The following is a 66283-nucleotide window of genomic DNA, read 5'->3' on the forward strand; positions in this document are numbered from 1 at the left end:
ATGGCATAAATCTCAACGACAGAATATTCATGGAATGTAGTTTACACAAATATGTTGCAATTTATTTAGTTGGCTCGTGATCGCGCTCTGCAATTTGCGGGTAAAAATTATGTATAAAAATTTACTAAAAAATGTATGATGACCCAAAAGAAGATAATATTTCCTTGATGTCATTACAGTAACTACACAGTGGCGTAGGAGTACGCTGAAAATAGAGGCAGACTGTTTAAAGAGATATGCAAAAGGGGACAAAAGTAGCCGAACATTAGGGAGGGGAACATAATTTTGCCCCCCCCCTTTTTCACATTCACATTCTTGAACGTTTCGTTCGTGGCCAAGCATATCCGATAAAAAAAAGTTTAAAGCATTTATATAGAATAGAAGGCTTATATACTATAGGTCAAAGCCACGCGATCCAAACCTTATATACTAACCGTTACACTGACTTTGGATATCTTCAATTTCTTCCTCGAGCTTTTTAACTCTCTTCTTCGATGCACATTTTTCAACTTTTCGTTCCAGTTCCAGAACTCTTTTCTCAATCTCACGGCAGTAGAAGATATCATGACGTCGACAATCACCCATTGTATGGATCTGAGAAGGCAATCTAAAAAGATATAAAAAAAAACCAAGAGACAAGGCATGTATTTTCATTTTTGCATAAATTGTTCATTCAGGGCAGTGCTTTTTCGTTTTTGTTTTTGAAATATCGGTTTAATCCAATATTGAAACAGATGTGTTTTAAAAAAAATGTGATCCAAAAGATGTGATTGATTTTCCACACAAAAATTACTAGTTGATTTATTTTGAAAACGTTTGCCAAGGGGTCTCATTTGGGGGGTTCTGATCCCGGATCCCGCTTACTGTTTTGTCAGATTCCCGTATCACGCTTACACTATGAACGTAAGCAATTCTCTTTTTTTTTGGAATTTTCCGTGTCCCGCTTTTGACTTCATTTCCCGTTTTCACGGCACAATAATTTGACTTTAACGTGTCACGCTCTAAATAAAACTTTGAATCTTGAATCTTGATTTGGGATAGGCGCAAAAAAGCGGTGGGGTTAAACATGTTTTGTGAGATTTCAACACTCGCCTATTACATCTAACCAATGTAGAATAAAGAAACACATAGCTATACGTACATTAAAATAAAATTGAGAATGGAAATGGGGAATGTGTCAAAGAGACAACAACCCGACCGTAGAAAAAAACAACAACAGAAGGTCACAAACAGGTCTTCAATGTAGCGAGAAATTCCCGCACCCGGAGGCGTCCTTCAGCTGGCCCTTTAACAAATATATACTAGTTCAGTGATAATGAACGCCATACTAATTTCCAAACTGTACACAAGAAACTAAAATTAAAATAATACAAGACTAACAAAGGCCAGAGGCTCCTGACTTGGGACAGGCGCAAAAATGCGGCGGGGTTAAACATGTTTGTGAGATCTCAACCCTCCCCCTATACCTTTAGCCAATGTAGAAAAGTAAACGCATAACAATACGCATATTAAAATTCAGTTCAAGAGAAGTCCGAGTCTGATCGATGTCAGAAGATGTAACCAAAGAAAATAAACAAAATGACAATAATACATAAATAACAACAGACTACTGGCAGTTAACTGACATGCCAGCTCCAGACTTCAATTAAACTGACTAAAAGATTATGATTTCATCATATAAACATCAGGCACAATCCTTCCCGTTAGGGGTTTAGTATTGTACCATCATAACATATATGAGAAGAATATAACCCGTGTCATGCCAACAAATGATTTTTGAATAAATGTGTTTAGTTCCGACGCAAAGATTCTATAAGTGAATCAATATTAACGCCAAAATATGCAATCTTTAATGACCTGACAACAGTATCGTAACTATATCCCTTCTTAATAAGTCTATTCAAAGGTTTTGTTAGTTTCTGAGGTGAATACTGACACCTTTGTGCTTTATAAAGAATATTTCCATAAAAAATTGGATGTGAAATACCTAAACGTATAAGAAGTCTGCATGTTGAGCTATATTTACGAATGATGTCTTTATACCGATGATAAAATTTAGTAAATGTTTTGACTAGTTTGTGATATCGAAAACCCTGGTGTAATAGTTTTTCAGTAATACATAAATTTCTCTCGTTAAAATCTCAAACATACACGAGCGAAGTTGAGATATATAAACACCGTAAAGTGGTGACAAGGGAACGTCACCATCTAAAAATGGATAATTAACGATAGGAAATGAAAAATCATCTCTTTTATCATAAATTTTAGTATTCAGCTTTCCGTTAGTGATATAGATATCAAGATCGAGGAAAGGGCAGTGGTCATTGTTAGTATTAGCTTTATTTAAAGTAAGTTCAACAGGATAAATTTCTTTAATATACATACTGAAGTCGTCATTATTGAGAGCCAAAATATCATCCAAATATCTAAAAGAATTATTAAATTTGTGTATCAGATGTTGTTTCGATGGGTCTTTGCTTATTTTTGTCTTAAATTGTAACTCATAGCAATACAAAAACAGGTCCGCAATAAGTGGTGCACAGTTAGTCCCCATTGGAATTCCGATAACCTGACGATATACGGAATCCCCAAAGCGAACAAAAATGTTATCTAGTAAAAATTCAAGGGCATATATAGTATCAAAGCATGTCCAACTGACATAGTTTTTTGTTTATTGCTACTTAAAAATGACCTAAAAGAGTTTGATCATATATATTCACATTCTGATTTTTTAAATGCCCATTTAATTAGGTGTGTGAATTTTTTCTTAATGAGACTGTGAGGTAATTTGGTATACAGGGTAGAAAAATCAAAACTTTGAACAGATTCAAAATCACCAATATAAGCATGCAATTTATCAAGTACTTCCAACGAGTTCTTGACACTCCAAATGTAATTAATTCCACTATTAAAACAATGTTTAAAAGAAGTCCGAGTCCGATGTTAGAAAAGGTAACAAAAGAAACTAAGCAAAATGACAATGATACATAAATTAACAAAGGACTACCAGTGGTTACCTGACATGCCAGCTCCGGACCTTAATTAAACTGAGTGAAAGACTAGGTCTTCATCAAATGAAAATCATGTTCAATCCCTCCCGTTAGTGAATGTACGAGTCAGGAGTCTGTATTTCAGTTGTTGCAGTTTTTGGCTGTGTATCATATTTCTTTTTTCGTTTATCGTTTAATTTGTAAATAAATCTTGACGTTATAGTTTTTCGTTTGAATTGTTTGCATTTGTCAATTTGGGCTATAGCTTTTTTTTCTCTTGTTGGGATGGTTTCAGCTCAATGGTCGGATTGTTGTCTCTATGACACATTTCGTTTCTAAATTTTACCATGTGTTATTGGTTTTACTCATGGTTTAAGGTCATACTGTAATCTTGTATTACGTCATTTGGTCTCTGGTGGCACGGCAGTATATTGTTCTTAGTAAGATTCTAAGAAAAAAGCACAGTTCACTTCAGCCAAAATATAACCTTGAATTACAACTTTATCTTAAAACTTCAAAATGTCCATACTTTGCAGAGTTCTTAATATGATCTATTTCAGAAACCATGTAAATAAGTGTATAATGAAAATATATTGCAATAGATTACTTATCATATTGAAACAAAGTTACGAAATAGGAAGATGGTTTTAGTGCCGTATAAGATTTAATATCAATTAAACGCTTTATTTTTTTTTATCGCACAAAGGGGTTATACTTTTTTCAGTAATTTTGGAAATTTTGAATTCAAAATCTCTCTGATATAGGAGTATCCTCTTCAATGAACTAGTATGTGCTGTTCATTTTTGACCCCTTGGCATTTTTAAATATCTTCCTCTTTTAATGGCAAGGTTATGAGCACCGATTCTTAGTTTACATACCGACGATCGATCTAATCTATTTCATAAAGCATCAACATAAGCTAAACGTTCAGTCATTTTGTAAACATTATGGAAATTAATTTTTAATACTAGTATGCTGAAATATTTGCCTGGCAATCACGGAACGACATGCATCCTTCGAGTTAAATAAATCAAACGATCTTTAAAGAAGTTATTTAAGGGGCGTCTCGCGGGTCTAAATCAATTTTTTTTATTTAATATAGGATTTCTCTATATTTTTCTATAAATGAACTTTATCTTATACTTAAATAGAAAAATGAAATAAAAAAATGGGGTCATCGTTCATTTACGCTCACAATCTGCCTTCGGAGGAGCATACATTTTTGTTAATGTCCTTTTTTTCTGTTGAACTAATCGGAGAAATAGCGGTAATATCAAAATAAAAAAGAACTAAATTACAGAAATCGCTACAATTATTTAGTTTATGTACAGCTTATTCGAAAACAACATTAAAATGTATAGGTCACCGATGTGTTAAGGAAGATATTTCAATTTTAATGCAAAAAATGGCATGTTTGCCCCAAAGGGAGATAATTTGGAGCTTTTTCAATGATATCTACATTTTAAAAGTTACCTGGGGCCAACACAAATTGATTTTTTGGAATGATTTGTGTACCATATGATAAAGTAACAACTACTTTAGGTAATAAATAAAATTTGTAATGAAAAATTAATGTTTTAATTTTTTTCTGAAAATCTTATACCCGCAAGCCTCCTTAGATGAAACTTTTCAGTGTCTTTAAACGTCGAGATCATCAAAGTTAAATTGATTCAGATTGGTCACTTCATAGTTAGTGAAAGTCTGAAAATAGTTTAATTGTGAAACTGATTTTTTTTTCTCGACTAAAAGTCCCAAAATAGGTAAAAATTTATGAAAAATGGGAAAAGATACAAAATTATGCACTACCATCCGAATTTTTCTTCGCCAGTTATTATTGTGCTCCTCAATCTTTATTTTTCTGTGTTCGTCTTAATAACGTTTTTTTTTCTTTTGTTTTGTCATTTTTTGCGGAAATTGATATTATTGTATGGTCATCGGTTTAACATTTATATTTCTACGCCTGCGCAATAAACTCCCGGCGAATCCACGAGGGGTTTCAAGATGACGGCTGATAGAAGCGATTCAGAATTGCGAAGACAAAAATCTGATTCACAGAATCAGGACGGAGAATTTGAGGATTTCGGGGAAGAACCAGACTTTAGTGACCCTGATGAATATGATGAAGATGTAACTGACGAAGGTTAACCGTCATAACATGTTTTTTTCCACCCCATATGTGGGCTTCCGATGGTTTTCGTACTTCTGGAGTGGTTCAAAACCACTTTTATAAGGAGATGTTTAGTCTGATTGCACCCCATAAGTCTTGTTTCTATTGTAAAATATCTTAAACCTTACAGTAGAATTAAAACTATATATATATATATATGTGAGATCTGTTTTGCGGCAGCAAATGTTTTGTGCTTCCTTTAGCGGGATTCGAACTCATGCTACTAAGATAGAATCAAATCACCAAATCGCCTTGCACTATGTCTGACGCACTAGACCACTCGACGACCTAGGCTCCCGGGTGTTATCTTTCCTCTCCAGTTTATATCTAGCGTCGTAACACAGTACATGATGTATAAGGAATTAAGATTGAATTTTTACAAACCAGCTGAATTATCTATTATAGAGGATCTTACAAATTAATGTAGAATACAGTCACAGAAATAATCATATTATTAATGTGTCTGACACAACTCTACGACAGATTTGATCCATCGGATCACCAGTGTACATATTCGTCTATATATGTACATGCCAGGAAAAAGAAACTTTAATTGAATTCAATAAATATTCAAATCGTAATCTTATTCTACAGTAATCGTGTTGTTTATTAGTTCAATAGTTGACTGTATGTCCTTTTGTATGATGACATTGTCTTTAAATCTTCGAAATAAATTTGTTATTATAATACATGGTCTCGTTTCCTTTTATTTAAACTATAAGTACATAATCATTAGAATAGGATGAACATATTGTCAGATGGATGATTCATTGTATATATGACATCCGCAAATTTCTTTTTAAATAGAATTCTTTTAAAAGATCAAATGTTTCCAATCTTTGAAATACAGAAGATCAATTGTTGTATAAGACACCATTTGCTTTATGCCAAGGAAACTGACAATCTCTTAACCGGTTTACTGCACAAGAAATACTTCCTTGTATTTCGTTTAATGTATTTTAAAAACAATTGATGCACTTCCTTACAATTAAAGTAAAAAAGATTTTGATCACCTTAAAGTCCATCATTTTCTAAAATTAAAAAAGGTGACGGATTTTTAGGAAAACACGTATGTAGTTCAATCTTGAGTAAGTTTGTCTAATCCAGGAAGCATAAACTTTTTTGAGGTTTATCGACAAATTCCTTTTGCATGCAATTTTGAAAATCAATATTTTCCAAAGATTATATTGTTCTAGAATAAGCAAGACTTAAGTGCAATTGTCATATTAAAAAGAACAAAAGAGATAAAAGAAAATTTAATTCAAATAACATCAATACGTGAAACATGTTCCCGCGTCATTATTATTACTATCTGTTGCCGGATGCGGTTATATGCATTTTAACACCGAGGCCATATATACGATAACAACCAACACTCTAATAGATGTCCGGCTACAACATGTGATTCTATTACATTCGTCAAAGTTAAGATCTGTTCAGGGTTTATTTCTTTCTGCTTTTTTTCTTTGGGATTATTTGTTATGCGTTTCGTTACATTGAATTGTTTTGTACACGTGTCACTGTAGATAGTATTAAACGAACTTTTGTAGGGGAAACTAAATCTTAATTAAAGAATTAACAAAATGAGGGTACACAAAAATCAAAAAAATCCACAAGAAAGTTATATGTCTATGGGTCAATTTCTATTTGCATATGACCCACAAAACGGAACTAGAAAATTCAGAAAATATTAAGACTACAAACTGTTTGGTAGCTTAAATTGTATTTTTCTTGTTGTAATTTAAATTATAAATATACTTGATTGCAAAATATTTAAGCTGTTTAGAAAACCATATGTATATCAATTGTTGGGTCCAGTGGTTGTACAAATCAAAAATGGGGCGGATGACAAAAAAGCTAGTTATATTGTAAAGTCATTATGAATTATTGCGGTATTTGTACTCGCTCTGAGCGACACAAGTGTTGACTCCAAAAGCAGAAAACGTTACCACTATTTAATCACCTATACTTACGTCAGTGGTTGTTTCGATTGATTTTAGATGTATCCTGGTGTGTTTTCGTCACTTTTCTGCAAATAGCAAAAAGTTTTATAAACGCCTCGTGGGTTGCGACTTTTAATGAAAATTGGGATCCAATGGTATATTGTATCTCCTTTCTGCAGATCACGGCCTTAAATATTGCATATTGTGCTTGAAACTGTTTTTTACGACCCGACCCGGCTTCCTTCATTCAAAAGCGTGCAATCAATCGGGAAATTAAAACAAGTAATCGTATTTAATATAATTATATACTCTGCATGTTTGTGACATGGATCAAAATATATTTCCTTCGAAATGCAAACAATGGATCACTGACAATATACTTCCGCATTATCCTGTAAATTATATGTCTGCAGACCTTTAGGATTTCTAACTTTAATTTCCGTATTTTATATTGACGTTTTTTTATTTATAACGCAATAAAATAACCTTAATGTGTTTTTCCAATTGATTTAATTGTTTTAATGCAATTGAAGATATGTATATGTAATTGTATCCTTAAACTATATAATCATATGAAATAAGGAAATGAACAACATTCGAAACCAAACTCATCGTATTTTAACAATGTAGAAGATTATCGAAGTGAGTACAATACTGTATTATACGACTAATTGTCGACAACAACCACCTATAATATGTTGTGTCCCTTCACGAATAAATAATTTTAAAGATATAGTAGTGCTAAGCAATGTCTTGAGGACGAAGAAGAAATATTGCTACCAGGAAATACTTTATCGAGTTTTAGAAAAGAAATAAAAAATACTTGTTATGACAATATCTAAATTGACCTGTTTCTTAAAAGATGTGAATAAAATTATTGCAGACTATACAATGTTCATAACAAATATTTTTTTGCGTTGTTTTATTCCATTACCAATGCTTCTTTTTCTTCAAAATATTGTTTACTTTTAAACAGCTACAGTTGGGTGCAGACCAAGCATTACATAAAGTAAACGCAAGTTAACGCCGCGTGCACATATTTCGTTAGTTATCTTCAAATTTCCCATTTACTAGTAAACGCCCGTTTACTATAATTACGTTAACGCGGTCGAAATGGAAATTTCTAATGTCTACCCGAGTAAACGGGCGTTTACTTTGTGTCCGTTTAGTCAGTAGTAAACGGGCGTTTACTTCAGAATTTTAAAAATTTATTTTTACGTGCACTTAAAAGTAAACGGGCGTTTACTACAGATTTTAAAAGTGTATTTTTACGTGTACTTGAAAGTAAACGCGCGTTTACTTTTCGCGTTAACTGATTGGCTAAATTTAGAAATAAACTTCAAGTTCCTTTGTTCATTTATTTTATAAAAACGACCTTTAGTCTTTGTATTTTACGAATATGTGTTTTAAACCAGAACAGTTAAAAAACTCTTTTAATTCGAATACATGTATTAATTTTATTCAATGACACACAATCAGTTCCATTAAGTCCATCATGTTTACTTATTAGCAGTTTTTCTATATTTTCTTTTCAAAAGTTACATGTTCAAATATCGATACGGAAAGAAAGGTTATCCGAGACATCGGAAACATATTTTTATATGATGGGATATAAACATCATGGTTTACGTTGTTTCTTTCCCCATTTTTAATTGTCTTTTCGAATTCCTAACTATAACTCGGTGCATTTAATACATAATTTTTAATCGAAATATCCCTCGTTTTTCTTGGATTAACATGATTTCAGCTTCTGTTTTGACAAATTATCAAACGTAAATTGTACAGGGGTTTTTATAAAGTGTAACATAAGTATGTACGTCATTTGTACCATTCCGTCAATTTAAATTTTCAAATATTGCGATCCTTTGCATGGATTTATAACTGATTTACTATTCAGCTATAAAGAGTGCTAATATGGTCTGTGTTGGTTGTTCCCGACAAATAATTTTATAATACGAGTCAGTCGTATGAAAACTACTGAAATTTGTTTCAATTCAATATTTTGAATAAAAAAAACACATGGTAGAACTCTAAATTGACATGATTGATGCCAACAATTTTTTTTAGTCATAGCTAATCAAAACTCAAAAATTGCTACCTTTCAGTATTATATAATACAATCAATCATTAAATAAAAAATATAACTCATTTACTATGCAGCTATATAGATTTACATAATAAAATGCTATTACAGTCAGTTTTGTTTGTTGCGAAACAAATAGATTTATAATACGAGTCAGTATGAGGTATGAAAACTACTGAATTTTGTTTACGATTCAATATTTTGAATAAAAAAAAATACATTGTGGCACTGTAAATTGATGCGAACCATTTTTTCTATTCAAACTGTTCCAATATTGCTACCGTTTAATTTATCAATCAATCTTTACATGAAAATACAACTCTTTGACTATGCCACTATATAGATTTACATAATAAAGTGCTTATATGGTCAGTTTTGGTTGATGTGGACAAATAATTTTATATTACGAGTCAGTCTGAGGTATGAAAACTACTTAAATTGGTTAACGATTCAATAATTTGTATAAAAAAGTACATGCTGGCACTCTAAATTGATGCAAACCAATTTTTTTTAGTCATAGTATTCAAATATTGCTACCTTTTATATAGTACAATCAACCCTTACATGAAAATATAGCTCATTTACTATGTGACTATATAGATTTACTTAATAAAATGCTAATATGGTCAGTTTTGGTTGTTGCCAAACAAATAGATTTATGATATGAGTCAGTCTGAGGTATGAAAACTACTTAAATTGGTTTACGATTCAATAATTTGTATAAAAAAGTACATGCTGGCACTCTTAATTGATGCAAACCAATTTTTTGTAGTCATAATATTCAAATATTTCGACCTTTTATATAATACAATCAATCCTTACATGAAAATATAACTCATTTACTATATGTCTATATAGACTTATATAATAAAATGCTAATATGGTCAGTTTTGGTTGTTGCGGACAAATAATTTTATTATATGAGTCAGTCTGAGATATGCAAACTTTTGAATTTTGATTACGATTCAATAATTTGAATACAAAAAGGACATGCTGGCACTCTAAATTGATGCAAACAAAATTTTGTAGTCATAATATTCTAATATAAGTACCTTTCTTATTATACAATCAATCCTTACATGAAAATATAACTCATTTACTATGCAGCTATATTGATTTACATACTAATATGCTATTATGGTGAGTTTTGAGTGTTGCGGACAAATCATTTTATAATATGAGTCAGTCTGAGGTATGAAAACTACTGAAATTTGTTTACGATTCAATATATTGAATAAAAAAAAAGACATGCTAAAACTCTAAATGGATGCAAGTAAATTTTTTTAGTCATAATATTCAAATACTGCTATCTTTTTAATTAAACAATAATTCCTTACAGGAAAAAATAACTCATTTACTATGCAGCTATATAGATTTACATAATGAAATGCTTATATGGTCTGTTTTGAGTGTTGCTGACATAAATTTTATTATATGAGTCAGTCTAAGGTAAGAAAACTATTGAATTTTGCTTCGGATTCAATATTTTGAATAATAAAGTACATGCTGCCACTCTTAATTGATGCAAACAAAATTTTTATGTCATAATATTCAAATATTGCTTCCTTTTTTATTATACAATCAATCGTTATATCAAAATATAACTCATTTACTATGTGGCTATATAGTTTTACATAATAAAATGCTTATTATGGTCAGTTTTGGTTGTTGTGGACAAATAATTTTATTATATGAGTCAGTCTGAGATATGAAAACTATTGAATTTTGTTTACGATTCAATATTTTGATTACAAAAAGGACATGCTGGCACTCTAAATTGATGCAAACAAAATTTCTTAGTCATAGTATTCAAATATTAGTACCTTCCTTTTATACATTAAATCCTTACATGAAAATATAAATCATTTACTATGCAGCTATATAGATTTACATAATAAAATGCTTATTATGGTCAGTTTTGGTTGTTGCAGACAAATAATTTTATTATATGAGTCAGTCTGAGATATGAAAACTATTGAATTTTGTTTACGATTCAATATTTTGAATACAAAAAGGACATGCTGGCACTCTAAATTGATGCAAAAAAAAAATTTATGTTATAATATTCAAATATTGCTTCCTTTTTTATTATACAATCAATCTTTATATCAAAATATAATTTATTTACTATGTGGACTATATAGATTTACATAACAAATTGCTTAAATGGTCAGTTTTGGTTTTTTCCAACAGATAATTATGTATTACGAGTTAGTCTGATGTATGAAAACTATTTAATTTTGCTTACTATTCAATATTTTAAATAAAAAGAGGTCATGGCCGTCAGGCTGGTACAAACATTGCTGTCAATTGTGTTATATGGTCATTTATGGCATACAAATATAACTGAATTACTTCTATATAGAATAAGATAACTTGTTAAAGGGTAAATATTGTCAGTTTTTGTTAATGATATCAAATAATTTTGTTTTACGAGTCAGTCTGTCTAAGATGAGAAAACTTTGATTTTGGTGAGGATTAAATTACATGTATTTGAATAAACATACTTAAACTATTATTTGCGAAGAACAAGAAATTTACTATAATTATTGTTCAATTAAATACAAATGTGTGACATTTTTAAATAACCGTAATCGTCAATATGTCAAGCGGAAATGACTAGTTGGTCAATTAATTTTGATGTTCGTTATCATTTCATATTTAAGGTCAGTGTATTCAGGTTACGATGACAATCTGCGTTAAAGTGCGTTTACTACAAACAGTAAACGCGCGTTTACTTATTACGAAAATAGAAGACGCGCATTTTCCCACGTTAACGCGGAGGTAAACGGGAAAGTAAACGCCCGTATACTCTTTAAAAAATTAGAAGACGCGCCGTTTTTGCGTTAACGCGGAGGTAAACGCGAAAGTAAACGCCCGTTTACTTTTAATGTCTACTGCAATTTCAGAGTTAACGCACAGTTAATTCGGCGTTTACATGAAGTGCACGCGAGTAAACGCCGCGATAACTTTTTCGGCCCGTCTACATGTAATGCTTGGTCTGCACCCGACTGTATTTTGGTGTGTCAGGTGCAATGTGTAAAGATAACAAATGTAAATGTGTTTAAGAGTTACAGACAATTACATATTTGCCTTTCGAACAAATCTCATGAGCATGTGTGTTAAAACATTTGCGGTGGAAAAACTTCAGAATGGCAATGTATTTACATTTCTGCTAGACCAATAGTATTAGGTGATAACATTGTATATTAAATACTAGTTTGGCTAATACGGAATCACATATCATTGTTTAATTTCGATGTTTTTTCTCTCTAAAAGTTGGCAAGACCGATGAATAACCCTTGCAAAATGTAGGTTCCATGGAACAACCCTATTTTTCACTGGTGAAAAACCCGACAAATTGAAGCATCCATCGAACAACCCTATTATTCACCGGTGAATAACCATTGTCGTACTCAATGATCAGGACTTCTTATAAAGTATGACGTCACTTAATGTCAGATGAACAAAAACAAATCTGACAACGGCAAGATTAGACGTCGATAAAGTGACGAAGTGACAAGACTAAACAAGACTTGGAATATCATCTAGTGTCGACGATATCTTTAAACTTTGTGAACGGCATTTTCATGGCAATCTATATTTAACAGAAAGAATCTAACTGTGTTGTTCATATGCGAACTGTAAATAGTCACAACATATATTCTAACGTAAGTGTTTTGACAATCTGTTAATATATTTTACTTTTAATGGTGATATGTTCGTTTGGTATAATAAAACAAAAAATGCCTATTGAGTCGATGAATATCCAAAATCGTCAAACTAAGTAAGGGTTTTTGCACAAGGGCTTTATCAGGTGATTATTGAGAGAAGATTTTGCTCATAACTGAATTGTTTCACATCAATTTAAATATTCATCAAAACTTAAATACATTGTAAAAGATAAACCGAAGCTTTGCTCAGCAATATTTATCAAATGATCTAACGAATCAATGACTGGACTCATTAAAAGTTCTTGTACCTAAATCCAGATATTTCCCCCTCTTTTTGAGTTTCTGCTAGAAAAAAGAGATCAACAACCATATAGCTCTTTATAGCTTGCTGGTCGGTGTCAGCCAAGGCTCCGTGTTGAAGATCGTATTTTGACGTATAATGATTACTTTTACAAATTGTGACTTTAATGTAGAGTTGTCTGTTGGAACTCATACTACATTTTCTTATATCTATAGTACATAGCACATAAAAAATATTAAGATGTTCAAACAACTTTTAAAAATGGACGAAATTAAACCATTTGTTTTGAATTTGTCTAGTCTGGCTGTATTATCCCTGTACCTTACATTTGGATATCTTCCTATGTTTCGTGACATGCTTTGTGTACTGATTTCAGTATAAGAACCACTATTAATAGAACTGTTTAGGTATTTGACATGTTTTATTACAAGTTTTTTTAAGTAGCAACTACATGGGATTTGCATAAAAATAACTGCATGTTTTTAGGAAATAACTGGTAAAAAATGAAGATTTTAAGAACAGATTATTTTAACAGAAAAATATAATGATGTGTTGTTACCACGTGAGGAATTTGAAAGTTTTTTTTCATTGATAACTTTGTTTTCTTTAGTACATTGATGTGTTTTAAAATTTTCCGCTAAGACTTTCTAAAGATTAAAACAAGCTATGCATTGTTTTATTGGATATTTTGTTTAAAGTGACTAGTTATAAAGGTTTGATTCGTCGATGTGTTGTCCTTCATTCACAAGCTTCGCATTATTCCGTTCAACATTTTGTATAGAATGACCAACCGGAACGGATGGACTGATCGATGACTTGTCCTACAGACACAAGGTCACATTCATTAGTTTCCTCATTGAAGTGGACTCCACGACAAGCACTATTTGGTGAACATTTAAACAAACATACAATTCTGCTGCGCTTTATTGCTATTGGAAGTACGATCATACTACCGTAGGTTGAAGGAACACCACAATAAAGTCCGCCAAAAATAGCTAGAGAATACAAAAATATTCACAAGTTAGAATTAAATACTTACAGCGCTTTTTTAAATATTTGTTAAATTTCAAAGTGTTTTGTTGCTACAACAAGGATAACAATGGCGAGTAATATGAACTAACTAACTCGTATTTTTCAAAAATGAGACTGCAATGAGCTTTTGCCGATTGTTTTGCGACAATCTATAATTTGATGATTAAAAACATATTGGTGTAAATAATCATTAAATAGATATAGAAAGATTAAAATATGTTTGTCAAATATCTGATCAATAAAAGGCACTTTAGGTTAGAAAACACCCAGGTATATGCGTCTGTCCCATATCATGTTTAATGGGATAGTGAATGAGCTTTACAAAGAACTGATGACCAATTTGAAAACTTATTCACATGTTGACTAAAAAATTTACATTAACAATATATTGTAAAATAGTTCACTAATCATGTTGTTTTTGTTTTTATACCCCACCTACGATAGTAGAGGGGAATTATGTTTTCTGGTCTGTGGGTCCGTTCGTTCGTTCGAGTAAAATGAAGATAATTTGATATTTTTTTTTCAATTTTCAGTGTATTATCTTTACATCCAACATACTCAAATATACTTACATTAATTGTTAACTTAATCTCGTTCACAATCAAATTTACTAATTTGTATACAACATACACAACATTCAGTTGATAAATTATCATAAGATATGTTTACTTACTCGCAGATTCAAAAATCCAGAGTCCATCAGATCCCCATGCTGTCCTGATCCCGACCCCCCGAATGAGTAATGGGGTAGAATCTTTAACGTCAATTATTGTTTCCGTCCCGACTGCAGATTCTTTGGCAATATGTATTGTTCCTTCAATTGTCCATCTAATTTCAAATGTGCTTTTCTCTGTGCAGCCCAAAATATCAGGTGTTGAAATCTTGAATGGGTTAGCATCATTATATTTCCGACGTAAATATGTCTCTTGATTACCTGATCCACCGAGACAAATTTCATAAAAGTCATGTGACTCAAGGTCAAAGGCAGCGGATAAGAGAATAAAAGCGTCATGACAGGCTTCAATGGTAAACCTGACGGACTGTTTTTCTGAGGGAAACATATGGTAATCGGATAGGCTGATGTAGTCCTCAAAAATATTCGGATTCGTATAGGAATCAGTGTTTCCAGTGTTTAGGGTTCTAATTTGAATTTCATCTACAATTAAAAACATAATTTGACATAAAATACATAGTTGAAACATTTGTTTTAAATAATGTTACGGGGTATATATCTCCCAATTGATATGATATTCCCGTGCTTGTATTTCCTATCATGATTGTCTTGATAGAGGGTGCTGCTCACAAGGAAGCTATTAAACCAAATGGTCAAGTTAAAATCATACCTTCGTAAATTTTACGAAGTTGATCGTTATGGAATAATCGTTTCACAGATGATACCAGTCGTTACTATAAACCGCTTCCCTTTTTTGAATGTTACCTACCGAATTAGACTATTTACCGGATTTGTTATAAAATGAACAACACGGATGCCACATGTGGAACAGGATCTGCTTACCCTTCCGGAGCACTTGAGATCATTCTTAGTTTCAGGTGTAGTTCGTGTTGCTTATTTTTCAGTTTTCTATGTTGTGTCATGTGGACTATTGTTTGTCAGTTTGTCTTTTCATTTTTAGCCATGGTGTTGTCAGTTTATTTTCGATTTATGAGTTTGACTGTCCGTCTGATATCTTTCGTTCCTCTTTGAATGTATTAAATGTAGAGGACGATTTGGTATCAATGAGACAACTCTCAATTTATGTCACAATCTATAGTAGTAAACCATTATATATCAAGCTAACGTCCTCAACATGGAGCCTTGGCTCACAATGAACAGCAAGATATAACGGGCCCCATAAATTTACTAGTGTAAAACCATACAAACGGGAACACCAACTTTCTAATAAATATAAAAAAAAAAACACTTATGAACCACATCAACAAACGACAACTTCTGAACATCAGATACCTCAATTAAGAAAGGTGCAAACAATTGCAGCGGGATTAAACCTTTCAAGAGTATCAAACGTTTAACCTGATACAATAGTGTAACATCACAACATAGACAGACACAATCTAAAATATTAATTTGAATGGCTTAGCTTAATTAAAAGAGGCAGTAACACAAATGAACATACACTGAACGAATAAACTTGATATATATTTATGGGGCCCGTTATATCTTGCTGTTCATTGTGAGCCAAGGCTCCATGTTGAGGACGTTAGCTTGATATATAATGGTTTACAATCTATAGTAGTAAACCATTATATATCAAGCTAACGTCCTCAACATGGAGCCTTGGCTCACAATGAACAGCAAGATATAACGGGCCCCATAAATTTACTAGTGTAAAACCATACAAACGGGAACACCAACTTTCTAATAAATATTAAAAAAAACACTTATGAACCACATCAACAAACGACAACTTCTGAACATCAGATACCTCAATTAAGAAAGGTGCAAACAATTGCAGCGGGATTAAACCTTTCAAGAGTATCAAACGTTTAACCTGATACAATAGTGTAACATCACAACATAGACAGACACAATCTAAAATATTAATTTGAATGGCTTAGCTTAATTAAAAGACGCAGTAACACAAATGAACATACACTGAACGAATAAACTTGATATATATTTATGGGGTCCGTTATATCTTGCTGTTCATTGTGAGCCAAGGCTCCATGTTGAGGACGTTAGCTTGATATATAATGGTTTACTACTATAGATTGTGACATAAATTGAGAGTTGTCTCATTGATACCAAATCGTCCTCTACATTTAATACATTCAAAGAGGAACGAAAGATATCAGAAGGACATTTATGAGTTTGACTGTCCCTCTGATATCTTTCTATTTCTATGTTGAACGCATCTATCCAATCGATATGTTGTGTCATGTGAACTATTGTTTGTCTGTTTGTCTTTTTTCATTTTTAGCCATGGCTTTGTCAGTTAAATTTTCGATTTATGAGTTTGACTGTCCCTCTGGTATCTTTCGTTCCTCTGTTTTCGTCCCTCTTTTATCTTTACTTATAAGTGTGTTTAAGGGTTCGATAAGTTTACACGGATCACGTAGAGATATTGAAGCTTTTAGAACAATATAACCGTGATATTAAGGATGTGAAATACCTTTTTTAAGTGCAACCAGCTTTACTACTAGTAATCAATTATTTGTATCCATGACTGAATCTAGTAAAACATTTAAGCAATTTATGTTAACGAAATTCCTGACTTGAAAATTTACCAGTGATGCATGTATTACGTTCGTTACACTATATGACATTACTACACACACGTGTTTAACGAACGATTTGGGATATACTAACACCGTATGATGTTAGCAAAAGATACATTGCCTTCTCAAAAAGTATTAATTTAAAATTTGGGAATGAAATATTGTCTCTTTTGTCGTAAAATTTTGTATGTAATTTCTCTTTAGAAATTGAAATTTCTTAATCTAGAAAAAGACAATTATAGCCGTTTATGTTAGATTAAGTTAAAGTTTGGGTACACTTCGGTAGTTTATTTAACAAAAAAGTATCATCCATATAAAAGTAGGTATTGTTGAATGTTTCAAATAAATGTTACAATGACGTGTCTTTACTGAGTTTGGTCATAAACTAAGATTCAGGATACATCTGCTATTTAAGGGACACAGTAAGTGCCAATAGGAATACTTACTACTTGTCTAAATACTTACATGTTGTCTCGGAGCAAATTTAAACGAGTAACAACAAATAAATTTGCAATACGATTTGTCAAAAGACCATTTTATTTGTTATGAAAACACACTTGATAAGATTTGAGGAAGTGTACAGAAGAGAGTGGGTAAACCATAACTATCAACAGAGTTAAAACGACCATCAAAAGCATGTATTTTATCTAAAACCTCTACAGAATTTGTAACACTCCAAAAACAATTAATACCATGGTTAGGTATTTCCACTTTTCTGTTTTCTTTCTGTTTATTTCTGAGTTTTATTATTATTTTCATCTTCAGCCACATACAGTGCTCTTTGGTATCACAAATTATCGCTTAGATTTTTTTTGCATATGATATGGAACAGTTATCATGGTTAATGCGCTTTTGAAACTGACCATCTTTAGACGAACACTTTTTATTGTATGAGTTATCTTTCAAAACACTGTTTTGCATACATGGCATATGTGCGCATCTCCTCCGCATTCGTTAAAGATAAAGACATAATTATTTCACCAATTTGCTTTGTGTATTCTTAAGATCTTTTAAAAAAATTATTTCGACCGAAGCAGTCCGGAAGCTCCATATGAGAGTTTTTTCTCTTTCTGTATTTAAGATAAGTAACAATGTAAGTGTAATTGGTAAATAAGTGATAGAGACCATGTATCTTTTGATTTTAGGTCTTTGGTAAAAAAAAAAAAAAAGGAAAAAGGGTCAAGACCAAAGGTCAAAGTCATCTCTAAATTTGAATTTTGGCTTATTTTTACACTATATAAGATATCGACAGCATATTTTTGTTATGTGTTAGTTGCCACATGACGTAACATATAAAAATTGGTTTAACGGGTATGCTAACACTTTTAAAGGTTCCCTCCTCTTGTATGATGATAGAACTGATTAATCAAATGATTAAGACGTAGGGTCTTTTGGTTTGAGGTTTTGGTTTATGACCTTAACAATGAGCGCAAGGTCATAGATTAATCTGATATTTTAGATTTTGACATTTACTTTTACCTCATATGTATACATGATAAAGCCACGAGAGGTTTTGCGTTTTCAAACCGGAAAGGACCTTATTTTAAACTGAAGTAGCTATTTTTTGTACTCAATTAATTGAAAAGTATAAAGAATCATACATTTTGGGAATCAATGTCAAGTAAACATTCAAATTATACTGAAAGTATCATTTTTCAAACTGGAAGTAACAAATTATCCCCCTTATCTAGAAAAAAATATATAGAAACCATATACAGTGTATTATAGGAATCAGCGTACAATATTCTATCATTCGACGCTGGTGGTGAAATTTAAAACCAAATTTTTCTTTTTAATATAAAAAAAAAATCTTTACGGGTGGGAAGACCTTCAATTGTTCTCTGAACAATTATTTTTTTATTTTTTTATAAGCTGTATTACAAAAGTTAATAAAAAGTTCTTGGATAGTTGTAAGAGAGGTAGTTAGAAGCACTGATAGATTAGTAGTAGAACATTTGCTAGATGCGGAGATGAAATACAATTTAAATAATTGTTTGTGCAATTTAGGTAACCAGTACACAATAGGGTCTTTCAGAAGATGTTTTAAGCTGAGTAGTGGCAGTGATAAGGTTAACATCAACTATGACGATTTATATCAATTCAAAATCAAAACATTTTGAAATACGAAACAACACAATCATGATTATAACTGAATCTCTTTTTTTAATTTCAAAATGAAAAAAAGCTATATAAAAGGTAATACTAAGCATATGTATTATATCTCTCTTATAGTCTATTGCAAATATAAAAAAAATATATAATTTAAACCGTCAATACACCATGATGTATGTCTTTTGACGTTTCAGTCTCGCTAAAATCTCGTCCTGGAATTATTTCTAAAACCATGTGTTACTAGTGAAAAATAGCAATGAACTTAACAAATATGATTAAACTAAACTCTGTAAAAAAATGGGCTAAACGCGAGAGAAAAAAATGTAGATTATCTTTCCGAATGGATTAAGGCTGTGAGGTCATTAATACAAGTTAGAATTAAGTAATTGAATTGATCTATTAATGCCCATGCTTCGTCAATATTCAAAAATCCAAATGTTGCAAAACACTTGCCCTACTTTTTTGACACGTATGTTGTTGTCGCCGCAGATAAAGCCCAAACAACATCATTAATGTGTACATAGTATTACATAAGCTGTTTGATCAATGAATTAGGTATTGACTATTTACTCGGAAACTGAATATATACTTTAACAACATTAACCGAAAAGTAAATCCTTGGTATTCATAGGTCTGTTCTATGTTCATTAGGAATTTCAACCAAAGATGAAGAACTGGATATTCCATCACTGTATTAGATATACCTTACCTACACAAGTGTCCTTACAAACAACGGTATATTGCTGGATCTTTACAAGTGCTCCACAAAACATCATTCTAAAATATTTTAAAACATCTATTTGTTCAGCTATAACAGCCGGGCCTCAAAGTTATTGTGAAATTCCCTTTTTTGAGAGGAGGCGTGAATCAGATGTGGATATTAAAAAAAAATCAAAGATCTTTTAGAGTACATACTATCTAAGACTCTTAAATCTTGCAATAGTATTAAAACATTTGACTATACTACACTTTACACAAGTATTCTCCATTCAAAACTGAAAGACAAATTTAAAGAGTTGTTATTGCTTTGTTTCATAAAAAATAACGGCCAATGTAGATACAAGTATATTGTCTTAAGGCGAGATAAATCCTACTTTAAAAAGAATCGCTATGATAAAAAATAAAATCTCTGAATTTCTGTGTTCTTTGGTCTCTTGTGGAGAATTGTCTCATTGGCAATCATACCACATCTTCTTTTTAATATTATCAAGACGCTTGATTTCTTGATTGACACCATATTTGTTACGTTTGGATGACGTCTTTGTCTACAGACTGTCGACATTCCATCGGAAACCAATTGTGTCCCTCTTCTTTCCAACTTGTTTCATGTTGATTATGAGGCTGACTTGGAACTTCTTAGTGAGAAAGATAAGAAGTTAGCAATGTCCTATATTCTTACTTTCCGCTATTTAGCTATTGATGATGTTCTCTCACTTTATAATAATTAAAAATGTGTTGAACGCATCTATCCCATCAAACTAGAGATAAAGGATACACCATATACAGTTGTGTCTGCCTTATATATTGACTTACATCTAAAACTGTCAATGAGGGTCGTTTGAAACAAAATTTTACGACGAAAGAGATGATTGCAGCTTCCCAACTGTGAACTTCCATTTCTATATAGCAACATTCCAGCAGCGTCTGCAGACGGAGTATGTATCTCCAAATTGATACGATATTCCCGAGCTTGTATTTCTTATCATGATATCTTTGATAGAGGGTTGCTGGTTACAAAGAAGATATTACACCAAGAGTTCGATATGGTGAAGTTGAAATCATCCCTTCGTAAATTTTACGAACGCAATCACGAGTTGGTTGTCTGTTTTGGAATATCCGTCTCAAGAATGATTTATCGGATATGCTCCTTATTTCGTAACTACAATCCCGTTCCCTTTCACAAGTGTGACATACTGCATTAGATTATTTACTGGGTTTGTATTAGCTTGAACTACACGGGTGCCACGTTTGGAGCAGGATCTTCTTACCATTCTGGAGCACCTAAGATCACCCCAAAGATTTAATGCTGTGCGTGTTGCTCAGTCTTTATATTTCTATGTTGTGTGTTTTGCACTATTAATTGATTTGACTGTTTGTCTCTTTCTTTTCTAGCCTTGGCATTGACTGTCCCTCTGGTATCTTTTACCCCTATTCTAAATCAGTTTAATCGATTTTTTTATTTACTTATCATCAATAATGCTAGGATCAAAGACGCGCATTTTATCTTCAAAAGAGAATATTCGCAAACATACTGAATTCCGGTGAACATTTAAAACAGAAAGTCCGTAGCGAGATGACAAAATCAAAAACTCAAAAGACTCATCAGTGACGCTCGACTAAAAAATTAAAAAAAAAGCCGAATAAAGTACGATGCCGGAGAGCACAAAACACCATGTATGCCAAATACAGCAAAGGTAATCTACATCATGTATTCTTAAGGTAGAAAAGCCTTAGTATTTCCAAAATTTACAGTTTTGTGAACGGTCAATTATTGATTATGGCCATACCAATGATAATTTCTGGCACAACACTGAAAATGGAAAATCACTTACCATCATTTGTATAAACTTGATACACCATAACTATTATCAAAACAATATTCTTCGTCATACTTTGTATAGCAAATGTATGGCATATAAATCTCGTCTCCTAAAAAATGTATATATACGGAATATTTGTTATGTATAATTGATAACGAGGACGTAGACAACTTTCAATTAAAACTATAATAACATTGATCCGATTCTAAAAATTTAATATTTTGATGGTTTTTTTTTAAATAATCAAATATTTGTAATCCTTTTTATGTTGATACAGAAGATAAATATAATGTTGTTGTATTTTATTCATTTAGTTATTATTTGTTAACACTCAAGGTTAAATCAGCTTTTACAAGAGCAAATATTAGAATGACTTGTCGTGTACTGTTTAGTGCAAGAAGCTTTTAACATTTAAAATAGCATAATTATTTAAAATATGTTGATAAAATTTAGTATAATTTTCAAATCAATTTCCAAGCGTCGACAAATACTATTGAAAGCATTTTGATTGTATCAACTTATACTGTTGTTTTATTTCGACATTGCAATGCATAGATTTTCAAATTCTGGGATTTTTATTGAACAATATCAGTTTTAAAAAACTTATTTAATGATTGAGCACCAAAATAAACAAAAACTAATAACCTGGTACAAACTATATATATCTAAAATGTGTTTACATGTTTGATAAACTTTGTACAGTAAAATGTTTTATGAACTTATGTGCGATTAAATACGGGTAATTCATTTTCATTTGCATTTGAAAATAAAAATTGATTCTCATACTGTAATGAATTCGTACTGCACCAAAGCCTGTAATTTTTGGAAATATTAAAATCTCACTTTTTGCATTTGTGAAACATGTAACTAATTTAAATGTAGTGAATACGTTTTTTACAACTGTGATATTCAATAATATTTTACTTTTATTTTGTCCTCTGTTCATTTTTAAGCTAATATAAATCAGGCATACTCAAATCTTTATACACTTTTATTGAAATTGATTTCTTGATAATTTTCATTCCTATTATCATTTCAAGCATTCACGAGCCTGTTTGGTATCCACATTAGATAAGAAAGTTAAATTACAAAACATACTGAACTCTGAGGAAAGTTAATAAGTAAAAGACAAATCAAAAGTTAAAACACGTCAAACGAAGTGATAACAACAACTGTCATATTCCTTACTTGATACAGTCTATTTCTTATTTAGAAAAGGGTGGATCAAATCTGATTGTATAGCGCTAAACCTCTGACTTGTATGACAGTCGCACCAAGATACATTATATTGACACCGATGTGGGAACAATACAAACAGACATCTTCTTTGCCATCGCACTAAATAAGTTACATATTTGAATGAAACACAAACAATTCACTAACGACAGATTCCCATAAATAAAAATTAATTTAAAGTAAAAGTATCAAGAGTTTACTACATAGTGTCCAGTTCTAATAACGTTTTATTTTAACACTGGAACAAATGATACATAATCGCTCTTAAAATACATGTATGTGGTACCGGTGTGTGAACTAAAACTTACATGTATTTGTTTTATCCTTTCTTGAAATTATGACAATGAAATTGAAGGAAAACCAACTATTTTTCTGTTTAATGCAAATAAAACCGGAAATTGATAGATACAATCGCCCTGTTACACATTCGCCCTTGATCCATTCGCCTATTTTTTTTTTGGCCTTGTTGTTTAATTGCAGAATATTCATTTGTCTGGTTCAAAGTTTGTTGAAAAATCGCAGCATATTTGCATCATATGTATGGCTGCAACTAATAACTATATAAGAACGAACTCAGGGTGGAAAAAAACTAGGACGTACCAACCTACGGCAAGTATGTAATCAGGGTGAACATACCAGATACCAATACATGTAGTACAGTACATGCACAATGTTAAATGATGAATCAGAATGAAGGATATGATACAAATAATAATGAATAATAAAAAAAATACTGAAAGGCATACTATATTGTTTCTTACCTGGTCCAAGCTTAGTATTCACACAGAACCTTGGCATGCCCTTGGAACTTGGGTTTTCCTTGTGGGTTGATCCATATGGAACCATGTTCAATTCCTGGCACGATGTGCCACCCAGTCCACATTTCATTTCTCCTTTTATAGTCTGGTGGTTTGATATAAGAAGGCCGTTATAACACCTCGAACAAAATTTAAGATGGTCCAGCAGTGTTCCCCATTCCACCAATCTTCTCCCCGAATGCCAAGAGGTGCTGGTATTTATCTATGTACTCCCCAAAAGTTTGTCAATGCCGGGGCAGCAAACTGCACAGCCTGTTGCTCCGGCTATACATAAGTGTCCCACACCATAATTGTGATCAATTTCAATGTTTTCTGTACCTTCAGGTTCACTTGTTTCTTGTAGTATCTTTGAAAACCTCCCCTGTTTGTCGCGACAGACGACCGAGTCGGCCATTTTGTGTTATTGTTTAAATTTGATATGATTATTATGTTACTTCCGAAACACATATTCGGACTTAAAATTAGATATTTCAACAAAATTAATCAATTTAAAATGGAAACTGAAAGAATATTTGTATTTGTCAAATGTTTTAAATGTGAAAAATAAAATTCTTGAAATCGCCGGAAAATACCGAGGTAAAAAGATAAGATCGACCTCGGTAGACTTCGACTAATTTAAGTCAAGTGGTCTATTATGGGTCGGACACCTTAAGATGAATTGTCGGGTTGGAAATGTGGTGAAGTGTTTAATGATCGAATAGATCGATTATTCTAATTCGTACGGATCTTGTTTAAAAATGTTTTTTTTTTATTTCTCTTGTTATGCTCTCCATTATTTTGTATTGTTTGTATATATGTAAATATTGTATTCCAATTGATACACGTATGTACTGTGACTGAGTGATCAAATAAAGTTGTAAGTTGTTGTGAAATAAGTAGCAACTTTACCTAACCATATCGGGAAATAGGTATTTAGTCGGATCTTAACACGTACTTGCGATTTGGTTAAAACCGGTGTTGATATAAATTTACGAAGAAATGTCGAAATGTTCAGGACTTAATGAAATCCGTATTTCGGTAGGAGGGTGCAAGTATACGATTTTTATTGCGTCTTACACTTTGAGAAGCGAATAATTTTTAACTTCTTTATTCAAATATTGTGTAAAAACGTTAATTTGAGCTTTGAAAGTCAAGTGGGTCGAGCATTTTTCTGAGGAAGTTTTAAAAAATTGCAAAGAAATATTTTTACACTGGGTTAGCTTTCATTAGTCTTCACTATCTATAGATTAACAACTTTTGGTTATGTTTATAATTTAGAATCATCATTGAAGGTGGAGGACGATTGCACAGTTGATTAATTCTATTTATGAGCCATTTGTATGCAAGAGTGACATTCCGTTGTATTATGTGCCAATTCGAAAAAGTTATGCGAGTATTCTCTCCCCTTTACAGGTTCATTATCTTATAATTAAGTTTACGTTTCTGGTATAATTTTGAATAATTACAAAATGTATCAACTCAAAATATTTCAGGTTTTGTTATTGGTGTTTCAAAACATTGATGTACGAATATAATTTCATAGATTTGAAATGTTTTAAATGATTACTTACCAATATAAAGAACCTTGCATCATTTTTGAAAAAGACTATGAACGAAAATCTAATAATTTATCTTCTCTCGATGATAGATTGATTGGCAAATGCATCAGCGTTATCTAATGGTAATCACAGAGAAGAGCCTGCTAGCAATTTCTGATTGTAGCTTATTCAACGTTAAAACAATTTTCCACTATAAACGAATGTTACTTTATACAAATATAAGGACTCAGTTAGCTAAATCTACAAATTTTATTAGATATTATGATTTTTTATTGCAATAGATTAATATGCTAAAATAAGGTTGCACATCGATACTTTATTTAAAATAAATCATTTCTATCAGGTTGTTCTTAACTATTTAACTTTAGGTAGATAGGGTGTCTAAATTATAATCCATAGATTTTTTTAATAAATTGCCAAAATGTAGTTTTTATATTGCTTTTATCGAAAAACCATGCTTATTTTCACGCTACACTGTGTCCAAAATTGACAGATTTTGTATTAGATTATGCATGAAAACCCCAATTTTCTACAATAAAGCGTTAACTTCTCCATAGAATTTTGAGATAACAGAATCGAAGATAGCTTTAACAGAGTATACTTTCAATGAAGAAAAAGAAAAAATGGGGTCACCGGACCCGTTTTCTTGCTACATAATAAAATAGATATATTTCTAACACATTCTTTTGTAAAAGTACCTTAATTTCAATTATCTGCACTTGAATTTGAGTTACCTCCCCTTATGTGGCAAAGTTTGAAAAAAATAATCTAACAAAAGTTAAATGTTTTTTTGTAAAATTCAACCATAAATATGATAAAAAATGTCATTTTTTCTATTGAAGTGAAAGTTCTTACACATAAACTACCTACTACTCTTAAAATTTGCACATTCGATTTAAGGTGGTACCTAACACTACAGGGAGATAACTCTGTAATATCAGCTAAACGTTTTAATTACATTGCCTTGTGAAGGCAATGTAAAGCTTCTCAATGATCAAAATTAGTGTTTATCAAACTGCTATATAACCAGTGTAATTTTTCTGATAAAACGCTTGGTTCAAGTTTTTTGAATTTTTTATATTTTTGTAAAAGTGTCAAAGTAAATACTTTGTCCAAATTTTATGAAAATTAAACGAGCCAAATTAATTTTAGGGAAAGTGTTGGGTACATGTACCACCTTAAGATCTAGACCTTGTTTTCTGGTATTTTCAAATCCAAGATGGAGGAAGACACCCTATCTACCTTAACTGCTATTAAATGCCAAATTACAATTTGGACTTGAAGTCGTGCATATTTTCGAACTTATCGAAGCTATTTATAACATTTATTCTTTCAACTGATATACTTTCAGCTTCTCTGGTTATTATAACTGTAGAAAATTCACGAAACGTTTAAATTCTTTTATTTGTTATTTTCGTCTTATCTCTGGTGAAGAGATGGCATTCATTTAACATTTTCATATCATTATATTGAATAACTTTAAGCATGATATTTTTTACACTATAAGTATGATGTATTTCATTTAAATGCTTGCCATTTGTATGTGTTATACATATATTTTTTTCTAATTTATTGATATTATATCTGGTTAAAGCAAGCCATAATTCGCCCGTGTTTTATGTTTAATTATACCGTTCTCAGTTTCTTTTCATGTAAATTGAAATTAATAGTCCTCTTTTTCTTTTTCTCCCCCCCCCCCCCCCTTAATATATCTAAACTTTAATTAGGAGTTCATAAATAAAACAAAACCATTAATATTCGATTTGTTGTTTTTATTTTCGAGAACAATTTGAATTCATAGGTATTACATAAATAAAAAATAAAAAAGCTCTGCAAAAAGGGATAGCTTGGTTTTTTTTCTAAACCAAAAAGGTCGAAATAAATCAACTTTAATAATATTTTTCCATGTAAAAACACAATAATAAACGTACGCTATAATTTCGTACTTTACAATAAAAACTTATCTTTTTTTTTCCACTTGTACAAAAGTTAAAATCTCCAATTATCAATCATTTCAATGTTCACCAATGTTTTAAAACATTAAGGCTAGACTAGTTTTAACATTTTGAATAGAATGACCAATCCTGACGACTGATGGTTTGGATTATCTGTCCACTAGACACAAGCTCGCATTCATTTGTTTCCTTATTAAAGTTGACTCCAAGACAAGCACGGTTCGGAGAACATATGGACAAGCAAATTATTCTACTGCGTTTAATTGAGGTTGAAAGTAACATCATATTACCATATGTTGTAGGTATACCACAGAAACGTCCGATTAGGAAAGCTTTAAAGAAAATGATACACATTCAATATGATTGCATTGATTTCCTCTGACCATACACATAACGTTTTGGTAATATATATAAAAAATGTTTTTATTGGTCATGTTGATCCTAAATTTGCTTTCAAATATTCGGATATGACGGTTCATAAGGAAGATAACCTGATAGTCACGTTTTAATTTTTTTTTATATGAATTAAATCAAAATCATTAATAAACTATATTTATTTCTGTTATAAAGATTAGTATAGGCCTACCGTAATACATAATGAATTGTTCTACAATCGTCAATGAATAAACCTACGTATATGCTCTATTTTTGATTGAGTTATTCCAGTCACTGAACACTATACAGCCGATTGTGATGTTAGTAACCGATCATTGTGAACCAAAACACGTTGATATACGTTAGAAAATACCAACAATTGAAGGTTTGGAACTGATGCTTTATACCTTACTCGAACTCGACGAATTAATGATACAATTATACAAATTACTAGTCGTTCACTTACACGGATATTCTATAGTCCAAAGTCCGTCTGCTCCCCATCCAGTCATGATTCCGACACCATTTATAGGTATTGGGCTTGGATCTGTCCATGTCATTACTACTTCCGTTCCGCCATTAGTTTCTTTAAGAAGTGTTAGTTCTCCGTTGAATGTCCATTTCAAAATTATTGTCCGTTTTTCAGTGCAGTTTAACATTTCTGGTGTAAAAATAAAATGAGTGTTCCCAGTGTTGTACTTCCGACGAAAGCTGGACGCTGTGTTATCTGTTCCACCGATACAAATTTCATAAAAGTCTTGCGACTGTAGATTGACTACAGATGATAACAGAATGAATGCATCATGACAAGCTTCGACTCCAAACCTGAACATCTTGTTCTGTGACGGAAATAAGTGGTAATCGGACAGATTTGTGTAATAATTAAAAACATCTGGTGTTGAATCAGCATCAATATTACCACTGTTAAAGGTTTGTATTAATATTGCATCTGCACCATTTCCTGGAATTATATATTAATTTAAAGAAGTAAGTCCGGTGAGACCCTTTTTTGGTCCAAAAATATAGCAGTTTTTTTTTAAAATAGTTTAAATGTAAACTATAAGCTTTTTATTTGAAGGAAGAGTATTCTGCTTTATAAATATGATCTGTTTTTGACAATACATTTTACTTATTTCAGGAACTAACATCATGCAATCTATTCAAATTACTGAAATTTACACAATTTCAGCATTTCAGTTAAATTTTAGACAATTTCCGTTTCAACTGAAATTGCCCGCATTTCTAGTGATTTTTTGATAGTGAAATAAAAAAAATATACTTTGTAATTGATGATGAACTATAGCATATGTAATGTTTCAGGATGAACACGGATCACTGTCATTTTTGACCAAACCAAAAAAACATCTGAAAAGTTATATTTTTCGGCAAATTTGATAGATTTGTCCTATCTAAGCTTCAATCAGACCCATTTAAAATACTTAATCTTTCGTCAGATGAACCTGTAATTTGAGGCCAAAATCGGCCCATACCGGACCTACTCCTTTTCATATGTTATTATATTTAACGAACTTGATTTGGCTTTTGTTTGATTTGACTGTAGCTAAACTAATGAATATGTCTTATTAAAATGAGTAAATATATTTTATCCTGATGATATTTATTAAGACAAGCAAATTGATACTTAATTAACCTTGCAAAGGGCAGATTTCATTATTAGTATAAGATGTATTTAAAGTCATTTAAGCAGGATATATCTCTTTGGAATACTTAACCCGGCCCGTCATTATGGAAACCCAATACAGTATCCAAACATCGAAAAGTGTCTTAATAAAAGTTGTGTATCATATGTTGTTTTGATTTGTCTTTGATGATTTTAGTAGATTTTTGATGCATATAAATAAATATGCATTTAGTGACGCATGAGAAGTTCCCATTGAAAATCCGAAAACTTCATGTTATATTAAAACTCATATAAAAGAGGAGGGAAAGATTAAAGCTGTACATTTAAACGTTGTATTCTGTCTGTCTCTATGCATAATCTGATAAAAAGTAATTGTTTTTAAACATCAAAATAACATATCCAATGCATTTTTAAAATCAAGTCTCCAAAAACCATTTACAATTGTAGTGTTAAAATCGGGATAGTCTGAAATAAAATTATTGAAAAACAAATACCATCATATTTTACTATTACAACCATAGCATTTGCACTAAATAATTTGTATTATAACATTTAGTTTAACTTAACACAAACGTCTAAAACACGTATACGTTAAACTTTTTAATTCTTCATTTTTTTCTGAAAAGAGATGATTGTCGGCACTAAATGGTCATCCTCCCTAAAACTCCGTCGACAAATGAAATGTATATGCATCCTTATCAAGTAATAAATATTAACCAATTAGTGGCAAACAAAGATGAAGAACATGTATATGTAGCATTTGCAAATTCTACAAAAAAAACTTACCACTATAAATAAACAACAGAAGTAACTTGATGGAAACGAAATAAGCAGTCATTTTAATCTTGAACATTTCCTTTTGTAGAAAAAAAACCCAATATATTCGTAACCATGCATATATATTCTTATTATAAGAACAATTTTTTTTATAAGCAGTTGTTTCCATGACGAAGATATCGAATATTTCAAATACAAATTTAATTGATGGTTACTATGTTTTGTTTTCAATGTGAACAAACGTGATATTTGCAGTATTATCCTTTTGTAAAATATATATATTCATATAAGATATAAATTCAAACAAACGCATCTATTGATTTATTCCTTTTAATATTTTCTTTTCTTGATACTACAGAAACACACCTGAAAGTTTAAACTTTTAATTATATATAAAACTTATAGTTCCATAGTTTGACATAGCTTTAATTTTCAAATCTATTCTTATGCTTATAACATTATACTTTAATCTTTAATAATACCTTTCAAGAATAAATTTGCAACAATTTGATCTTGAAGTTGATCGATTGAATATCAGTGTTGTTTTCATATCTATAACCGATTATTCATCTGAAAGAAAGAACAAAGAAGTATTGTCATACATATATTGTCACTAAAGCAAGCACACAGAGCAAAAAACAAGCATTTGTTAGAAAATATGACATATAAACATAAACTAAACCGATCTTAAAGTAGTTATCAAAGGAAACAGGATTAATTAGTTTCGGCTTCATACGACTAATCAGTGACGCTCATATCAAAACAATTAAAAAGTCAAACATGTACAAAGTTAAAGAGCATCGAGGATCCAAATTTTCAAAAAGTTGTGAAAACATGGTTAAGGTTATCTACCCATGGGATAAGAAAATGCTTATTTTTTCGTAAAAATCAAAGTTATTTAAAATGGAAATGTATAAAAATGACCATATAATTGATATTCATTTCAACCGACGTGCTGAATACTGGACTGGTAAAACCCTCGTGGACGAAACGTCCACTAGCCGTGTCATCGATTCAGTGATGTAAAATAATCATCAAAGGTACTCAAAGGCTAATATCAAAACATTGACAAAAGCCAAAGAAGTTCAAAGTTGAAGATTAAATTTCCAAAAAGTTGGGCCAAACACGACTATGTAATATTATCCTTGGATAAGAAAATCCCTAGCTTTTAGAAAAAAGCAGGCAATTTACAAAAATGACCATGTAATTGATATTCATGTCAACATCACAGTACTGGCTACTGGGATTGTGATATCATCGGAGACGAAACGTCCACCAGCAGTGGCTTAAATTTAAACCAGAAACTATCAAGAGTATTGTCGCTCACTTGATTCCACTTTATGGACTTTATGTTTGAATTTACACGAAAACTACCTATCAGGTTTTGCATGTCTTGGATGAAATTATCTTAGAGGACAGATCAGCACCAAAGTACAATTTTAAAAGGTACGAAAGATACCAGAGGAACGGTTAAACTCATAAATTGAAAATAAACTGACAACTCCTAGCTGAAAATGAAAAAAAGGACAAACAGACACACAATAGAACACATGCCACAACATAGAAAACTGACGAATAAACAACTCGAACCTCACCAAAAACTTCGGGTCAACACCTAAAAAGGAACAAGCAAACTATGTCTCGATTCATTTCATGTATCGGTTCCAGCGCACATATTTGTAAGAATAAATCATGGTATTATGAGTTAAACTACACCCTTTTTTGCTCAAGCCTTCTTAGACATATGCTAGACAACAAAGTACCAACACTTTGTCAGCATATCTTAGGAAACAATAAATAAGACGGTGTTGTATAGGTGTCAAAAGGACAAATCTCCATCTAAGTCGCAATACATTTGAAGTCAGCAATTTAGGACAAATAGCGGCCTTCTACATTTGTATGTAAACCTTGGCTTTTAATCCATTTGACTTATCTGTAGGCTCTTTGATAATTGTATGTATTTCAAATAGCTTTCTCTGTTACACCAATGCCCCCTTCTTCATTTCATAATTATATCACTCCTTCAATGGTTCATATACTCAAACAAATTTTATGTAATTCCACTAGCTAGGGCTCCCCTGAGTGGTTATTATTGATGAAAAATCAGTAACAAAGTTAAAAAGTCAGTGTGCAATTTGCATGTTCCGGGTTCGTTGTGCTTTAATCTTTGATTTTTTGTTTAACTAAAAGCAGTTGTTAACTAAATGTAAAGTAAATTATACCACAAAAACAGAGGAACCACGGTTTTAATTGATATGGCTGGATAAACTATATATCAACTTTTGACACTTATTTTGTTCCTTTATATCATATACATGTATATATATATATATATGAAATTCTTGAGAAAAGAAGACAATAGTTGCGCTAGTACATTCAACAAATAATTTCGTATGCAGTATGAAAAAATAAAGCCCACGATCAATACTTGTATCTTCTAAACATTTTCTTGATTTTCTATAATTTACTACTGATATCAGTGGGAACAAGTTTATGCATAACAAATCAATATGTTGTCATTTGTAATATTTCCAATAAAAAAGTACCAAGTTTTGTGTTTATAGGAAACAAACTCTTTGTTGTTCAGTCTATAATCCTGAACGTGAATTTAAAGTAATGTCTTGGTAAAATATAACTTATGTCGCAATTATTTGCATAAATCATCTACCTCTTCCGTATTGTCAGATTGATTAATTCAATCGAAATAAGTCATACTACTTATAATTAATGACAGTTTTGTCCTTACATCTTTCTAATTAACTTACACTGGTCTCTCTCTTTAATTAAACTGATTACTGCGTCCCTTCGTTGAACTATTATTCATTATTGTTGATTAGCAAGCTGTCTGATTTGAGATATGCTCTTGTTGCGCTGAAGATCTATTTGCACTTACCGATGTAAATTTAAAAAGCAGCATAGTAAGATTTACATAATTAAGTAAAAATAGATCTTCAACGCAACAAGAGCATATCTCAAACCTAAATAGCAGCATAGTGCTTTCCGGTAACATGGCGATTGCATGAAGTGGTGTTTTTTTACTCTCCGTCTTTTTTAAATTTATTGAAAACACAGTTATGTAATTTATGAGTAAGGTCTTGAAAAAAAAAAAAGATGATCCTGAAACAACTCACTCGAGTGGACCGAATTCCAGTTATCGTGTTAAAAGAGGTCAGTGGTCAGAAATCAAAACCGAGAACCGATACCTGAAGTGCATTTTGACGGTACTATACTAAAACAGTTGATAGCCATGGACCCTAGGGAACGAGAAAGACATGAGAATTAAAACAAATGTACGAACTTAAGTATGTGTCCGAATGCTTTGCACGTTTGCACCTTAAACTAGAGGGGGATGTTAAAATTTCAAGAACGGAGGTCAAGGGATAATATAGAAAACCTCGAATCTCACGTAAAACTCATGGAGGATAGTATAACAAATGTGCATTACACACTCATCCCTGATATTGTGGTAACAATATGAACAGAAGAAAAGTAACTATTAACGCTGGAGTATTGGGGCCGAAATTGGAACCTGGTAATGAGTTGTGTGGGCAGATCAACCCTGGGCGAGGTGCCTAAAGCGACTGATGAATATGTCCGAGATACCGAAGGAGCGCATAGGAAAAATGCTTTTGCAGGCCGTGCATATGCTACCAGGAAAAGAGAACGACTAGGAGAATAGAGAAGATCTTGTGCGGTTGAAGGTTGCATTTTGTAAATATTGACAATGAATTTCCCGTAGGAACTCTTTTTATGGCTAAAACTGTACCACTTTTACTAAGAAGTTTTGAAACAAATCTTATCGTAGAAAGTTCATATGCACAACAACGTTTTTTTTGGTCAAAATATAGGACTGTGCGGCACATTTCAACGGTTATATGCCCTGAACTTCTCAGATTTTAAACTAACACTAGAGTTAGTTTCTTAACTACCCCTACCTCGAATGAAAGGTTACAACAGATTTCAATGTAAACAATATACACATGTTTATTTACTGGTAACATTCCCAAGTTATGTCTCTGTGAAATGGAACACAGAGTTCATTTTTGGGAACCAGGATGTAAACAAAATAAATTTTCTATGAATATTAAAGATCTCCCAAAAAAAAAAGTGTTTTGAGAAACAGCTGTATTTACAAAGTGCAACCGTTAATAGTATAATAGCTCGAGACGAAGTTCTTGCTGCCGGAATAAAATTAAAACGTGGAAGTGGTTATAGTACCCGATGTGCCGCCGTCTATTGCAAAAATACGATTTAATCTTTTAAATAAAAATCGTGGACTGCCTGCATCTGAACAGAGGAAATTCAACCAAGTGTACATTAAAAATATATTCATTTGTTATGCTGAAAAAAAAGAGATCATAATAGACTTTTTAGCAGACCTTCTCAACCTAAAAAATCAACAACAACTGTTATTACTCGATTTATTTCACTTTACTGGACGGAGTTTAACCGATTCGCTCACAAAAAAGCAGTCCATCTATAGATAGGTGTTTTAGGATAAACTAATCTATGAAGTGTCCTGTCATTGTTTTGTTAATTCCTTTGGTGACACTGAATGTTTATAACGGCAATCATCCTTATCACACAATTTTTTATTAGACTGTCCTTATACATATAAAAAACGAAGCTCCGCTCGATCAGTTGATTACAGAAATAACATTGGTAATAACTGAATTAAACAAAAAGTTTCAAACAAAACTCATCAGGACACTCAAGGTACATTTTGTGTATTACTATTGTATGTAATTACTTTGTTTTTTTTGTGTTTTTTTGCCATTGTGTATTTTGAAAATATCTCTAAATTCGTTTTTTTTCTATGTTGATAAATTATATATCCTGGTTAATCAGCACATGGCTAATTTGCATATTAGGTAGCCCAGATAGGCATGCGCAAACAAAACCAGATGTTTTGACTCAAGCTATTCAGACAAAAACTGATAGTTCAATTACAGTATTAAGGCAAACTCTAAACTAAAGAAATATATGTGCCTTTCATGAGTATTTAGGCAAAAAGGTATTCCAGATACGTACCCTTTTTTAACATTATTTTAGAGGTGACAATAGTTTTTATAAAGTTTAAACGTGGTCACTTGCGGTCTATCATAAAACGCACATGCCATCAGCCTGATCAGGTCATGGTATACATATCATCACATGTTGTTCTTTTCCTCTTCTTAACTAAGAGCGCGACATATAAGTTACATGTCAGTAAAGAGTATTTAAAAATTGTAGTGTCTTAAAGAAACATGTCAACCAGAGAGACAAGTCATAATCAAATAAGTATCTGCTTTCCACAAAAAAGGGAGTACTCCTGTCAAAAATTAAAAAAAAAAACATTTCATTTAAATTTCTGACCCTTAAAATTAAACATTATAAAAAAAGAACTGGGAAATAAATTTAAACCCATACATAAGGTTAAAAAATCGTTCTTTTAAAGGAATGGAGAGGGAAAAAAACTAATTTTCTTTTAGATACAACTAGAATTTGTTTACACAAATGGCTGGGGAAGAAGGAAACCCACTGTATCTAATTAGTTCGTTATTTTTTTTTAATTTAAATTGTATTACCATGAAACGGAAGAATTTTGGTAGCTATTGTTTGAAACGTTGGAAAAAGCATTTTTATTTCACTTTGATTTCTTTCTACTGATTTGTACTTTCTTTTTTGTATTACTCTGAATATATTTATTGACTGTATAATTTTAGAACATCTATCCGTCACAATTGTTAGTGATCTAAAATATGGGAAATTTGAAAATTGGTTGCAAAAATTGGTGATGTTCGTGTTGCTTATTTTTTTTTAATTCCTATGTTGTGTAATGTGTACTATTGTTTGTTTTTCGTGTGTTTTTCTTTTTAGCCATAGCGTTGTCAGGTTGTTTTTTTTCTTCAAATTATGAGTTTGACTGTCCCTTTTGTATCTTTCGTCCCTCTTTTGTAAGGGCCTGTTGTCTGATAAAATAAAAATGAAGAGATATATTAAGTAAAGGTAGAAAAAATTATGATATGGTTTTCTTGGTAGATACTCATTGTATAAAAGAACTTGAAAAGTTTTGGCAGGCAGATTTGGGGCATAAAATAATATTTGGGTCGCATACAACGAGCAGTAAGGGGTGTGGTTATCTTGTTTAGAAGCATTTTTTCTTTTGAAATATTTTGACAGAAAGCGGATCAAGACGGGAACTATGTGACTCTAGATATACACATTTTCAATCATAGAGTGACAATATATTGTAGCAGTATATGGACCCAATAACGGCAATAGTAGGATACCGCCGTTCAAAATTCATAAATCGATAGAAAACTTTAATTTTTATTCAAAAATAATTAACGAATACACAATTGTGAAAATTTTGACTGTAGTTTTCTATTTGTACTATAACATGAATACCAATAACTTTAAAATGACACGAATTGTTTAAGGTTGTTTTCAGTTCATGTGTGAAGATGACTGTAGGCAATGATATCCATGTTATTTAATTGATATTTTATCGTGTGTTTTTCTATATGGGGATGTTATACTATTCATTCAGAAAAAAGGACAAGGTATGGTACCATTAAAGTAATGTTCAATCCCGCTGTAAATGTGTGCAAATGTCCGAAGTCAGGAATCTGATTTACCGGAGTTTTTCGTTGGTTTATGTAATTTATACGTGCTTCTCGTTTCTTGTTTTTGTTTATAGATTAAACCGTTGGGTTTCCCGTTTGAAAGGGTTTACACTAGTGATTTTGGAGCCCTTAATATCTATTTGTTCTTTGTTATCGAAGGCTCTGTGTTGAATGCGTACATTGACCTATAACGGTTTACTTTTATAAATTGTTGTTTGGATGGAGAGAGACATTTCTGGATCTACCATATGTCAATACCTGTATCCGGCATTGCACAAGGTCCTGTTTGCATATGATTGTTTATGCCTTCTTTATACTCAATTCATTGGATTTTTTTTATATGTACTGATAAATGATTAAGTCTCAGATGCAGGATTTTTTTTAAAGTTGTAAGTGGCTTTGAACTAGCTCTCAAGTACTGCGCGTGCAGTCAAAAGTGTGCCAAATAAAATGAAGTGCAATATCCTTTTGGGATATTAACCCTTTCACGTTCCGCCAAATTGGACGTAAACTTATGGAAAGACACTATCAAAGTTCAATCGCATATATCATTCGCACTGAGGCTTACATAAAGGTCGTTTTAGGTCCATTTAAGAGATAAATGATAAAATATTTCAAAAAATATAATATATCAGAAATTTTGTCTTTTGAAGTCACGTGTTATCTGTCCAAAAGTCACGTGACTTGCGAAAAATAAGTAAAAAAATGCAAAAGTCTTCCGAAAAAGGTCGTGTGGAGACTTTTATAAGGGCTAATAGGATAAAGTTTAAGTGTCAAAGCAATGTCCTAAGTCTGATAGACACAGGAAAGTTACCATTATGGTATAGTTGGAGGAAATACGTGCTATATGCCCCCCAAACGTGGAAGCCCGCAACATGCAAAATAACGGTTTTCAGCCGTTTTTTCGTCAAAATCTTATACTTGACACAAATTTTAGCTTAAATTATGTTTTTCCAAGCAGCACATAGAATTTTGACTTTGAAAGTAAAGATTCAATGAATTACCAATAATTACTTTGGTGTTTTGGGCCTATGAGGTTTTAGTTTAAGGGGGGGGATGCAATTAGGACACACATTCTTTAAAAACATACAAACATTGTTTTTAAGTTGACTTTTGTATGTATTCATGACCCTCTTTTTGAAATTGAAAGTAAAGTTAAGTTAAGTTTCATTTAATATAGGAAATTATTTTTTCACCTCCGGCTTTGAGGTTCGAACATGCAATCTTCCTGCTATGGGCTAGTGCAGCTTCCCACTGGACCACGGGAGTTCCAGATTAATATATCGAAATTTTAATACTTAACTCTTTCATAAAGCAACGAAGTGAAAGTAATCAAATAATCAGCCTGTTTACTGTTTTCGTTTAGAAATTAAGTCTCGATATAACATACAATTGTTGTAACACCCATTATTTTGAGCAAATATAGGATGATATCAGACTTTAGTCTGCCATTATTTTCTAGACTTTTACCGGTTTCTTTATTTGAACAAAAGTGTTTTCGACATTTCCATAACCAGGCACATCAGAAACAATGTTCTGTTACATCTATTTCAACTTCGAAAAAAAAAAATTCATGACTTTTTGTCTTTTTTGTCTTTTTTTCAATTAATTTGGAAAGAAATGACCACAAGTTGAGAGTGCATTTCAAGTAAATGATTGCGTTGGTACACTTTCAATCACTTTTTTCACTTAAGTACAAGTTTTAATCATACTTTGAATAGTTTCCCTCAAAAATACACGGCGAAGTTAATAAAAAAAAGTCATATTGCCCCTAAAATCAACAGTTTATTTTCCCATACTCGACGGAAATATTAAGTTCAAATAAAAAAAAAACCACACGGTTTTTACAGGAGAAAACGTTGTCCGTTAGGGACGATTTGATACCAAACCGTACTCGGAAGAAGTTTTAGGCACCACTAATCACACAGCTGTGATATAGGGGATTGAGTTGAGCCATCAACCACTTCTGTACGTCAACAAATGTCAAAGATTCAATACTTTGCGCAAGTTAGTTACCCAAAAATATAGCCCATCGGTACCAGAGTACCGATGGGAACAGGAAGGGGTTAAAGTACCCGGCCCCTCCCCCTCTGTATAGTATTTCTATTTGTATCTATCTGCTGAGTTAATACAAAAACATAGATTTAATACGATTGCAAATGAGACAACTCTATACAGGAGACCAAAATGACACACAAATTAACAATTATATGTCGCCAAACATCGTTCACCATCAATGCGCAAAACTCCTTCCACATATTAGAGGAACCAAAATGGCAATAAAACACTTCTAACGAAAACAGCTACGACTCAATTTAAGTACAAAAAATGAACAAAAAAATATATCCGCCGTATAAAGTACTATATATGCATATATGTGTAACTGGATTGATTTTATTTGTTAATGAGTGACATATTTCTACACAAATAAAGATGTCAGTGGTATAATATGATGTCTTATCTAAGTTAATCAAGTTATAGTTTTATTTGATTAAAAAAAAATATTAAAGTAGAAATCATCACTTTATAACTTTTCCTGACATCATCATGGATTGGTTAAATAAGAAATCAGATATGCTCCGTATGCGTATCTACAATCCCGTTCCCATCTTAAGAATGTGGCCTACTGAATTAGACTATTTACAGGCTTGGTTTTAGCATGAGCAATGCGAAGGGTTCAACATGTTGAAATGAATCTGCTTAGCCTTCCACTCGAGATCAACTGCACTTTTTGGTTGGGTTTCTGTTTCTGTTACTGTAATACCCCTATTGGCGATTCTTCACCTATTGTATCTATTTATTGTGTTCATTCATTCTTGTGAATATTGGAGAGTGTCAGCGCTATAAAACCAAGTTCAATCCTCAATTTACTACATTTAAAAATGCCTGTACCAAGTCAGGTATCTGACGGTTGTTGTCCATTCGTTTGATATGTTTCATATGTCTATTTTGTCATTTGATTAAGGACTCTTCATTTTGAATGTTCCTTGGCGTTGATATTTTTTGCGATTTTTGTTTTTGCATGTAAAAATTTTATTATCGTACTCTTCGACGACACTACATATATTAAAAAGCGGAGTTTTGTGATTTTTTTGTTAAAAAGAAAGTGATATTAAGTTGGTATAATGTAAATTATGGTAATACTTTCCAGTTACATGATGAGTATTCGCTATCAATGAGATTTTTTTACTAATGATATTAATTGCTTCTGGAAATTGATTGAAATTAATGAAATCCAAATTTTAAGAACAATACATAAATCTACATTCTAGCAAGGCAAATGCCTTGATGAATTATTTTGATCCATCTTCATTGAATATTTCTGAAGGATCTATAATATATTAGATTTGTCTATTATTAAATCCAATATTATATCTGTTTTTATATACCTGGTTTATCACTGTGAATAATTTCATGAAATATTGGTTAAAGTCTTTGTGAAAGAGAATTTGGTATCTTCATTTTGTAAAGTAATTGGTCTTTAATTATCTCAATGTAATGTGTTGATTTTTTTTCGTTATAAGGGTAATTAATTCTAGTATCTATGTCTTTGTGAATTTATGTTCTCAAAGTAACAATTAAAAAACATTTCCAGCAAAGTTTTGTAGGTTGAACCAAACAGATATATAACTTTCAATTGAGAGCCCATCAATACCCGTTGTTTTATTAGGTTTCATTTTATAGACGGATATTGTACATTAACAGTTATATTGTCAGATTTCCATCTCTTTTACGTTTACCTTTTTACTTACAATGTTCTATATTTTTCTCCCTAACTTCTATGTTTTAACAGATCCAACACACATGACACAATTGCTTTGCTTTTTCTATTTGCTTTTTTTCTTTATCCTGTTTATCAAAGTATTTATTTATATTTTTTATTGTCTGTCGTTAAGAATACTGTTCTTAAATTTGAAATATTCTTTTCTTTAGTTTCGTTGACAATGATGAATGTTAAATAGAATCATTAAGTGATGTGAATATTCAGATATAGCATTGGTTTTATCAGTGTTGAATATTCTTGGTCTCACATTTAGACTATTTAGAAAATAATCATTTTACTAGCTACCTATTAATCTTTATTCCATGTATTTTGCATACAATTTTAATTTATTGTTCTCCAGATAGCAGAAAGGTTTTTCTTTTAATCAAAGTTTTTCGCTTAATATTTGATTTATTTTTGTTGATCTTTTAATTCTTCTATCATTCATAATCAATTCAACTAATGTCCCCATCTATGATAATCATAAGAAGACATTTGAATCACACTGGAGGCTTAACTAAAGCTTTGTTAAAGAATATATTCCTATCTTCACATGTGTAAGGGCAAAAAGGTTCACAAAAGTGGATATATATTTGTCAATTTCTGTGTAAATAAAAACTGTTCTTTATACTCAATCTACACATTCGATCTATATATTCATCTATGGTATCCAGCTTAATTTTTGTTTGTGTAAATCGAAACACTCAAAGTCTGTGTACTTTCAAAATTATAATATAATTTTTCTGAAATTATATGTGTATTGCATTATCAAAAACAACCTGTTTCTTCTTAAAAATATAATGTTGCTTTTCTGTAGTTTGACCCAATCTTTCTTCATAGGTTCATTTTCTCATATGGATGTCTCTTACCGGAGAACCAAACGTATAGTCAACAAGTGTAAATCAGAACAATACAAAACACGGTTCGTAAAAAATGACGCAAAATAAGTCCCCATTAGAAACCACTAACTTTATGTCATAAAACAGTTATTACCTTTGAAAAACATATATATTTGACATGAGACCTATGACCTGCAAGTTATAGAATTTGAATGATTTTTCTGTATTCTAGATACATATCTTATGAATTAAACAAGCAACAGGGAGTATAATGCTAAACATATAGGGTCGTCATGGTTTACATTGTTTTATGGCCACTATTTACAAGATAATGTCAGTGCTTTATAATATGCAATAGTTCAATTAATATTTACCGATATTTAAAAATTATAACATTGAATCAGGAGAGACTTGTTTTAACATTCTGTAAAGAAGGACCAATCCTGACGACTGATCTTATGAATAATCTGTCCACTAGATACAAACTCGCATTCATTTGTTTCATTATTAAAGTTGATTCCAAGACAAGTACGGTTCAGTGAACATTCGAACAAACAATTCATTCGACTGAGACTAATTGAAGTAGAAAGTAACACCATATTACCGTATGTTGTAGGAATACCACAATAACGCCCAATAAGGAGAGCTGAAATAGAAACAGTACACCTTTAAAGTAATGAAATTGATAAAATTTGACTACACACATCACGTTTGTTGTTGTTAAGGTTGACATTATGTAGTCAGTACTTCGGTGTTGACATGTTTATCAATTATATGGTAATTTTTATATTTTTTTTATTTGCTAAATCATGAACTATTCCAAATATTTAGGATTGTTTTGTATCCTAGGCATATATAATCTTAGCCCTAATTAGCACATTTTTTTAAATTATTGGCATATATTTGATAAAATCTTGAGCTTTCCTATATTCCGTTTGCAATTACACTGTTATTGAAGGAAATATATTATCTTAGTCCTATTTAGCACAATTTTGTACTCGTTTTTCTATAACAATTTTTATCTGAGCGTCACTGAGGAGTCCTATGCACACAGAACGCGCGTCTGGCGTATCAGCGTAATAACCTAGTACATTTGATAACTAATCAAATATTTTTTTTGTCAAACAAATTCAACTATTTCATTTTTTATAGAACTTTTTAAAGAATTGTCCATTAGACTGACTAAAATTCTGTCCGCAGTTAAAGAGGGTCTTCAGATATACTGTGAAACTGTTTACTCTCGTAGTGGTATTAACCATATGTGGATTCTGAAAAACTCTAAAGAACTTCTTGATAATTTTAAATCTCGGTCTTTTTCTGAAATTAGTTCTATTAAAACGTTTGATTTTTCAACCTTGTATACAACCATTCCCCATGTGAAATTGAAAAACCGTCTAAAAGAAATAATCCACAATGCTTTTCATCATAAAAATGGTAGCATACACTATAAATTTATCACTTTGGAATACCATAAGGCATATTTTGTTAATAAGGAACAAAAGGGTAAAACATACTACACAGAGGAACAAGTGATCAGTATGCTGGAGTTTCTTATTGACAACATATTTGTTGAATTTGGAGGTAGACTTTTTCAACAAATTGTCGGCATTCCTATGGGAACGAACTGTGCGCCTCTCCTTGCTGACCTCTTCTTATTTTCATATGAATCGGAGTTCCTTCCGACACTTGTCAAAAACAAGAAGATCAAAGAAGCCAGGTTATTTAATTTCACTTTCAGATATATTGATGATGTTCTTTCCATTAACAATCCGAACTTTTCTGATTGGATTCCATTTATATACCCACCAGAACTAGAAATTAAAGAGACCACAGACACGGCTTCCTCCGCCTCATTTTTAGACTTATACCTCGAATTTGACATACACAGTCATCTCAGTACCAGAATCTATGACAAACGAGACGATTTTAATTTTGAAATTATCAATTTCCCCCACCTTAGTAGTAATATACCAACTTCACCTGCATATGGAATATACATTTCCCAACTTTTAGGTATTCAAGAACTTGCAGCTCCTATTCAGACTTTGTAAAACGTCAACAGTGTCTGAGCAGAAAGTTGATGAACCAGGGGTATGTCAAAGAACGTCTCGTCCTTTTTCTAAAAAAGTTCATCGGAAGATACCAAGAACTTGTTGATGAATATTCCGTATCAACTTCACAAATAATACAAGATGGTCTTGAAGGATAGATTTTGCGTACTGACGTTTGTTATCATCTTAATTACGTATTATATTCTTTTATAAGTCTTTTTTAGATAATCATTTGAAGTGACTCAGTGGTTATGTAAAACCACATACTTTGAACGGCAAAATTATTTCATTGATTGATATTACTTTTACTTAAGGATCTTGAATACTATGAATGACAAAACTATTTCATTCAATAGCACTACTTTTTCTGTGTAGTCTGTTTTTCATGATATACATTTGACGTGAAACTGTACTTATGTATCCCGTCATACCTTTGAACCACACCATTATTTTATTTATTATTATTACTTTTTCTGTTAAGTCTGGTTTTTGGTATATCTACTTTACGTGAGTCTGTATTTATGTATGCTGACATACGACAAAATTATGTTTATGTCTACCTGTGCGAATTTCAAACGCGCTATTTTACACCAGTAATGAAAACCTTCTATCATTTATGGGTAGACTTTACATAGATAAATTCAGCCGTATTTGACGTGAAACTGTTCTTATGTATCCCGTCATACTTTGAACCACACCATTATTTTATTTATTATTATTACTTTTACTGTTAAGTCTGTTTTTGTTATATCAACTTTACGTAAGTCTTCATTTATGTATGCCGTCATACGACAAAATTATTTTTATGTCTACCTGTGCGAATTTCAAACGCGCATTTTTAAACCAGTAATGAAACCTTCTATCATTATGGGTAGACTTTACATAGATAAATTCAGCCGTATAAGAAAAGCAAAATGAGAATGTTAAATTAATGTATGCCTTTTTGTGCTTCTTTGTTACATTGTTGTTTATGTAGAGATATTAAGATGATAACACAATATTGACTGTTGTACCCCTATTTTTGACATTTTTACTCTTTGAGTATGTTTGTTTTGTTCATGCATCGTTGACAATTTAATGGAATTTGATGCGACTGTCATATAAGTGAGAGGTTTAGCTAGCTATAAAACCAGGTTCAATCCACACTTTTCTACATTAGAAAATGCCTGTACCAAGTCAGGAATATGACCGTTGTTACCCAATCGTTTGATGTGTTTGGACTTTTGATTTTGCCTTTTGATTTTTGATTTTCCTTTTTGAATTTTCCTCGCAGTTCGGTATTTTTGTGTTTTTACTTTTCACTATAGGTGTTATTCATTTGTTTGAAGTGCAAGAGCTTTTGAAATCGAAATTAAATTGATTTTTGATGTTCCACTGATTTTTTTTCTTCATTATTTGATATATACCTTATGAATCAATAATACAATCTTATTTTGAATGAATCAGCTTACATGAATGTTCTATAGTCCAAAGTCCATCTGCTCCCCATCCAGTCATGATTCCTACACCATGTATAGGTATTGGGTTGGGATCTGTCCATGTCATTACTACTTCCGTCCCGCCATTGGTTTCTTTCAGAAGGGTTATTTCTCCATTGATCATCCATCTCACAATCAGTGTTCTTTGTTCAGTACAGTTTAAAATGTCAATTGTATTAATCTGGAAAACGTTCCCAGTGTTGTATTTGCGACGGATACTTGTCGCTTTGTTGTTTGATCCACCAATACAAATTTCATAAAAGTCTTGAGACTGTAGGTTGACTGTAGATGATAAGAGGATAAATGCATCATTACAAGCCTCCACTCTAAATCTCATCAACTGGTTTCGGGACGGGAATAAGTAGTATTCCGACAGGTTTGTATAGTAATCAAAAATATCTGGTGTTGAATAAGCATCGATATTCCCACTGTTGAAGGTTTGTATTAATACTTCATGTGTACAATATACTGGAATTACAAAAATAGTTTTTTTTTATAATCTTTAAAGAAAGAGTTCTGGTGTTCATTTGGCTCGAGCAAATCCGATGAATGAGTTATTTAGATATACTGATTTTAATTTAGCTTATGCTATTGATAAACACTACAAAGTATTCAATTATAATTTAGGAACCATACATGATAGATTTATTTTAATATGAATTATGTTGACGTTATCAGGTGAAATCTTTGTACTAAAATGTATATTATATACTAGTGCCTACAAAGAATGAAATTAAAATGTGTTCATACGCTTTGATACTGTATTAATTGAATGCACTATCGTTTTGTAATAAAAAAAAAGGTGGCAAAACAACGGACCTTATTAAAAGATATTTAAAAATTATGCCATCATTGTGCGAACTGTTGTACAATTAAAAACGAACCCATAGTATGACAGATTAGACAAACTGAACGGAAAAGGGGTCAGAACACATTTAAATGTCTCTAAAATAATACTAATTATTCTAAATAATAATGATGTTCTTATCCAAGGCAGAAACCTTGTCGTATTTGTCACAATTTTTTGGAACTTTTGGTTCTCGGTGCTCTTCAACGTTGTACTTGTTTTGACTTTCACACTTTTTTCATCTGAGCGTCACTGGTTAGACGTGTGTGGACGAAACGCACGTCTAGCGTATTTAATCTGGTACCTTTTGTTAGCAATCATTCGTGTTTGTCTCTGTCCTATAGTTTCTCCAATTTATTTGTATTGCATTTCTGTCATGTAATTGTGAAATTTGACATTGTCATTCACGCGAGAAATGTGGCATGACACAATTCCAGGTTTAACTCAATTTTTTTTTTAAATGTCCTGTACCAAGTCACGAAAATGGCCATTATGTTATATAGTGTTTATTAAAATGTGTGTTACATTTTAATGTCGTGCTTCTGTTGTGTCGTATATATTTAGCGTATTTTTCCTTAGTTTTTGTTTATGACCCGGGTTTGTTTTGTTTTTTTGTCATAAAGGATGAAATTCTACCAGATCACGAATTTGTCTTTCTTTTTTTCTGTATTAACATCAACGAAAACGAAGAAAATCTACTGTCATTGTACTGAAAACAAACTATCACCAAAACTCCGTCTAAAGAACGATATATAGGTGGATCATCAATATTTTAAAATGATGACTTTTATTCTTGTAACCTTGGCATTCAATAATATCATGACGATGTATATTCAATCATTTATGTAAATCAGAAGTGTATTCTTAAAATCTTTAAAACGTACAGATAAATCGTACGCCACAATCTATGCAAATTTGCAACAACATAAACATGATGAAGACCTTTGAATTTTGATTTACACTACATTTTCTATACTGAACTTTGGTTAACAGCATCACAATGCTGGATTTTTTTTGTTTGTATCGACAATATTTTTGTTTATTTTAAAGGTTTGATATTTCAACCGACAGTCGATATTCCAATGAATATCAAATGTGCATTCCTACCTTCTGACCAATTTGTATTTGTTACCGTATCTAAAAAAAATGCCTGTACCAAGTAAGGAATATTAAAATTGTTTTTCATTCGCTTGATGTGTTTGATAATTTGCTTTTTGTCATTGGATCTGGAACATTTCTTTTTTAAAATTTCCTCGTTCAGTACTTTTGTGAAGTTACTTTTCAATTAATACCTCCTGAAATTTGAAAAGCAAACTAAATGAAAATAAGCAAATGATGATGAGTTGCAGTTAATATGCCGACATGTTGTGCTTTGCCAACAAAATTCAAAAATTGAAAAAAAGATGTTAATATTAAGACCAAGTAATTAAGTTTGACTGTTCCTTTTGGTATCTTTCGTTACATTCTTGTGGTATTTAAAAACCCTGATGTTTTATAACTTTTAAGTAAAACAGAAATTACGTTGTTCAAATCATAAGCATTTCAAATACATGCCTAATCGAACAATTGAACCATATGATTGTAACAAAGAAACGCCATCATCTAAACATGGACAATTACCAATTGGAAATACAAAAAAAAATCTCTTACCAGTATTCATTCTTAAAATCAGGTTTATTTAAAGTTAATTTAGCAGTATACATCCTTTAATGCGAATACCTAATTCGTCATCATTGAGAGCCATTACAAATGCAATTTTTTTAATGTCTTATTAAGGATTTGTTTTAGATGCTGATTTGATGGATCTTCACTGAGTTTATACATAAGTAGTCATACATTCAGGACAATACAAAACAGATTCGCCAAAAAATGACGCACAATAAATCCTAATTAGAAATCCACTACTTTATGATATACGTAATCTCTAATACAAACTTTTTAAAAACAGCTTTAATATAAAATTCACAAAGAGAACATTATAGTATCAAAAGATGTTTTATGACATAGTTATTTGTTTTGTAAAGACTGAAATTAAATACACATTATCAAGAAAAGTCTTTTTATTTGCAAAATGTTAACTTTTTGTTTTTACATAAACATATCACAACAAACGACAAATGAACATTTTACTCAAAAGATTTGTATTGTTGGAATCTGGACAATCTACAATGAACAAATTTGTATACCAAAAAATAGAAATACCCAAATGTTGAACTATTACAATGATGTATTTGCATCAAACATCTAAGAAAGGCATAAAATATGAACCCAACACAAACTTTACAATCACAATAACAAAAAAACTTAATGAAAATAGTTCAGATTTTACGCCATATAGATAATTTGTCGTCAAATTGTTCAATGTTTTCCACCTTGATTTATTTTATTATTTAATTTCATCCTTTGGGATTAAATTATCTGATATAAAAGAAAACTTACCACTATCATGACTATAAATATACAAGACAAGTAACATGCTGAGAATGGAACAAACTTTCATTTTTTTAAATCTCGAGCAGTTCTTTTTCCAAAATATCATCTACTCATATCCTTACTTATTTTTTAATACACATTTTGTTGTTGATGCATACCAATTGTCAGGACGAAAAAAAAGAATAATGAATTAATGGGTAATTAATGGTTTTAAGATAAGGTCATGACATAAATAAGATGTTTACAGTATTGCCATTATTTATCAATTATGTACAACTTAATATTTACAGAAGGTATAAATACAAACAAAACGTGTTACTTTGACTGTTCTTTTTATTTCGGTTTGTGTTTTTAACATAGTGCAAAAATCTTCTAATTTAAAGTTTTAATTATAAATTCCACTTATCCTATCGCGATTCGGCACTTTAAAGTTTATAACTGGTAATTGCACCTTCTGAGTATTTATTTAAAATTATCTTGAAGTGTATCGGTTTTGAGAAGTATTGTTTTCAAATCTAACAAACGATCAGTTAATCGGAGGGAAAGTAGGCATTGTCATACTCCTTATTAATATACCCACCTATTTGGAACTAAACCAATCTTAAAATTTTCAATAGAGCTTTCAAAATAGGATTTCAAGAGGCTGTATCACTCCCCTAATTCTACTTTGAACTTATATTTGATTTTGTAAAATGAGTATTCTCTATAAGGTCTTTTATTAAATGATCTTGAATGTTGTTTAGCAACAAAGTACAAATGTTGACCTCATTGTGCATTCAAAACATTACTGCTTTAAATTCAGGAATCGGTTTAAGAAGAAAATGTTTTTAAGAATTTACATGGTATTAAATGTTAAACCACCTCCTTGCTGAAGCCTACTTAGACGTCAGATAGAGAACAAAGTAACAAAAAATTGTCTGCACCTCGTCAGGAACTATGAATAATAGTAGATTTGGTATGAATGTCTCCTTGAGAGTGGTAAATAATTTAAAAAGATTTAATTGAAAAATTCGATATGCCTTGGTTTTTCATACATTCATACTTTTAGATATTTGGATGATATATTGGCTATCATAATGACTCCTTCATTATGTATTCTAAAGAAATTTATCCTGTTGAATTTTATATAATGTGAGTATTTTTAGGCGTTTACTTTTTTACATTGACTAAAAATATAAGTGAGGGTTGAAATCTCATAAACATGTTTAACCCTGCCGCAATTTTGCGCCTGTTCCAAGTCCTTTATCACTGTACCAGTATACATATTTTAAGGGGCTAGATGAAGGACGCCTACAGGTGCGGGAGTTTCTCGCTACATTGAAAAAACCCATTGGTGGTGTTCGGCTGTTGTTTGCTCTATGGTCGTGTTTTTCGCATTGATACATTTCCGATTTTCTTTCTCAATTTTATCTTTTCTTAAAAAAAACACTTTGATCAGTGTGAGCATTTCCAACAGGTTGCAGCCTTCACTACTATAAAAATACAACAAAGCAGCAACATAAAATGGATCGAATTTCATTTGGTTACGGACTTTCCGTTTTGAAGTTAGATTCGTTTTTTATTTTACTTTTAATATTCTTCTAGAAATGTTTAAAAAAAAACTATAATCGCATATCCGAAAGTCAGTTTTCAGTTCTAATTCATATGGTTGGATATACGACATTTCATCTGTACTTTATATACGTTTGGTTTTTTTCTCTAGTTTATATGCTTCATGCTCACATGTCTTAATGAAGACAATCGTTACTGTTAGAAACTAAATAGAAAAAAATACGAAAACAAATTAAATTAAATCACAGAAGTTTGCAATTTAGCCATGTGCTCGCCAGGAGCATATACTATGTATCGGTAATCCTTTCCAGCGAATTTATCATAGTCACAGACGCGATAATTAACATCGGCAGTAACTATTACTACCATCCAAAGGAAATCACCTGGATAGCCGCAATAAATAATGCTGATGTAGAAATGGCGATCAACGGTTTGGCCACTGGGGAAAAGGAAAAGTGTTCAAGTCAAATATCTAAAGATCATTAGACATCTCACTGCATACATATGATCACCTTATTATGTAATCATTCCTTTTTGGTTGTGTTTTTATAATTCATGCATTGGTCGCAAAAACTGTCCGTTAACAATTAAAGATGTAATCTTTTTGAAATATTCAATTACGTATGTTCTGTTTTAGGCGAATTAGTGAAATTAAAACCCTTTGATGTTTTTATATCTTCATTTAAAGTCGGCTAAAGTAATTTTTGAACATATCATTTTAATTCTGATTTTAGATGTGGTAATGACATCCGACAATATTGACTAGTATGTATATGCCCTTTATGAGGATGAAACTACAGCATTTTTGCTCATTCTATCGCAGTCTGGGCACTTAGCGACTGTTGTCGTTTGTTGATGTATAACATATTTGTTTTCGTTCATTTTTGTACGTTATTTAGGGTAACATTTTAATATATTTGTCATTTCGGAACCTTTTATAGCTGACAATGATGTATCATGGGTTTTGCTCATTGTTGAAGACCGTACGGTGATCTATATTATTGTTAGTTTCTGTGTCATTTGGTCTCTTATGGAGATTTGTCTCATTGGAAATCATACCACATCTTTTTTTATATGATACAGTTTAGTTCATGATTTTCTGAAATCTTTTAACATCAACAATCACTTACACAGTGGAAATTATTTTTTTAAACCTGAAGTGAGTGATACAGCATTTCTACTTATTCTATCGCATGTATCGTACTAAGTGATAAGATAGGTAACTGAGTTGTTAAATACTTCTTTTATTTTTCTGAAAACCATTAAAATAGTCATTTTTTAATTATCTGTTTTTGACATTTTACTGACATTATAGTATTTTAATGTTTATTTGTTTTGAAGATAATTTACAAATCCAAAGAGAAAAAAGTTGAAAGTAGACGGTTGTGTCAAGTTGTTTAAACATTAAATTACTAAGGAGTAAAATAACAAAAATACTGAACTTAGAAAAAGTTGTTTTCGGAAAGTCCATTCAAATGGGAAACCCACGATTTAATCCATATAAAAATGATTAACGAGAAAAACGTATTCACTTTATGAACTAACGACAACGACTGTACATCAGACTCCTGACTTAGTACGTACAGGTGCAAACATTTGCAGCATGATTCAACGTTTTAATAGCTCCAAAATATATATATATCCCATCAAACTTAAGAGAAAAGGAACATTCTATTTGCCCCTTTTCTTGATAGTTGATGTCGTTTTGGAACTAATGTGTACGACAAAAAGCATGATTGCCATTCTTTTGTTTCTATTTTTTCTGTTTGTTTCAAATGTCGTTTCTTTTCCCAGGATTGTTTATAAAAATGAAAAGATATTCTATAAATCTACGATTTTCCACAAGTATATTCGGGGTACATTTAGAACGTATATGCATTCATTCGCATAGACTAATTTTTTTAAAAGATATATGTATATGTTGGTCAACCTAATTGTGATGGTGTCCGCAAAATTAACGAAGTGGTGAATTAAACTATATCATTTTGAACTCTTGGTGTAATAAATTCCGTGTTAGCAGCAACCCTCTTTCAAAACAAAAATCATGATAGGAAATTCAAGCATTGGACTATCGTATCAATTACGATATATTTACCCCGTATGCAGGTGCTGCTGGAATTACTAAATTATGATTCATCTTCAATGTTTGATACCCTTCAATACACCGGAAAAATCTAACATTTAAAATTGAAAGATAAAATAACCTCTCCATGAAATAAAGTGTTCATTATTTTCAGAAAGCAATTCTTTTAAAATGAAGGGCTGATAATTATATGAATTTCATACGACAATTAGTGGTTTTTTTTTGATTTTCGAGAAAATCAAATTCAATATTCCATTTTTTGTAATTCATATTTCGGAAATATACATAAGAAGCAATTTTCTAAATCAATTACCAAAACAAATTTTTGAGGTTACTACCAGAAGGCAAATAAAGTCAATGACCCTCAGTTTTATATATTGAAATTTGAAAGATAATTGAGTCAGAAGTTTTATACTGCGTTTTCACAAAAAAAATATTGTCGAATATTTACACACTCCATCTATCATACATGTATAACGGCCATAACATATTTCATAAGTTTAGTGTAATGTAAAAAATAACCATTACACATATATATATATATTTGTCCTTTCGTTGTGCCAAAACAATGATGGACATACAATGGGCAATTTCACATTTATGTACTATATCACCATTACAATCAAGTGACCATATCCAATAATCACATCAGATGTTTTTGACTTCTATAAAATATGTACCACGCCATTAACTGTGTTAAACTTGTTCCGGCCTCTCTATGGTTAAGTATTACACATGAAAATGTATAATCACTTCGTTCTGTCACGACATATTCTATCATTGTGTCTCTAAATAACTGTCAATACTTTTAATTTTGGTATTGCATAAATCATATCTCCTTTGACTGTACAAGAAGTTGACATATTAAAACCATGGGATGTATTTTAGTTGATTCTAGTTTCTGATGTATGATATTTTTTAATTAATTATTTTTAGCCTATAACTAAATATCAGAAACTGTGATTACTCCCAAATTGTATTAATTGTTTATTTGATATGTTGATACTATTTTGGGCCATATCTCGTCTATTTATTTTTAATAAATACCGGCTTTGATAAATGTTTGTTATGACTATAAAGGAGTAGGTCCGGTAAGAGCCGATTTGGCCTCAAATTTAAAGTTCATCTAACAAAAGCTTTTGGACACGTTTTAAACACTTAAGTGTCCATTTCCATTGATTGGATTGGTTTATATGAAATATTTTAACTGATTCGGTCATTAAAAATGCTCTGATTCTAGCCTAAATATAAAAAAATCCATCGAATATGCATTAAAACGTCTCTTATCAGATCGTTTTTGGCAAAATAAAAGTGGCCGTATCACTGTTCATCCTCAATCTTTATATATGTTTTGTACTACATGTATCATCAAAGACAACTTACATTTCAATATTATGAATGGACACGAATGAGGCCACTTTTATTTAAGACGGAACCCGTCCAAAAAATAACCAAAATGCAAAATATTTGAAGATTTTGGTAATTTAGCATGACTTAATGATGCTAGAACGCGATATTTGTGCATTGTATTGTCATACACACTACATGTTTATGAAGCAGAGGCAATTTTCTTATCAAAACATAGCTTAAATAAAAGGGGGATTATTGAACCTACTCCTATTAACTTCTGTTCTATCAAATGTATCACTTTAAACAAAAAATATTGATTTTAGACAATATATTTCCGTTCTCCATTTATACTGCATATTTTAAAGCAAAATTATATTTATGTTCCTGTGTACATTTTTCTATTTGGTTCCATTTAGTAAAGGTAATTGTAATTTTTCTGAAATAATTTAACATCTGACAGCGGTATTCTACTGTTGCCTCTATTTATTCACACATTATTCCATTGATTTTGTATTGAAATGGTGTCATAGATCAATCGTACTCAGTGTATTTTCACTAAATTAATGTTAATATGTATTTGTCATTTCGATGGATATGTTATAGGGTGATTTCTATGTTGTGATATTACACTATTGTTTCAGTTAAGGATGAATATTAGATCCTATTAAAAAGTTCAAACTTTCTGCATTTGTTTGCACCTGTCATAAGGTAGGAATCTGCTGTTCACCAGCTTTCAGTTGTTGATATGTGGTTCAAAAATGTTTCTCTTTTCTCGTTTTTTATAAAGATAAGACCGTTGATTTTCCCGTTTGAATAGTTTTACATTAGTCATTTTTCGTGCCCTTTATAGCTTGCTTTTTGCTGTGAGTCAAAATTTTGTGTTGAAACCCGTACTTTGACAAATGATTGTTTTACTTTACAAATGGTGACTTGGAAGGAACGTTTTCTCCTTGACACTCATACCACATCTTATTATATCTTAACATGTCTGTCATTCTGTTAACAGACATTTTGTAATGGATAGTTTTTTCTCTTTATTTTAATCGTTAACACATTGTCTATACCAAGTCAGGAATATTACTATTGGTATCTATTCGTTTTATGAATTTGAGCATATGATTTTTCCATTTGATTAGGGACTTTCCTATTTTAATTTCCCTCGAAGTTCGGAATTTTTGTTATTCTTTTTTTTTACATTAATATAAGGCTTATCTATTCCATTCTTACCTTCACCTGAAAGTCCAGCATAGTCTGGTAAACAGGAACATAAGTGAGGAGATCCACTAACTGTACACGTCCCACCGTTTACATATGAATCACCAAAGCACGGTGTTTTTGAAAATTTACAAATATGCCTCAATTATTGTATTTCAATTTAAAAAGCAAAAATTCATGTACATGAATTCATTTGAAGTTTCTGCATACTTTTTATTTCGTTTTATCTACGTACTATAGTATATTTTCACGAACACTATTCAAGTAAGATTTTGAAAAGAAATCTTTGGAAAAATTTATTACGGACATATAAATTAAAGACAACAGTATCATACCGTTGTTCGAAATTTATAAATCGATTGAATAAAGCAAAACCAAATCCGGGTTACAAATTAAAACTGAGGGAAACACATCAAATATCAGAGGAAAACTACTACACAACAGAAACACAACAATAAATGCACACCAAGAAACGAACTACTACAATTAAACAATGGCGAACACAATAAATAAGAGTTCCAAATGCTGAAGTTAAAATCATCCCGTTGTAAAACCTTACGGACGCCAGAACGAGTTGGTTGACTGTTATTGAATATCCAGTTCACAGAGGATAATGGATAAGTTCCTTGTATGTGTTTTTATATCCCTGTTCCCTTTTAACGAGTGTGACCATTCAAATTATACTATTTACCAGGTGTGTTAATATATGATCATAATAATGGGTGCGAAAAAATTAGCAGGGTCTGCTTACCCACCATGAGAACCCTTAAATCACTTCCAGGCTACGGTCGGGTTCATGATGCTTAGTCTTTAGTTTTCTGTGGTGTGTCTTGTGTACTATTATGTGTCTGGTTTTTTTTAGCCATGGCGTTGTCAGTTTGTGTTCGATCTATGAGGGTTTTTTTAACCCTTAAACTAACCTTTGCATATATGTTACAAATAACTGTTCATAAATCGAAAGTGCATCGTGTCGTCGGAAGGTTCCAAAACATTACCAACACCACTGAAAGCTGCAGAATCAATCATTCACACCAAAAACATTGTAAGTTTTCAAGAATAGTGTTGTCGAAATAGATTTTTTAAACCCTATTGTGTATGTCCCAATTCATATATATTAGGACTGCATATAACTAGGACGTTTTGGAGTGGCCACGTCAACCTTTTGGTCTTCATTTTATAATGGTTTTCTCAATATCAGTTGACAGTGTGTATCCGTGTTTCAAATGATTTATTTTTTTTAATGGTTTCACACATGTACCTTACATTCAAATGTTTAAGAGTAACAAAAAACAACTGTTGTTTTTTTTGTGTTCTATTTGATGAAAACTTCACCGTAGAAAATGGCTTCGATCGTCCAATAATGTAAGAATAGGGTGTAGGAGTTACCAAAAAATATTTTTAACCTGCAATTATGGATTTCCATATCTAAAAAAATGTGATTTTACCCGGGTATAAATAACTATTGTCTGCACAACTGAACGATTGGTGTTGACACTAAAACAATAAGCTGTCAAAATATAATGTAAACTATACGTTTATACCATCATGTTCTATCATTTTTTTGTTAGTAAAGAGAGAAGTAGAAGATATTAAATGGTCAACGTTTTCTTAAACTATTGAGGATTATCTTTTATATGTGTAAGGGTAAGAGAAAATTCCCTATATTCTTGTTGTTCATATGTAAAGTTCATCAAATATAACTTGCATATAACTTATTATCAAAAATTTACTAGAGGAATATTTAACAAGGTTATTAATAAGGAATTTGTTTTTGAGAGCAATTCCATATAGTTTTTTAGTGCAAGTCCAAACATTTCAATTTGACAACAATATGAGAAAGGTAATACACGTACCCGTGTTCTGTTTTTTTATTCACAAAACATACAATAACAAGCCATGCATGTAGTATCACGTGTAACATGATTTATTTCACAACAACAAAAGACCTTTAAAAATCGTTTTCAAAGGGAGTTTTAAAACATATCTTCCCGGTAGATCGTATTGCTTTAAATGCAACAGAGCGATATTTACGAGTATAATTGTTTTTAAATTGTTTGTATAAAGTCTTGCATGTTAATTGTGCACATAAGATTAGGCACACCAACAGGTGTTAGCTGAAATGACATCTTCGGACATACTGGATTTGTAGAAGGAGTGTTTCGATAATATACACCAATACAATTTGCTAATGACAATTTATACAAGATAAACAGGTGAGGATTTTAAATTAATTTATGTAGATGAAGAAGTTTGCTTTGTCATCAAATTGTTTGATGATGTATTTAACTGAAGTAATGTTTTGAACAAGGTTTAACCCCGCCGCAATTTTGCGCCTGTCGCAAGTCAGAAGCCTCTGGTCTTTGTTAGTCTTGTATGATTATTAAATGAAGTTTCTTGTGGATAATTCGGATTTTAGTATGACGTCCATTATAAACGCACCAGTATAAATATGTATTTAGGGGCCAGCTGAAGTATGCATTCGGGTGTGGGAGTTTCTTGCTACATTGATGACCCTTTGGCTATTATTGTGTGCCTCGTGGTCGGGTTATTGTTGCTTTGAATAAATTTTTGAATATCATTTTTTTCCACTGACCGTTGTCTAATAGAGTATAAGATATCAATTATCCGCTTCTCATTCAGTACTTACCTAAAACATGTAAATAAGAATAACAATTATCTGTTAACATACATGTTAAAATCAGAAAGACTACATGTAGGATGATATATAATTACATACGATGACATGTAGTTAACTAGCAATGTATACTTAAAAAAAATACTGGTCTTTAATTGTCTTAATATTGATATGAAACTTACTTCTTGCAGAATATACTGATCAGCAAGACACTAGCTTCATATTAATTGCCTCAATGTTGAAATGAAACTAAATTCATGCAGAATATACTGATTAGCAAAAACCAGCTTCATATCCTTCAATTAGAAACATTCTGTTTTAAATGTTCCTCTAAGCTCATTATTTTTGTGATTTGTCTTTTTCATAAATTGGTATTGTTCTCAGATTTCAGACCGATTGGTGGCTTTAAAACAAGACCAATGATATTCATGATTAAATGAGTTTTTTTGTATTTATCAGGTCATTGCATCTCTTGAGACCCCAACCTTGTACCCATTACATATGCCGAATTATACATAACGCTAGTATGTGTCCATGAACTAGCGAAGGAATTTAACTTTATACAAATAATAAAAACTAAATAATTGCTATCTATCGATTCTAAAATCTAGAACATCTTTCTTTTTCACAAATTCCTTCACTAAACCCACACACAGGACGAAAACATAGTATTTTCCAAAGTTGAAGATTTTTTTAAAAGCAGGGAAAGATTGTCGGATATGTATTGTTAAAACTATTGTTCAATAAAACAAAGAACGAGATGTCTCCATTACAAAAATGTGACTGACTACGTGAATAAAGAACAATACCGTTTTGGTCATTTTAACCTGATTAATTCTCGGCTTTACAGTTACATTGTCATGCCGGAGGTATTTAGTATCAACGTGTATACGTTTGTGTTTAAAAGTACGGGTTTCTATGGACATAGTTTGTAAATATTTGAATATACTTTAAATGACAATTAGTTCATATTTAAAAGATGTGTAGTTAAAATGTAAAATCACAAAAACTACTGTCTTTGGTTTACAGTTATCAAGTCAGGAATATGACAGCTGATTTCCATTTGTTTGATATGTTTTATCTTCTGATCTTGTCATTTGATTAGGGACTTTCCATTTTGAATTTTACTCGGAGTTCAGTTTTTTTGTAATTTTGTTTTAATATATTAGTATTGTTCTCAGTTTTGACACAGATTGAGGACTTAAGAACAAGACCAATGATATTAATGATGATATGAGTTATCGATTTATTAGTTTATTGTATTTCTTGAGACACTAACATCTTAAATAATACATAACGCTGGTGTGTGTCCATCAAGGAAAATAAACAAAGAATTTTTTACTTAACATAAATAATAAAATAAAATAAAATCGTTGCTATCTTTCGACAATAAAATGATACTAGAATCTGTAATATCTTACGTCTTTAAAAATCATTTCACAAAACTAACGCAAGGACGAAAACAATATATTTTCCCAAGTTGTAGATTTTCTTTCACAAAGAAGGACACATTGTCATAGGTGTATTTTTAAAACGATTGTTCAATCAAACACAAAAAAGAGATGTCACCATTACAAATATTTAACTGAAATAGTGAATAAAGAACAATATCGTCTAGGTCCTTTTAACCTGATTAAATCTCTACTTTACAATTAAATTGTCATGTCCGAGGTATTTGGTATTAATATGTATAGTTTTGTTTTTTAAAACCCAGTTTATTAAGGATTTTTTTTTATATATATATACTTAGTTAATTACCTAAATAGTACAATCACAAAAACTACTGTTTCTGGCTGATAATTACCAAGTCAGTAATATGACAGTTGTTGTCTATTCATTTCATGTGTTTTATCTTTTGATTCTGACATTTGATTAGGGACTTTCCATTTTGAATTTTCATCGCAGTTCAGTATTTTTGTGATTATACTTTTTTATTCGGTTTCAAATTTTTGAGACAACTATCAAATTGAATAATTAGTTACAGTATAGGTAACGTTTAGCAAGGAAATCAAAATGCCATTTATTAATTCAATTTCATATTAAACGTCATTTCTTCTTATGTAGATGTAAACAATATTCCGCTACTTCATACAAAAATTATACTACGCTACTTTGTCAAGTATAGTTCTATATTGGTTGTGAGATTCTCAAACTCATATATCAGCTGCGAGAAGCAACACGTGTCGTCCATCTGATAACTAGATACATTGCTTCCACATAATTTGTCTAGAAAAACTGTGTTACCAATGCAGTAGTTGCGACATCTATATGTGTCTGTACTTGTCATCGTTATCATTACAATACATCTTCTTCGTTTTTTTAAGTTAAGTTTAAATTAGTAATGGAAGCATTAACAAATCTATGTAATAATGCCTTCCTACAGTTACCATCAGGCCAGACTTTTTTATTATCTGTTAAACGGAAAAATTTGTAAAAAAATAGGGTCGAGGGGAGGAAAAAAAAGTGCAAAATTGGTCCAGTCGACACTCAAAATAAAACCAATCTAAGTGACTCTTTTTTTAATTTTTTAAGAATTTATCAAAATACAAGTACAATTGAATGAAAACAGACCAGTATATTAACCCTTCTATAAATTTGAACATAAACAACTATGTTTTTTTTTAATGTATTTACTCTAATATAGATCCATGGCACCAGTCAAATATATCAACTTGGCTGCATATACACTATATATATGTATAGCTGTCACCCAGTCAGGGTCTTCTAAGTGTATGTTTAATAAATGTTTAAACTGTATATGATATTTTTTTTATATATATTAAGGTGGTAGACCTTGGTTCAGGGAGATAACTCTTTAAATCAGTTATGTGTTTGTAAAAGTCAAGTTTCATCAACGTATTTTAAGCATTTACCTGAAACAGATTGAAAATAATCTATGTAACATAGAAGCTTAGAATATATTTATGAAAATGGTTGACACAAACGTACTGATGATTTTAAGAGTTATTTCCCTTAACCTAGGTCTACCTCCTTAATCAGGCTGTTTGTATGAATAAAGTCTGAATTGTTTTACACTGGTCAACTTTGGTGCCCTTTATAGCCTACTTTTAATATGCAGAGAGCCAAAGTTCTCTATTAAAGGCCATACGATAAAAATATTTGCTTCAGACAACTATAATGAAAAATTAGTCCAGAACCAATCCTATATATACTAAAACAATGGCATTCTCTTTATATTTTCCTGGATATTGGGATACTTAAATAACAAAGACCAACTCAACGTTAAAAATACTTATTTTCACTTATCCCCAACTTTAAAGAATTATAAGTATTAAACGGCTTTTAAAAAGGAATTGATTTGTGTATAAACTGGACCAAGTCACTCACAAACATTTCATAGTCAGTAAATTGGCCCAGTTTATACACCAATAAATTCCTTTAAAAAAGCTGTTTAATATTCTATATTAAACCTGTTTATTTACTTTGAACCTTATGATTTATTCAACACAGAAATAAAATACTGGTCAATCTGACTTGATTCACAAATTATCAAACATAAAACCAATAAAAAAAATTGTGTGCGAATATGTAGCAGGAATAATACTAAGAAGGGACCCAGTCACCCATGGCCTCTAGATTTTGAGCTGGACTACTAAAATCTTGATCAAATTTAGTTCAAAATACAAATATCATTTAGGAATAATTTGGTCTGGGCTACGATCTTGAGTTTCCCAAATTATATCCATGTGTAGGATGCAAACGTGTACTGTAGGGTGCGAAAGTGAAAGGGGGTGAACGTGAATAAAAAAAGTGGTGTTTCATCCATACACAAAATTCAAAAAGCATTATTGATTTTAATTTATATCCTTGATACTACTTTAATATGCATACAATAATACTTCTTCAAAGGAAAAATATAAACCCAAACTCTTCCAAAACGTTGACCGGCATGTCAGGTTCAACATCTGCCTAGTTGGTTATAATGCCGCTGATGCCAACATCTTCCGGTAACTCCTTGAACAACATGACCCCGATTGTCTTATCACTATTACACTTAACACATTTGGGTGAACACGAACTTCTCTCTAGTGATCGCACTTCATGTTTAATGTAAAAAAAACGGTCCCTTCCCGGAAGTCGCCGTTTTGTTTGACCATGCGACAAGAGATAAAAAAAAATCGCAGACCCGTACTCATACTTTTTTTTTTAAGGATTTCGTAACAGTCGGCGGAAAATATAAAAAATAAAAATAAAAGTATGAAGCACTACTTTAATTTTTATTCTGAAATCGGAAGATGTGGAGTCGGCGTATCTCGATAAACGGATAATAAAAAAAATCTGGCCTAAGATTTCTCTGTTTTTAAGTGATGTATATCAAATTGAATATTATTAATATTACTGAAAGCAAATCCCCATCAGAGCTCAACATGAGGTCGAAGATATACACTATAGATAATCGTGTTGTTACGATATTAATCACGACTTAAACTGCATATAATGAAATGAATGGAGCTGAAATAACCATTGCCGAAAAAAGAATTTTGATATTTAAATCATTTTGGTTTTTTAACAATGCGTTGTTTCGTTTCCTTCTTATATTTATAGTAATGATACATTCCGTGAGAATTCACATTAGAAATACAAAGACATCTAAAGATTTCTTTTGATCTTGGCAGACAATCCGTCAAGATAAGAAATGTCGATAGTATTCATGTCATTCGTCTATAGGGAACTATTGACCATATTGATGCATTGTTAAGATTACCTTTAAAAACCTTTTTATGAATAGAATTTAGCAAAAACGATATGTTTCATTGAATAATCAACAAAAGAACCAACTAATGTAATGTTCTAAAACTGATAAAATCTAACTTACATTAGCTGGTATATGACCATTAAAATTTCTAAACTGATGTTAAGTTAAAATACCTCTTTAAAATGCAAAATAGGCTTTTTTTAATTGAAAAAAAGTCAAAATATCCTGTTTCTACCCCCTTTTCCCTTTTGAAAAAATCTTAACAATTGTACGTATGCTGCAAAATATTAAGATCAATGCATACGAATTCAAATTATATAAATTGAATAACAATATCAATGTATAAAAAAAGCTCGTTATATACATGATATACGTGAATGAACTGTTACGAAAAAATTATGTTGTTTTGTTTTGTTATTAAATATAAAGAGGCATCTATTTTTTATTTGATTTTTATTTTGTATATCTTTGATTGTGATTATCAAGATTAACACGCGTTGCTGTATCGATCAAATCGCAGCTTACCGTCTAAAATTGATGACATAAGTTGGATGATTCTCTTCGAAGTTGCTGCCTATTTGAAAATGTACTACACGGACACGTTTCACTTATGAGATCAATTGTGCAAAAATGAGTTGATAGTGATTTTATCTTTTGATAAGATTTGATTTTATGTATATATAAACTAGTAAAAGTGATGAATTGAAACCGTTATTATCTTGTAATAATTTTCTTATGTATATATGTATATATATTCCGTCTTTAGTTTTGAAATATAAACATTGGTAGGATAAAGGAATTCAGTATTTTGGGTTTTTTTTCAAACAAAAACATAATCCAGCAATATATCTTAAATATTAACAGTTGTCACATAATCCATTTCACATGCTACAACAACAGAAGACATTTATAAAGTGTTTTAAAACGAAGTATTTGAAAATATCTTCCTAGTAGATCGCATTACTTTAAATGCCAGAGCGATAATTACAATTATAATTGTTTTAGTTCATTAGTGTACAGTCTTTCATATTACTTGCGTGCACAGGAATAACCACAGCTTTTTTCAAAACCTGTCAGCTGTAATATAAACCTATGAAATACTGAATTTGTAGAACAATTTAAACGTTTTGTTAATTATGCTCTTTACTATTGTTGCCTTTATTTAGAAAAGGTATAATTTATTATAGATAACGACTATCAGGCTATATGTAAAGACCAATCCCTTCTGAAATGGTATATTAATATTCTGTAAATGTTTAATCTAAAAAACACAAGCGAATCAGCTTTGGTGCCTCATATGTAGCGGCTGTCGCTTTCTTGTGCGTTAACGGCCTAACTTGAGTCAACATTTCAAAATTATAAGCCTTTCATATGTATAAAGTCAAATAGGTACATGTACTCGTTTTGTGCATTCATTTACCAACAAAATACAGACACGTAATATATTAATAGTTGTCACATGACCCATGTAACAACAACAGAAAACCCATTAAAAGCGTTTTAAAAAAATATTCCCAAGAGATCGTATTGCTGTAAATGCAACAGAGCGATAATTACTTCAGTTAATTTGTATAACGACTTTATATCACTTGTGTACACAGTATTAAACACAATTAAAATTCTCGTTACATTAAAGACCCCTTGGTGGCCTTCGGCTGTCGTCTGCTCTATAGTCGGGTTGTTGTCGCTTTGACATATTCACCATTTCCTTTCTCAATTTTAGTAAGCTGAAATGGTAACTTCAGACATACTGAGTTTCTAGAATGATTGTTAATATGAGATAAACCAATACGTTTTGCTAATGATACTTTATCCAAGATAAAAAGGTGAAAGTTTTAAATTTGTTGAAATTGTTTTAGATGCGTTAGTTTACTTTTCATTTAATTGCATGATGATGAGATAAACTCAAGTAATGTATGTTCTCTAAGTATCTATAAATACTTGACTTTATTAAACACATTATGAATGTCCTTTGATGCCTTCTCAATTAAAAAATATGTTTAGCGCACCCTTTTTTAGGACTCATTATCATAAATCAGTTAGTTGCTTCTCATTCGGTACTGATTTAAAATTTGAGAACGATTACAATTGTCTTTATATTGGATACATGAAACTTTTAATTATGTAAACATTTGTTATGATCTGTTTATCTAGTATCATCTGGAACGTGTATCTCATCAATTCCAACTAAGCTTCATACATTGAAGTTCTCGATTTCGACACAAATTGAGGACTTAAAAAAATTACTGTCATTTATTATAATATGTGTTTTAGATTCACCAGCAACTTATATCGCTTTGGATTCCTACATGCACCCTGTACCCATTGTATGGCGTTATATGTCTGAAATTATACATTACGCTCGTGTATGTCCATCAAGGAAAATTTGCGAAGTTATTTTATTTGTTATGCATAATAATAACCTAGAATAGTTGTTTCCATCGCTAAAATAATGATACTGAAATCTGTTAAAATACCTTAGTAACAGTTTAGGAATTACTTTACGACACTCACACAATAGTCGAAAAAGATTAAATTTCCAAAGTTGATCATCACTTTTCAAACGAGGAAAATATTGTCTGTGATATATTGTTAAAAGATATAATTTAAAGTAAAGAAAGAAATGTCCCAAATACAATGATATGACTAAGTAAGCGTATAACACAATACTGTTTAGGTCCTTTAAATATGATTAAATCACGGCTTTACAATAACCTAATCATGCGCGAGGTATTTTGTGTCACTGATTTTATGGATTTTTTTCTGTAAAATTACTGAGTATACTTAATGTGACAAATTACATATTGAACAGATACAGTAGGTTATTAAATTGAGACACTGCTGTTTCTGGTTAACAGTTATAGGGTTTCAACATAAGTGACACAATGTTCTTTTGAATAATTCATAGTTATCGTTGACGTTTTAGCAAACATATAATAATGTCCTATGATTTGGTACTAACGTTAAGAAAACAATGACACTTGTGTGTAGGCTAAATACATAAACTTCTCAAAAGTTTTCATAAAGAACGAAGTATAGTCGTAACAACAATATGTAAGGATAAGCGGTCTTAGATTCTTACTAAAGTAATTTTTACTTAAGTAGATTGCTTGTATTTATGAAAAAAAATTGCACTACTTGTTTAACAAACACACAAAGACAATATTTCATTGTTTTTTTGTATCAACAATATTTGTTAGTTCGGTTAACCAATGCACTCTTTTAATTGCCTTATTTTCTTAAACTGCGTTGTGCTGTCGTTCAATTCTGCCAATGTAGGTGATTGTTTGCATCTAATCAATGCCAAAGACCAAAAGATTAATGAAATGTCTACAAGACATAAATGATTTTTTTTAAATATCGAGTTATTAGTTTACATCATTTCTGGAGCTTTCATTTCTTTACCCGATTGTATGGCGCTACATATCTTAAAATATGCATTACGCTCATGTATGTCAATCGAGAAAATAATAGGTCAATGCATAGTAGAAACAATTACAATAAAAAATTGTATATCAATACAAAAATAATACGGACATCTGTTCATTCTGACATAGTTGGAACTTTCTTCAACCATTTACAATCTAATATATTTGTTTAATATTGACAAAAAGTTATTCTAACATCTGTTATATTTTCCATATTTTTAGAAATCTTGAAGTACACCCACACAAGAGATCATAAAATTTCAAAATTTCAAAATCGTTTGTATAACCAGGACATATTGTAATTGATGAATTGTTAAAACTACATTCCTTTAACGTAATGGAAGAAATTTTTCCTATACAATTATTAAATTGCATTCTTGAAAAAAGAACAATACCGTTTAGAGTCGCTAAATCTGATTAAATCTTACCTTTACAATAACCTTGACTAAAAGTTGTAAACACACGTTTATAAACAAATGGTTGGTATAGATTTCTTTTGGTGATTACCAGCTGCACAATGTGTGACACTAAACTTATCATATCATATATCATATATACCAGGATTGAGATTTTGACGCGCGTTTCGTCTTCAAAGTGTGCAACCTTATATACAAACTTTGAGTAATGCAATTTCTAAATTACTGGAGACTGCAGCCGATATTATTCAACCATCGTTATCATTGATGCTGGAGAGGGAACACATTCTACAATATCATGTTTATATTGGATTGTTTCTTTTTCTGAAAATGGACCTTATCGTAATTCTTATGTAAATAGCAATGTGCTATATGATATCTAAATTATTGACCAGGTATTTTTATAAAACAAATCGCGTAACCAGACGCTTTGCAAAGAGTAAAATAGA

The 66283-nt window shown here is 31.2% G+C and overlaps 1 protein-coding gene across 1 annotated transcript; it reads right to left on the reverse strand.

Moving 5' to 3' along the window:
• Positions 1 to 28459: 28459 nt before the first annotated feature.
• On the reverse strand, positions 28460 to 47750 carry LOC134727780 (uncharacterized). Its single transcript, XM_063592167.1, has 4 exons — positions 47726 to 47750; positions 45133 to 45627; positions 42235 to 42276; positions 28460 to 28962 (listed from the first exon to the last, which is right to left on the reverse strand). The coding sequence occupies exons 1-4, from the start codon at positions 47748 to 47750 to the stop codon at positions 28460 to 28462; spliced, it is 1065 nt and encodes a 354-aa protein (XP_063448237.1).
• Positions 47751 to 66283: the final 18533 nt, after the last annotated feature.

Source organism: Mytilus trossulus, chromosome 8 (genome assembly GCF_036588685.1).
Source record: "Mytilus trossulus isolate FHL-02 chromosome 8, PNRI_Mtr1.1.1.hap1, whole genome shotgun sequence".
In the NCBI taxonomy this organism is placed as follows: Eukaryota; Metazoa; Mollusca; class Bivalvia; order Mytilida; family Mytilidae; genus Mytilus; species Mytilus trossulus.

Coding starts and splice junctions, on each gene's coding strand:
- LOC134727780 (XM_063592167.1), bottom strand. CDS start 47,750: ATGGCTCTCAATGATGACGAATTAG. Junction 45,628..47,725: donor TCTCAATGATGACGAATTAG/GTATTCGCATTA, acceptor TTGTAATTCCAG/TATATTGTACACATGAAGTA. Junction 42,277..45,132: donor TTGGACTATAGAACATTCAT/GTAAGCTGATTC, acceptor TTTCTATTTCAG/CTCTCCTTATTGGGCGTTAT.